The 69,737-nt window shown below is 39.1% G+C and overlaps 1 protein-coding gene across 3 annotated transcripts; it reads left to right on the top strand.

The window, feature by feature from the left end:
* The first annotated feature begins 19,496 nt into the window (after window positions 1-19,496).
* On the top strand, window positions 19,497-54,984 carry ZFP14 (ZFP14 zinc finger protein). Of its 3 annotated transcripts, none has more exons than XM_032614539.1 (6): window positions 19,497-19,528; window positions 20,184-20,226; window positions 24,931-25,015; window positions 28,369-28,495; window positions 29,634-29,732; window positions 49,635-54,984. In XM_032614539.1, exons 3-6 carry the CDS (start codon window positions 25,007-25,009, stop codon window positions 50,999-51,001), a joined length of 1,602 nt encoding a protein of 533 aa, XP_032470430.1. In that variant the 5' UTR covers window positions 19,497-19,528; window positions 20,184-20,226; window positions 24,931-25,006; the 3' UTR covers window positions 51,002-54,984. The 3 variants fall into 3 exon arrangements, with proteins under 3 accessions (XP_032470430.1, XP_032470431.1, XP_032470429.1); XM_032614540.1 differs by having other exon boundaries at window positions 19,502-19,528; window positions 29,637-29,732; XM_032614538.1 differs by lacking the exons at window positions 19,497-19,528; window positions 20,184-20,226 and adding an exon at window positions 26,861-26,953 and having other exon boundaries at window positions 25,007-25,015.
* Window positions 54,985-69,737: the final 14,753 nt, after the last annotated feature.

Raw genomic sequence — 69,737 nt, 5'->3', positions numbered from 1 at the left:
AGGTAGGTACACTGAGCAAGTTTAAGACTGGGTAGATTGAATAATTTTGTGGGCTCTGAGCTCCAGTGGTGGTCCTCAGTTGTCCAGTACCTGGCCCTGGGGTGATTTAGGGCAGGAGAAATAATGGCTTGGTGTATGAGAGTTTGATAAAGGAGATGTTTGATAAAGGGGTGTGGACTTTGGATTGGTTGGCTTGTATATCAATGGCATGCTTGCCAAGAGGGTCATTTGTCAAGGAATTTGCTAGCCCTAGAAGCGGTAGTCTCTCCAAGATCAAGTCCCCAAATGCCAGAGCATCAAGAATACAGAAAATAAGAAAATACAGGCAATACAATCCTGATTTGGACAAATAAAAAAAAGACAACTTTTTACATTATTGTGAAAAAGTAAACCTGGAGTGGGTATTAAATTATATTAAATAATTATTATTCATTTGCTAGGCATGATGATGGCATGGGAGTGGGTGTGTGTATGTGTGTATAAATCCTTATGCATTAGAGAGCCATACTGAAGTATTCAAGGATGAAATTATATGTATGATTTGCTTTATAATACTAAAGAAAAAATGGGAAGGATAGATGAAACAAGATCAGAAAAATGCTGTAAATCGCTGAAGCCGGGTAATGGGTACATAGGGTTCACTGTGCTATTCTTACTACTTTGCATATATTTGAAAACTTCCATAATAAAGTTTTTGTCTAAGTGGAAAATCTGAAATTTTAGACTACTTAGTGATAAATGATAATTTGATCCCTACAGATAAAAATTTGTGGGAAGGGCTTCCCTGATGGCGCAGTGGTTAAGAATCCACCTGCCAATGCAGGGGACTCGGGTTCAAGCCCTGGTCCAGGAAGATCCCACATGCCGCGGAGCAACTAAGCCCATGCACCACAACTACTGAGCCTGTGCTCTAGAGCCCATGAGCCACAACTCCTGAAGCCTGGGCGCCTAGACCCTGTGCTCTGCAACAAGAGAAACCACCACAATGAGAAGCCCCCGCTCACCGCAACTAGAGAAAGCCCGTGCATAGCAACAAAGACCCAATGCAGCCAAAAATAATTAAATAAATAAATTTTTAAAAAATTTGTGGGAAGCCACCAAAGCTCTACATTGTAGGAAATTAACAAACTTAATGCATTTAGAAAACCTGGATTGAGCAGTTAGTTCACGACTCTGTTACCACACATACCGTGCCTGTCACATAGCAGGCAGTTGACAAAAGTGTTGGGGGAAAAAAGCATTAACATAAGCCAGAAAACATGTTTTTTACACGGGCTCTCAGCAGTGAAAGCATGGAGTCCTAACCACTGGACTGCCAGGGAATTCCCAGAAAACATTTATTTATTTATTTAATTTATTTTCGGCTGCGTTTGGTCTTGTTGCTGTGCGCAGGCTTTTTCTAGTTGCGGCGAGTGAGGCCCACTCTGTTGTGGTGTGCGGGTCTCTTATTGCGGTGGCTTCTCTTGTTGTGGAGCATGGGCTCTAGGCGTGTAGGCTTCAATAGTTGTGGCTCGATGGCTCTAGAGTGCAGGCTCAGTAGTTGTGGCGCACGGGCTTCGTTGCTCCCTGGCATGTGGGATCTTCCCGGACCAGGGCTCAAACCCCTGTTTCCTGCATTGCCAGGCGGATTCTTAACCTCTGCGCCACCAGCGAAGCCCCATTTTTTTTTTTTTAATTAAGGTAAATAGCAGGAAGTAATTCATACAATAAAAGTAAAAGTACAATTTTAAAAAAGTAGAAGAAGGACTTCCCTGGTGGTACAGTGGTTAAGAATCCACCTGCCAGTGCAGGAGACACGGCTTCGAGCCCTGGTCTGAGAAGATCCCACATGCTGCAGAGCAGCTAAGCCCAACTACTTAGCCACAACTACTGAGCCTGCACTCTAGAGCCCGCAAGCCGCAACTGCTGAAGCCTGCATACACAGAGCCTGTGCTCCGCAACAAGAGAAGCCACTACAATGAGAAGCCCACGCACTGCAACGAAGAGTGGCCCCTGCTCACTGCAACTAGAGAAAGCCCCCATGCAGCAACGAAGACCCAATGCAGCCAAAAATAAATTAAAAAATAAATTTTTTTTTAAAAAGTAAAAGATAGTTAATAAAGTAGTAGATTTTATCCAAGAATATTCTCTTTGAAAAGACCATTAATATAGAATCAGCAGTTATTATTGAAGGACAAAAGTTGATTCAATTACAGCTTTATGTATGGGAATGGTGAAATAGGTACATATATCAAAGAGATTTAAAAGTTTTTAAATTTATGTGTTACTATATACATATATTTCAGTATGTATAAAAATATTAAAAAAAAATATATAGAGAATGAACTATCTAGAGAAACCAAAATGATCAAAGTTGACTCAAGAGACTATAGAAAGCCTGAACAATCTATAGATTTTATATTTTATTTTATATTTGAAACAATTTATAGATTTTATAATTTATAGTTTTATAATGTATGAGATCTATAAACAAAGGAAATTTAAATGGAGTTATGTTCTTGTTTTTTAAAAACTAGAATCGATAGTTTTTCAGGCAATAAAATTTTTTTTTTTTTTTTTTTTTTTTTTTCAGGCAATAAAATTTTAAAGAATAGATAACTTCTAACAAAATTTTGCAGGATCATTCTATGAGGCAGATATCCCAATAATAAAATTTTAGACGAGGGTAATCCCTAAAAAGCAAAATCTAGACCAGTATCATTTAAGATACATGCAGACATTCCAAGTAAAGTTCAGTAAATTGAACTCAGTAGTCTGATAAAACAGTTATAAAACATAAAATGATTTACCAGGAATACCGAGGGCCTGACCTTTTGTGATTTAGTTAGGCATTTAGGTTTTCTAACTTGAGCGGTGTAACAGTGTTGGGAAAAATGATGTGATCCTGCCCCAATAATTTCTTTCATTTGTTTCTCTTCTTTTTCTCGTTTATTTTAGCTTCATCAATTTTATAAAAGGAATGAAAGATTATTTGAAAAATAGGCATTCAATACTTAAAAGTTATTACCTTCTACAAAAGAAAAACAAGTATTGCCACAGCACTTTATTTTCAACCAAATGAATGTCACTGTCATACACTGACTTGTACCTCTAAGTCCATTTTGCTCAGAGTGGGCAGATTGGGCAGATGTCATTGAATAATCAGTCACCATCTAGAATAATAAATCTCTTCCACTCATGATTTCAAATTGCTTTTAATTTGTGGACATTACACAGTGTTTACACAAAAATGTAACATACACAATGAGAATTTTAAGTGCTATTTTGTGTTTCTTCACCCTGGTAACATTTTCTTGTTAACTGAAGTCTTTTGGGGACAGTACATTAACTCAAAATTTCTTAAAGTATGTTCCAGAAAACACCAGTACTTAATGGTTCTTGAAGAAAATGATTTTGTGGTCAAACAAGCATGCAAGCTCTATATTTCTTGGGAGAAAAAATTCACATTAAGTGCCTATCAAAAGACTATCAAAAATGTTTCATTTTATCTAACTCAATGTATCTCATACTTTGCTATAGAGCTCCCATTCCCAATACCTATTGTAGATGTAATTCCATTTTGGCAGCTGTTGCCCTAACCAAAAGGAGAGGCGTCAAGGATGGAAATGTCAGCATTGTGGCAGGTGTGTGGTTATCTAGCAAGGCAAGCAACTCAGCATGCTGTCCAACCAGCTGCTTGCTTTTTTTTGGATTTAACATGGTTCTTTTCAGTAGAATAGAAAACCCCTAGTCCTTTTCTTTATCTAAATACACCATATGTATTGAGGCCTTTTATTGGTCAATATTTAGGTTATATATAATTTCTCACTGAAAAATATCTTGTTGAATATCTGAGTTTCTTGCTATACATAACAAGGGTTTCTCTGAGGTATTTATCAAAAGGTGAGATTGGTAAGTCAGAGGTTATGTTCATGTTCAACCTTGCTAGATATTGCTGTAGAAGAGGAGAACATCCTTATGGTACCAATTTACAACCCCTTCAACCAGTGAAATATTATTTCCTCATATCCCCACTTCTGGTATGTGCTTTAATATTTTCCTGGTAAATAATGAGTTGAGCATCTTTTCACATATGTTTATTGCTAAATACTATAGCTTACCAATTCATATGTATTGCCCATGTTCCATTTTTTAAAAAACATTCATATAAAAATAGTGGGATTCTTAAAAATAACATTCTAGATAGTAATCCTTTACCTAGTATTATGATGGACTCACCTTCTCCCAGACTGTGGCTTATTTGTTTTTATTGTGATATTGTCATATTAAAATTTTAAATATGGATACAATCATTGCTTTCATTACCCAATAACCTTTAAAATTCATTTTTTACTAGACTTGATTTTTTAGGCAATGAGTTATGTCAACTACAAATAGATATGATTTTTTCCTGAATATTTATAGTGATTATTTTATTATTCTTCCTCTAACAGAAATAATTTCCAGAACAAGATTTAGGATTAGTGGTGATAGAGGGCATCTAGTTGTTTTTCCCAACATAATGGAAATCACTTAGTGTAATGTTTGCTCTGTGTTTGAGGTAAACAGACCTTGTGTGGTTCACTTGTTTCCTTCAGTCCCTATTTAACTTTTTTTTAAATTAAAAATGCCTGCTGAATATTGTCAGATGCCTTTTTGGCACACTGATATATTTTCCTTCTTGAATTTGTTAATGTGATAAGGTGTACTTTGGTCATTAAGGCAACATGATACTGATGCAAAACGAACAAGTAGACCAACAGAATAAAATAAAGAGCCCTGAAACAGACCTACATACATGTGGTCATCTGATTTACGACAAAGGTTCCTCTGCAGTGTGGTTGCAGAGGAAGTGATGTTCTTTTCAATAAGTAGCACTGGATCAATTGCATATCCATATCGATAAAAAATTAACCTTGGCTCTTATCTTACATTTCACACAAACACATTCCAGATGTGTTAATGATGTAATTGTAGAATATACGATAAAAACTTTAGAAGAAAACATAGAATATCTTTCTAGCCTTGGGATAGCAAAGATTTCTTAAACAGAACACAAAAAGCAGTAACCATATAGAGAAAAAAAAGTAAATTTTACTATATTAAATTAAAAAATCTATTTTCATCAAAAGACACCATTAAAGTGAAAAGGCAAGCCACAGACTGGGAGACTATATTCACACTACATAAAATTGACCAAGAATATATAAAGAACCACTACAAATCAATAAGTGACAGACAACCAAATAAGAAATGGGGGTACTTCCCTGGCGGTCCAGTGGTTAAGACTCCGTGCTTCCATTGCAGGCCGTGCAGCATGGCCAAAAATAAAATAAACACTTCCAAAAAATGGATATCCAAATGGCCAATAAAGATATCAGACCGTGCTCATGTTCGTTAATTATCAAGAAAATGGAAAAATTAAAACCACAATGTGATATGGCTGTACACCCACCAGAATACCTAATAAAAAAAATGCGTGCAAATGCTTGTGCATAATGCATACCTGGAGGGTGCCATGGTGTGCTCTGGCTATTTCAATATGCTAGTGGATATTAAAGACAAGATCCCCAATCTCCAGGAAAATCTGGAAAGCAGACAACCAGTGAGTACGTAACTAAGAAAACTTCACATACTGATAAGGGTCATGATGAGAAAGATACTGGGAAGGAGAATTACTGGAGGGGGACAATTCAGTTAATCTTTTCACCTGAAGTGTATACAGAATCTATAGTGGTAGCAATACAGGTTTTATGTAAGTATAGCCAGGCTAACACTGAAAAAGAAAAGCTGCAAAGTGGTACTAGTCCAACCAGATAATTAAAAATACTAAAAAGTCCCTATAATCGAAACGATGTGGTACTCATGCATGAACAGACTAGTGGAATAGAACAGAATTCCATAAGTAGACCCAAATACATAGGGGATTTTAGTACATAAAGGGACAGGGACATGACACATTCTATTTTTTATTTTTTGTGTTTTTTTATTTTAGGGACCATATTAATGTTTTACAAATTTTAAAAGTCAGTAACAGGGACTTCCCTGGTGGTCCAGTGGTTAAGAATCCGTCTCGCAATGCAGAGGACACTGGTTCGATCCCTGGTTGGGGAACTAAGATCCCACATGCTGCGGGGCAGCTGAACCCGCATGCCACAACTAGAGAGAAGACCGCGCACCGCAACAAACAGCCTACGCGCTGAAGCAAAAGATCCAGCGTGCTGCAACTAAGACCTGACGCAGCCAATAAATAAATAAATATTTTTAAAAGTCAATAACAACCAAAGGGGAAAGTGGGGAGGGATAAATTAAGAGTATGGATTAACATACAGCTATATATAAAACACATAAACAACAAGGATTTACTGTATAGCACAGGGAACTATACTCAATATCTTTTGTAAAAATAAATTTATTTTATTTATTTATTTTTGACTGCATTGGGCCTTCATTGCTGCACGCAGGCTTTCTCTAGTTGCAGTGAGTGGGGTCTACTCTTAGTTGTGGTGTGCGGGCTTCTCATTGTGGTGGCTTCTCTTGCTGCGGAGTACAGGCTCTAGGCACGTGGGCTTCAGTAGTTGTGGCATGCAGGCTCAGTAGTTGTGGCTCGCGGGCTTAGTTACTCCACAGCATGTGGAATCTTCCCAGACCAGGGATCAAACCAGTGTCCCCTGCATTGGCAGGCGGATTCTTAACCACTGCACCACCAGGGAAGTCCCTATACTCAATATCTTATAATAACCTCTAACGAAAAATAATCCGAAAAAGAATATATATGTATAACTGAATCCCTTTGCTGTACACTTGAAACTAACACAATATTGTAAATTAACTATAGTTCAATTTTTTTTTAAGTGAATAACAGAGAAGAGAACCTAAGTTGAAATATAAGCAAAAAAAATAAATAAAGTTGCCTTCACACTAAAGGGGGAAAAAAGACTTAGGCAAGCAACATTTTTTTTTTTTTTTTTTTTTGCGGTACGTGGGCCTCTGTTGTGGCCTCTCCCATCGTGGAGCACAGCCTCCGGACGCGCAGGCTCAGCGGCCATGGCTCACAGGCCTAGCCGCTCTGCAGCATGTGGGATCTTCCCGGACCGGGGCATGAACCTGTGTCCCCTGCATCGGCAGGCGGACTGTCAACCACTGCGCCACCAGGGAAGCCCGGCAAGCAACTTTTGAAGACAATTTGACCATATTCCCTCAGGATAAAAACAGAAGAAGAAAAAAAAAACCCGTGAACAAGTAATTAACTCTTGTTAGTAGGATTGATTTACACGGTGATATAGATTAGTAATTCTGGAACTATTTCATGTATTCTAGAATCAAGCAAAAAAGTAACTGTACTTGGGAGTAAGTAAATATAATGGGAGCCAAGTTTGTTGTTGCTGGAGAAGGGCGTTGCAATAGGGAAAGCAGGAGGCTAGGATGAACCCTGTGGTGTTGGATTGCAATTGGAGGTATCACTACAAAGTCATGCTTTAAAAAAAAAAAATTAGAAATTCATATAAATGTGTGTGTATGTATGTCCCCCTAGCAGAGAGGATATAGAAGCAATTACACCGCTGTAGCAATGAGAATATCCAGCACCCAGATCCCAGGAACAAGGGCTCCTTGGAGAAATAGCATAAGACACTGAGAAGAGAAAACACAAGGTGAGATTGGAATATTCTGAGGGGGTAGAAAGTAGGGAAGCGCTCAAAAAATGGTTGAAGTATGTCAAAAAGTCACAGTATCTCAAGGAGTCTCACTGGCCAAATCTGGACAATCTGAGCATCAAAACAGGTCATAATAGTAGCAGATTGAGTAAAACCATTGACTAACACAGTGACTAAAAGAAGAATCCATGAAACATGCTTTATAGTAGAATGCCAACTTACAAATGTAGAAGGAATGGCGAAATTAGAAAATCACCATCAATCAACCATCACAGTAATCATTGATTCTGGTAAGAATCATCAATGTATGCCAAAACCAATGGGTGAAAATTTGATGAGAAACAGAATTTGATGCCATTGTAAAGACTCTCTCCACAAATATTAATTACAAAGGGAAAAGTAGTAACAATACAGTGAAGAAACCTGGCAGACAGCATCTTGACCAGTTATCAAAGTTAACATAACCAGTGTGGCACAAAATGACATCCTGTACTTCCAGAACAGAGCGACTCCAGTGATATTCCTGCCAAAAGGCATAACCAGAATTTAGTCATAAGGAAATCACAGAAAAATGCAAATTGAGCAATGCTCTACAAAATAACTGACCTTTGCTCTTCAAAAATGTCAAGGTCAAGGAGGACAAAGCTTGAGGAATTGTTTCAGGTTAAAGGAGACTAAAGAGACATTACAAGTGTAATATATGACCCTGGAACAGAAATTTTTTTTTTCTGTAAAGGCTTTATTGGAACAATTGTGAATTTGAATAAGGTAAATATTAAAATAAAAGTATTACATCCATGTAAATTTCATAATTTTGATCATTGTAATTATGGAGATTACGGGAGAGAATGTCTTTGCTTTTAGGATGTATACACTGAAGCATTTAGGGATAAAGGAGCCTTACGTGGGTAACTGACTTTTCTGAATGAAATTCCAAGTGTTCAGAAAAAAATAGGATCGTAAAGTAAATGCAGTAAATGTCAGCATTTACAGAATCTGTGTGAAGGGTATACAGGAATTCTTTGTGCTATTCTTGCAACTTTTCTGTACATTTGATATTATGTCAAAAGTTTCATTAACAAAGAAAGCAGGTTTGCATTATGCCTCCTCCATGAATTGCTCTGTGATGTTGAACAGGTCGTTTCACCTCTCTGTGTTTCTGTGTCTGTTACATGAGGATCGAAATGGTACCCACGTGATGGGATTGTTATGAAAAATAATTAATGCATGTAACATTCTTAAAACTAGGCCTGGTAAAAGAAAGAGCACTTTAGGGCTTCCCTGGTGGTGCAGTGGTTGAGAATCCGCCTGCCGAGGCAAGGGACACGGATTCGTGCCCCGGTCCGGGAAGATCCCACATGCCACGGAGCGGCTAGGCCCGTGAGCCATGGCCACTGAGCCTGCGCGTCCGGAGGCTGTGCTCCGCAACGGGAGAGGCCACAGCAGTGAGGGGCCCGCGTGCTGCAAAAAAAGAAAAGAAAAGAAAGAGCACTTAAATTTTAGCTTTTATAATTTTTACTTGAAAATTTGTCTCTTTTCACCTCCAAAAAGTTTTCTCTGTCTTCCTTTTTTTCTTAAAATTCCCTTTTCTTACTTATTATTAGTTTCTCCTTGTAGAATTCCTATTAGACATTAGAATTTCTGGCACTGCCTTTCACATGTCATTTTCTCTCATGTTTTCCACTTTTATCCTTTTGTACAGAATTTTGGGAGAAACTCTGAGCATGATTTTTCTATTCTTATAGTTACTCTTCCACATATCTCCACTTCTACTATTCAGCCAAGCTGTTGAGTTATTTACTTCATGTGTTTAATCTCCAAGAAAGTAGATTAGTTTTAGAAAAGTCTAATCTCGGTTTATGCATACTCTTTCTTTTCTGGTGTTTCAGAAGGTAAGGAGTAAGGTGGAGGGCAGTGGTGGGGGGCAAGGCAGAGGCCTAAGTGAGTTTTTAAAGTTCTGTTCCAAATTCTTGAGGTCCAGCCACTTTTTTGCCATTGGGATCCTTAAAACACTCTAGTATAGTTATATAAATCTCACTTTTCACTGTTACTCCTTAATTTAAAAGGTCTAATGCAAGTTTCCTGCACCCGTTGTCTTGTTCTATAGTCTCATACTTTATTTTATTTTTAAAAATATTTATTTATTTATGGGCTGCGTCAGGTCTTAGTTGTGGCACTCAGGGATCTTTCACTGCTGTGCGCAGGCTCCAGAGCATGTGGGCTCAGTACCTGTGGTGTGTGGGCTCTCTAGTTGTGGCTCGCATGCTCAGTAGTTGCGGCATGCGAGCTTAGTTGCCCTGCAGCATGTGGGATCTTAATTCCCCAAGCAGGGATCGAACCGGCATCCCCTGCATTTGCAAGACAGTTTCTTAACCACTGGACCACCAGGGAAGTCCCTACTTTATTTTAAATAAGATTTTCTTTTAGAATGGTTTTAGATTTACAGAAAAGTTGCAAAAATAGTTCAGAGTTCCCGAATAATGAGCACCCAGTTTTCCCTTTTGTTGACGTCTTATACTACTATGGTACATTTGTATATCCTTATTAACTGAAGCCCATACTCCAGTCAAATTTCCTTAGTTTTTACCTAATGTCCTTCCATTCCAGAATCCTATCCAGGATACCACATTACATTTATTCCTCTGTGTCCTTATGCTCCTCAAGACTGTGACAGTTTCTCAGAGTTTCCTTGCTTTTGATGTCCTTGACAGTTTTGAGGAGTACTGGTCAGTTGCTTTATAAAATGTCCCTGAAGTTGTGATTGTCTAATGTTTTTTTCCTAGTTAGACTGGGAGTTTGAATTTGGGGGAAGTAGACCACACTAACTGCCACTCTTAAAACATATTAGAGGTATATGCTATCAACATAACTTATCACTGATATTAGCCTTGAATTCCTAGCCAAGGTAGTGTTTGCCAGATTTCTCCACTGTACAGTTATTTTATCCCTCTTCCCAGACTATGCTCTTTGGAAGGAAGTCACTATGCACAGCCCACACTTAAGGGGTGGGAAGTAATGTTTCAACTACTCGAGGAGGGGTAATCCACACAAATTATTTAGAATTCTTCTATATGGGAGATTTGGTCAATCTCCCCCATTTATTTATTCAACTATTTATTTATGTCAGGATGGACTCATTGATATTTATTTTATACTTTGGGTTATAATTCAATATTATGTATTTTTGTTTTTGTTTGTTTTTCTCAAATTGTTCCAGCTTTGGCTATTGTGAGCTCTTTCAGTTAGCTCCTGTGTCCCTTTGACATACCCCATCATTTTGTTTTTTGAAGCACTTCCTTTATTTTCTGGTGCTACAAGACATTGCAGGCTCATCTTGTATATTTCCTGCCCAGCCTTAGAATCAGCCATTTCTCCAAGGAGTTCTGGTTCCTGTCAACCTAAATAAACCTAAGACGCAATAATCAAGCAAAAAAAACATTTATTTGGGATCGAAGAATTGCAATTTGAGGCACGTAGATTCTGGTAACAACCCAGTGTCCCGCTAGGGAGTAAAACTCAGGGACTTTCAAAGGTGAAGAAAGGAAGTTTGCATTACAGACTCTTAACTGGAGTTGGAGGCAGAAGCTAGTTTTGGCTAAACATGATTGGGTACTAAGGCTACCACTGCAGGAAGGTAAAAGTTCGTTACTGTGACAAGTTGCAGGTGTTCTTGCAGAGTCCTTGGAATATCTGTGGTTTGGCCTCACCTGGCTCCACCTGGTGAGGACGTGCATAAGGTCCACCTTCTAATGGCTTTCTGGCTCCATTTTAAAACCCCTTGACATTAGTGACTCCATTTTATTTCATATTTCACACTTCTTTCATTGTTGAATGATATTAGAAACCAAATGCTGGGCATAGGAATTGCTCATTTTTCCTGGGATTGCTTCTAGGCCCTCTCAGCAGACAGAGCTAGAGAACATATTTGTGTATACTAACGCAGGTATACATACAAATCTATATTATTTATATATGTGTATGTATTAAGCTAAATATGAATTCATATTGATTTCTCTGACTCTAATCCAGTAACAAATAGTTCATTCTGCCTTCTGTGATATTGTGTTATAATAAGAAGTATATATTTGGTCTTATACCCCATTCCTGGCACAGAGCTCCTAAAACCCTTGAAATTTCCTACATGATGAGAGTGATAAAGTTGTCTTTTGTTGTGTTAAGGAAGTGACTTTTGGAAAGCACCTAAGGATGAGATCTGGTAGCCAGTGGAGCCAACCGTGTGATTAGAGGTTGAAACTTTCAGTCCCCCTTTTCCTCTCCTTCACTACCGTCCCACCTCTGGGGGGTGGGGAGAGGAGCTGAAGATTGAGTTCAATCATGCTTATATAATGAAGCCTCCATAAAAACCCAAAAGGAGGGAGTTCAGAGAGCTTCTAAGTTAGGGAACCAGAATGCTTCCATGTGCCACTGTGCCCGGCCCCAAACTCCATGAGAATAGATGCTCCTTTGGGATGTTCCCCTCCATATCTCTTCACTTGGCTGTTCATTCATATCCTTTAATATCCTTCATAATAAATCGGTAATCTAGTAAGTAAACGGGTTTCCTTAGGTCTATGAGCCATTCTAGCAAATTAATCAAACCTGAAGAAGGGGTTGTGCGACCATAACCAATTGGTCAGAAACAGGTAACAACCTAGCTTCCAATTGGTCAGAAGCACAGGTAACAATCTGGGCTTACAATTGGCATCTGAAGTGGTGAGGAGTGGGCAATCTTATAAGACTGAGCCCTCAGCCTGTGGAATCTGATGCTATCTCTGGGAAAATGGTGTCAGAATTGGGTTGAATTGTAGGACATCCAGCTGGTGTCCAAAAATTGCTTGGTGGCACACATTGTAATTGGTGACTATAACCCTCTTATCTCCCCGCCTTGGGTGGTCTGGAACTTCCCACTCCAAGACTGAGGAACCTGGCTTTCATTGTCTTTCATCCATTTATTTATTTGTTTACATGTAGTGGTTTCAGAATTGTTTACCCATACACCGTTTATGTACACTTGTCTTTAGACTTACAGTTTCTACTCATTCCCAAAGTTACTTAAGTCAGCTTTCCCCCCGCCCCCCATATTCTTCAATGAGGTTTATCATACTTTTTTTTTTTGTGGTACGCGAGCCTCTCAATGTTGTGGCCTCTCCCGTTGCGGAGCACAGGCTCCGGACGCGCAGGCTCAGCGGCCATGGCTCACGGGCCTAGCCGCTCCGCGGCACGTGGGATCTTCCCGGACCGTGGCACGAATCCGTGTCCCCTGCATCGGCAGGCGGACTCTCAACCACTGCGCCACCAGGGAAGCCCTATCATACATTTTTTTTTTTGGGGGGGAAGCCCTATCATACATTTTTAATACAACTGGATCAATTGGATTGAATTGGATTTTTTGCCATTGTCTGAATTTCATCCTGGGATCCCTCAGGATCAACTTCCTAATTTATTTTTTTTATGAGTAAACATTAAGGTTCACTGTTTGTGCTGTTATGTTCTATGGATTTGGACAAATGCATAGTGTTATATATCCACTACCACAGTAACATACAGAATAGTTTCACCACTCCAAAAAATTCCCTGTGCTTCACATGTTCAACTCTTCCAAATCCCTAAACCTCTGGCAATCAGTGAACTGTTTAATGTCTTAATAGTTTGCCTTTTTCAGAATGTCATATAAAATGTATGTATGTAGCCTTTTCAGACTAGTACCCTTATAAGAAGACAGGAGAGCTTGCTTAAGCTCTTTCTTCTTTCTGCCATGTGAAGATGAAACAAGAAGATAACCATCTGCAAACCAAGAAGCAAGCCCTCACTAGACACTAAATCGCCTATGCCTTGATCTTGATCTGCTGGCTAGCCTCCAGAACTGTGAGAAATAAGTGTTTGTTGCTTTAGCCACCCAGTCCATCATAATTTGGTTTTGGTTTTTGTTTATTATTTTATACGGAGCAGCTGTTTTATTTATTTATTTTAAGATTTTTTTAAAAAATTAATTAATTTATTTATTTTTGGCTGCATTGAGTCTTCATTGCTGTGCATGGGCTTTTTCCAGTTGCGGCGAGCAGGGGCTACTTTTCGTTGTGGTGCGTGGGCTTCTCGTTGCGGTGGCTTCTCTTGTTGCAGAACACGGGCTCTAGGCGCGTGGGCTTCAGTAGTTGTGGCACACAGGCTCAGTAGTTGTGGCTCATGGGCTCTAGAGTGCAGGCTCAGTAGTTGTGGCGCACGGGCTTAGTTGCTCCACGTCATGTGGGATCTTCCCGGACCAGGGCTCGAACCCGTGTCCTCTGCATTGGCAGGCGGATTCTTAACCACTGTGCCACCAGGGAAGCCCCCTATTTAAAAAAAATATATTTAATTAATTAATTTATTTGGCTGCACCAGGTCTTAGTTGCGGCATGCGATATCTTCGTTGCCGCGTGCGGGATCTTCATTGTGGCATGTGGGATGTTTAGTTGTGGCATGAGAACTCTTAGTTGTGGCATGTGGGATCTAGTTCCCTGACCAGGGATTAATCCCGGGTCCCCTGCATTGTGAGCGTGGAGTCTTAGCCACTGGACCACCAGGGAAGTCCCTATCCTAATTTGTTATAGCAGCCCAAACTAAGATAGTGGTGATATCTCGTTGTTTTAATTTGCAATTCCCTAATGACAAATGATGTTGAGAATATTTTCATATGCTTACTTGCCACCTGTATATCTTCTTTGGTGAGGTATATGCTCAAAGCTTTTACACATTTTTCAAATGGGTTATTTTCTTATTGTTGAGTTTTAAGATTTTAAAAATATATTCTGGATACAAATCTTTTATTAGATATGTATTTGCAAATATTTTCTTTCAGTCTATGGCTTGTCTTTTTGTTCTCTTAGTGTCTTTCACACAACAAATGTTTTTGATTTTTAATAAGGTCTAACTTATTGATCTTTTCTTTCATGGCTCATGCTTTTGTTGTTGTACCTAAAAATTCATCAACCATCCCAAGGTCACACAGATTTTCTCTTATTTTTTTTCTAAAAGCTTTATAGTTTTGTGTTATATATTTAGGACTATGATCCATTTTGAGTATCAAGGTTTTGTGTTATTTTGCTTTTTGTTCTTTTTGCATATGGGCATCCAGTTGTTTTGCACCATTTGTTGAAAAGATTATCCTTTCTCCATTGAATTTCCTTTGCTCCTTTGTCAAAGATTAGTTGACTATATTTGTGTGGATCTATTGCTGGGCTCCCTCTTTGGTACCACTGATATTTCATCTATTCTTTTACTGATACCATGCTGTTTTAATTGCTATTACATTATAGAAAATCTTGAAATCAGTAATATGAGTTCTCCAAACATTATCTTTTTATATAACTCCATACTTTTGGTTGGAACATATATATTTCTTGAAAAAATCATACTTGTGCTTTAAGATTCAGTTCAAACATAAGGTCTAGAAACCATTTACCCATCATTTGAATTCTCATTGCATCCTGTGAATTCAAATGATGGGTAACTGCTTTCTAGACCTTATGTTTATAATCTCCTTCTATAATTTTTATGCCCAGAATCTACCAGTGTTACCAAACTCGATAGTCAAGAAATATCTACTGTTCTCAATGGAACAAACTGATATCTGAATTGTGTATGTAAACATTCTCACCCAATAATTGGCTATACTATATACTCAAATCTTAAAAGGAGACTTTTATACCCTAGTGTCTCCATGTGTTCATTTTTCATATGTTTAAGCACTTGATATTTGCCAGGAACTAGGTGAGATGCTGCTGATGAAATGGTGAATAAGAGTCTTGATCAAGCCAGTCTTGTCAGATTAATTTTGTACTTAACATATTGTGTTAAAATGGTCATTTTTCAGGGACTTCCCTAGTGGTCCAGTGGTTAAAAATCTGCCTTCCAATGCAGGGTATGTGGGTTCGATCCCTGATCAGGGAACTAAGATCCCACATGCTGCAGGGCAACTAAGCCCACGCGCCACAACTACAGAACCCATGCACTCTAGAGCCTGTGTGCCACAACTAGAGATCCCACACACCGCAACTACTGAGCCTGTGCACCACAACTAGAAAGAAGCCCATACACCACAACGAAGAGCCCTCGTGCCACAATGGAAGATCCCGCATGCCACAACTAAAACCTGATGCAGGCAAAAATAAAAATAAATAAATAAATATAAAATGGTAACTTTTTAGTTCTTGGTTGTGAGCTCATTGAGGGTAGAAACTGGGCTTTTGTGTGTGATTTTACTTATTAATTAATTAATGTATCTGATGCATAATAATGCCTGGCTGGGATCTCCCTGGCAGTCCAGTGATTAAGACTCTGTGCTTCCAATGCAAGGGGCACGGGTTCGATCCCTGGTTTAGGAACTAAGATCCCACATGCTGAGCCACACAGCATGGCCAAAAAAAAAAAAAGCCTGGTCTATGTGTATGATAAGTATTTGGTGAATAAATTATGAAGGACTTTCTTTCAGTTAAATGTGAGTAAGAGAAAGTATTAACATTTTAAAAATAACACCTAAACACAGGGTGGTATCAAAAGCCTAATTGTCTCATTAAAGTAAAAGAAAAATGCAGTTATCTTAGATTTAAAAAAATAAAATACAATCACTGCAGGGCACGGTTTCATTTTTCCACTGAGATGCCTGAGATGGCAGATTCTTTTTCTTGAATCCAATCAAGTACATCATGAGCACTGTAATAAAAGCAATGTATTCCTAAGTGCTAGATAGGTCAAATGTACTAAAAGATTAATTAATTAACTTACTTAAGGTTGTGAACTAGCAAAGAATGTTGGTTCAGTCTCCAACCAACAATCCTAGTGAACTAGAAATACAAGAGAGGTATGGATTCCAGGAATTTAAAAAATTTTAAAGCCTCCTGACCATGATGGAGTAACTGATATCCAACTAGGTTTCTTGCCAAAAACAATCATAAAACTAGGCAAAATATATGAGGCAATTGTTTTCAAACTTTGGACAATAGGCAGTGCAGGGCTGTGATCACTGATAGAAGAGAAAAACATGAAGTAAGCCCATGATTGTCTCTGCTTTCTGCCTGGGGCTACTTTCTGGAGTATGGTATGGAGAGGTATAGCTCAAGTAAACTCAGAGTCTCACTGAGCGGAGTAGGCTAAGAATTTGGCCTAAGACTAAGAGTTTGGGGATGCTAAGTGGCTGGAATTAGTGGGGTAGAGTCAAGACAATAGTTTTCTGCAAAGAAGGAGTCCCAGAACTGTGCATAGGGATCGTCTTACATTTTTAATTAATACTAATCTGTGCATGTACAGGGAGAGACTCCACAAAGCCTAGCAGAGAACAGCTTCTGGGGAGTTATGAGCTTCACAGAGATTCTAGAAGTGCTGGGAAAAAGGAAATTCCAAACATTCAGAGTGGACAGACACTTCTGGACACCCTAGTAGTCAGCTCACACCCTAAAAAGACCACACCTTTAGAGTACGGTTATGCTAGCCCTAAGCAAAGGCTACTCTAGATCTAAGGGAAGAAAGTTTTAAAACAGGTCTTGAAGAGATCAGACTGTTCTGCCAGTAAATTAACTGGCTGCTATAAACAAATCAATAATCTTTAAAGAAAGATAACAAAATCTGAACTCTCAACAACATAGCATCCACAATGTACAGCATACAATCAAAAATGACTACTCATTCAAAAAAGCAGGAAAAAAGCAACCAATGGAAATAGAACATGAGATTACCCAGATATTGGAATTAATTAGGAGACAGTATAAATATGTTTATTGACTTAATGGAAAATATAGTCATAATGAATAAATGGACAGGATCTTCAGCAGAAAAATGGAAACGGTAAAATAGAATTGGGAATGAGAGTTTTATAGCTGAAAAAACAAACAAAAATTTCACTGAATGAGCATAAGAACAGATGGGGGGCATCAGAAGAAATGGTCAGTAATCTCCATGATAGATCAGTAATAATTATTCAATCCTAAGTACAAAAAGGAAAAAGATTGAAAAAAGAAAGATATTTATGGAACAATATTAAGTGACCTACTGTACTTGTAAATAGAGTCCTAGAATGAGAGGATTGATAGAATGTGGTAGAACAAAAACTATGACCAAAATCCCCCAAATCTAATAAATAGAAAATCCTGTAAGCAGATAGAAAAAAACAATACATAACATATTGGGAAACAAAAATATGAATGATGCTGACTTAATCAGAAACAATAAAAGACAATGGAATAACATCTTTAAAGTATTAAAGAAAAAATGTGAATTCAGAATTCTATCCCCAGAGAAAAATATCCTTTTAAAATGAAGATGAAATGAAGATATTTTCAGATAAGTGAAGATTTATATCATAACCAGTAGAACTGTAGTATAGAAAACACTAGAGGGAGTTCTTCAGGTTGAAGGGAATTGACATTGGATGATACAGGAAGGAAGGACCAACAGGTAGGGAAGAAGAGTATCAGAAATGGAAAATATGTGGGTAACTATAAAATTTGTTTTCTTTCCTAAATGTTATTAAAATATATGACTGTTTAAAGCAAAATAATGTAACATGGTACGGTGGATTTTATAAGGTATGTAGTTGAAATGACAACAGTAGGACAAAGAATAAAAAGTTCAGGGACTTCCCTGGTGATCCAGTGGTTGAGACTCCATGTTTCCCCTATGGGGTGTGGGCTCAATCCCTGGTTGGGGAACTAAGATCGTCATGCCCCATAGTGTGGCCAAAAAAAAAAAAAAGAATGAGGAGTGCAAATGAAATGATATTGTTACAGGTTCTTATATTTTACATGAAGTGGTATGATATTAATTCTAGTGTAAACTATATTAAAGATGCATATTTAATCCCTGGAGCAACCTCTAACAAGATGCATAGAGGTATAGCTGAAGAGTCAACAGAATTCAAATATACCAGAAAAAATTAATCAACCCCCCCAAAAAAAAGCAGGAAAGGAGAAATAGTTAATTTTTTAAAATGTGGCAAATAGAAATCAACAAAACAGTAAACATAAATCCAAACAAATTAATAATTACATCAATATAAATTGATTACATATTTCAGTGAAAAGCCCCAAGACTGCCACACGGGAGAAAAAATGTGAAACCCAAACTACATGCTATCTGCCAGAAATGTATATTAAATGTAATCACAGATAGGTTCAAGGGAAAAAGGTAGAACAAGATATACTTGTGCACACAGTAAGCACAAGCAAACTAGAGTGACTCTACTAATATTAGATAAAACAGATGTCAAGACAAGAGACAGAGGCACAGGGATATCGTCTCGGTGCTTTGTGACCGCCTGGAGGGGTGGGAGGGAGGGAGACGCAAGAGGGAAGAGATATGGGAACATATGTATATGTATAACTGATTCTCTTTGTTATAAAGCAGAAACTAACACACCATTGTAAAGCAATTATACTCCAATAAGGATGTTAAAAAAAAAAAAAAAGACAAGCGACAGAAATGTTTCATAATAGAAGGGTCAATTCATTGGGAAGAAACAATCATAAATGTGCGTATGCTATAATAACAGCTTTAAAATACATGATGCAAAAACTGAATGAACTAAAGGTAGAAATAGACAAATCCACAATCGCAGTTTTCATGTATCTCCTACTTCATACATATTCTGCTGTTCGAAAAATGAGATTTAAGATTAGCCTAGATATTTTCAGATAATTTCTAAAGTTTTTTGAGAGGAGAAAAATCCTTCCATCTATGAACTAATACATAAAATCCAAGTCCGGAGGTCCACCACCCGCTCCCGCCCCAATCGCTCGCGCCTGCGCTTGCGCATTCCTCTCAGCGCGTTGGGGCGAGGACCAGGCCCTCCCTACCGGGACTACATTTCCCACAAGCCTCTGCACCTAGTTTCCTTCCGGCTTCCTTTCTGGTGTCGGCTCGGAGAGGTGAGTTGGTCTTGTGCATTGAGGAAATGGGCGCGGGGGCGGCGCGGGGGCGGCACGGGCCTCTGTGTGCACTGGGCTGAAGTGACTGTGTAGTTTGTGACTCTGACTGGACACTGGGCACCCTGGTGCGTCTTCTGTCCTCCTGCTTCAGGGCCGCACAGATGCAGCGGCCCAGAATGGCTCCGAGTTAGATTTATGAACCTCACAGTGAAGGCCCCTATCAAAAAGACGCAGAACAACAGCTCTCAGAACCACAGCTTAACCAGAGCTCCCTCCCAAGGCAGCTTTTGAGAACTCCGAGACGTATTCCAGCCCTGGTCTTTGTACTCTGGCCATTCTCACCCAGAAGGGTCAGCTTCTCCCCAGGCTCCTTCTTACTTCCATCGAGTTATGTGTGAGGTGGATGGCGGGAGCAAATGTGGTAGCGGGGGTGTGTCCTTAATCTGGACAGGCTGAGCTCCGAAAAAGGTGCAATGTGTCCAGATTCCCGTCTCCGTCCCCCAACCTGCTGATCTTTAGGAATGGAGTCAGAAAGGGGAAAATAATTATGTATATACAATTATATATGTGTGTGTGTATATATATATGTATATGATTATATATATGTTTATGTTTCCTCTTTGTTCCATGAAATGTAATTTTTATTTTTTTCTAGACGTGGGGACGTTTGCTTCTCCTGTGAAAGAGTGAAAAATCAGGTCGGACTGAAAAAAGATAAAGCGGCCCTGCCATTAATCTGGATGGGAGAGGATAGACAGATAAAGCAAGCTGCAGAGTTAATAGAAAACATTATTTCTGCCCAGGTCATGCAGCAGTTGTAAAATGCCATAAAGACTCCCTTTTTGAGAGTTTATAGCTTTCTTACCAGTGTTGCACCAGACCTGCCTTGCTGATTTTATTTTATCACTGGGGATACCCAGTTACTAAATTACCCTCACTTCACTTTCTAGCACTTAATCTCCAATTAATCCCTGCCGCTCCTATTCTCACCTCAGAAACAGCAGTCACTGAAGTATGGTTCCCCACTTCTTAAGAATCCTTCAGCTGGAATTCAGCTCTTTACAAAAGAGCTTTTCTTATCCCTCTCCTCCATCACATTCCAGCCATTCCTGTAGAATTTCCTCCCTCTCTTGAGTCAATAAATCTTATTTTGTTGGACTGTACAGGATTGTTACAGGTGGTCTTTAGTTGGTTAGGCTTTAACACCGGAATATCCTATCCATTGGCATGGTACTTTGTTCTTCCTTCCCAATGAATGGTGGAGAGGATGAGGGTAGAGTCCCCCCCACCTCCACCAAGGGTATCCTCTCCTCTCCAGTGGCTATTCAGATGAACATTTGGCAGTCATTTAATTCCACCTGTGAGCTGCTGCTTTCTAATAATTTGAATGGTCTGCAGGTAAACCTCATGCAGGGAGGCTAACTGTAGAGCTTTATTTTAGGCTGTGATTTATTATGATTTATTTATTACAGTTTAGTTGGAATCATACACTAGGTGTTTTGATCTTTTCCACTGCCCTGAGGTCAAAAGCAGGGAAAGATAGGAGATGGTTTGATTGGTGACATGGTCTTATGCTTTTGAAGCTTTTAGGAGTGGTAAGGTGATAGATTTTTAACAGAGAACTCTGTGTTAACAAGACAAGGGGTTACTAGTGGGAGGCAAGGGAAACATCAGTAGAAATTTGAAAATTGGTTTGAGGTTTTTCACGGCATGAGTTTGTTTCAGGCCACATATTTATGTGGTCTTATGACAGGCAGTTTAGTATAGTTGCAATATGGGTTATGGAGCCAAATTATCAGGGTGCTAATCCTAATCCTTTACCCTTAGAACTGGGTGAAGTTGGGGCAATTTATTTCATCTCTTTGTGCCACAGTTCCTTCATCTGTAAAAGGAGGATGATAATAGAACCTACTGTGTAGGGTTGCTAAGAATAGGTGAATTAATATATGTAAGGTCCTCAGATAATGCTTGATACATAAGTGCTCAGTAGATTTAGTTGATATTATTAAAGTGTGATCCATGTTTTTCCTCATCACCCAGATCCAAAAATTATGAGGATTTTGCCATGTATGCTTCATCCATCCACATACCCTCCCTTTGTAAATTGTTGTTAATCAAGAGGAATTGCCTATCAGTCTGAAGCTCTGAAATTTATTAGCATTCTCAGGAAGAGCGGGGCTGAGAAACTCAAACTTTTTGTGGAAGAAAAAAGAAAGCTCAGAAGAGAATTTTCTTTAATAACTGTGGGAAGAAGTATGTAGTATTCTTCATCTTCAGTGATATAGCTGATGTTTATTAAATGTTTATTTGCTACTTTAGTGTGTTATTATATGTAGTGTCTTATTTAATACTCATAACAATGCTTTGGGATAGAATCTATAGTTATCACCATTTCATATGGGAGGAATCTAAGGCTGAAAAGTTAGGTAACATATCCAAGGTAACACACTTAATAACTGTCAGAGCTGAGATTTATATCTTGGAAGTTTGACAGAAAAGCCTATGTTAGTAATTACAACAGTATACCAAATCTCATCATCACATCTACTTGAACAAATCCTTCCCACCTTACTCAGTAATCCATCATGAGGGAGGTGATATTAAGCTGATGACAGCAAGCACTGTCAAGTTATGTCCAGATTATAGCTGTGAGGTCTCTGTAAAAGGAGGATTTCATACAGTAAGATTTATGCCTTACAATTTTTATTTTAATGATGTTACATGCAAGGTTAGAAAAATAGGACAAGAAGATCTAATAGCAGTTGGAGGGCTTCATAGGCATCTTAGCCCAAAGGATTAGTTCAGAAGCAAAAGAAACCCATTTGTCAGGACGCTGTGAAAGGAAGCAGCCATGAGACTGCCATCAGTGCCTAAAAGATATCAGAGACTTTGTCATCCTTTTCTAGGTAGTACTCTAACATATGGGTAAATTAAATCATGGAGATGGTTCATGATTAAATCATGAATTAGACGCTGAAGTAAAGAAGAAAAGCCACTCAGGAAAAACAACAGCTGTTTTTAGAGTATCCTGAACTTTTTTCTTCAACAGAAGACTGGAAGAAAACTTGAATTGGGAAAGTCTTTCCCTTCTTCGGAGTATTTGCATACTTTAGGGTCACACTGTGTTTAATGTGGTGGTGAGTGTTGTGAGCTACCACTGTAAACATTTTAACTGGTCCTTCTAGGCACATGTGATTTTTTTTTTTCTGTCAAAATAGTTTAAGGCCACACATGCTGGGATTTTTTGTATTTAACATATTGGCTTTACCCATTTCATCAAAGTTAGGGCAACATCATCACTTTTTACTCTTTGCATGGTTTTCAGTGGTATAGATGCACTACAGTTTTTTTGTGGTTTTTTATTTATTTATTTTTTTATTTTTGCTGTGTTGGGTCTTCTGTTCTGTGCAAGGGCTTTCTCTAGTTGCGGCAAGCGGGGGCCGCTCTTCATCGCGGTGAGCGGGCCTCTCACTGTCGTGGCCTCTCCTGTTGCGGAGCACAGGCTCCAGACGTGCAGCCTCAGTAGTTGTGGCTCACGGGCCTAGTTGCTCCGCGGCATGTGGGATCCTCCCAGACCAGGGCTCAAACCCGTGTCCCCTGCATTGGCAGGCAGACTCTCAACCACTGCACCACCAGGTTAGCCCCCTGGCAGGAGTTCTTTAGACCCAACCAAGTTGTCATTTACTTGCCACGCAGTCTTAATTTGGATGTTTGGTGGTCGTCTGGGTGGATCTTTTCAAGTCCAAAGAGATAGAGCAATAGGAGAATGAGAAAGACTGGGGGGAAAGCCTTGGATTCAGTGTGCTTCTTCACGGCCAGAGAACTGGTCTTTGCCAGATCCTGCAGGCGACGTCAGCTGCCACTTAACGGGCTACTCGAATCTACATGGCTCAGGATAAGTCCCAGCCACCCTTCAGAGGGGAGCCATAGCCCAATAGGTGGATCGAGATTATGGCCTTTGAGGCCCCACATTGGGTGCCAGAAAAGATGTTGCAGGAAAGAGAGTGGGGTGCGAGAGGATGGTCACATCCCAAGTCATGTCTGAGTCCCTGGGATGGCCGCCAAGTGTGTGTTCTTGGCTTCGTGCAGGCAAGAATTCAAGAGCAAGACATAGTAAAGTGAAAGATTTATTCAGGGAGATACACACTTCATAGGCAGAGTGTGGGCCATCTTGGAAGGCAAGAGGCTGCACTACAGTTTATTTAATCATTCCCCAGTTTAATTTTCAGCTTTTATTTATTATAAACCAAATCTGTTCACATATCTCTGCAAACATCTCTATGTACATGTGCAAATAATTCCTTTAGTCCCAGAAGTGGAGTTTCTGGTTTACAGCGTTATGGGGTTTAAATGCTGTTTCACACAGTTCTAAATTTGGACCAACCTAGTGTGCTGTGACCTTGCTAATATCATCAGTCTTTAGATCTTTTGGCTCTCCCAGTCCAGTCGCTGTAAAGAGGTATTTTTTGGTTGCTTTAACACATTTCGTTAATTAGTAGTGAGGTCTAGTATCTTTTGAAAGGTTATTTCTATTTTTTAGTGAATTGCCCTTGCTCAGGTTTCTCTCAGTGAAGTAGAAATTCTACCCTTCAGAGGCAAAAACCAAAGTTGAAAGATGACTTTTTAGTTAGAGAAATGTGGACTCAAAGCACTGCCACTTAATAACTGCATCTGGGCAAATGATCTGACCCCTGAGCATCAGTTTTCTGAACTATGGAAAGGAGAGAGGAACTACTTTGCAGAACAATGCTGAGTGATGTACCTAAAGCAGCCATCACATGAAATTTCTCAATGAATGTTTGTTGTTGACTAACTGCAACAATCATGAATCCTCTACTGAAAGAGGGGGTGGAAAAGGACGTCATGGTATGAGAGGTTCTGATTGGGAAACAGAGTACTGAGTTGTCCGGGCTGGGGAAAGACCAGTGCAGCTTTACGTTGTCAGGAGCTGCCAGGCCCGATCTGTGTGGTTTTCAGTCTTTGTGTTTAGGAGGTTCAGGCAGGATCCTGGGGCTCATAGGAGGCTCTGTGTGGATGTTGTGGCCCTTTCTCAGCCCTGAAAAAATTGTACTGGAAAGGGGAGATGCTGCTTAGGACAGGTCTGAGGAATCCAGTGTCAGGACCAGATCCACACTGCCAGATGGGGAACTGGATAGAAATCCTCCCGCTAAAGTATCTGGGCTCTGCACAAAGATCATCATTGTTTAGCTGAGTTTTGTCAGGGCTTGGATTTCTTCAGACTTCCTATACTCTCCTCCAGTTGGGGATGAGAGCAATGTGGGTATAGCGGTGAGGAGTAGTTTGGAAGCAGGAATGGAAGAGAAAAAAAGCTCATACTAACATAAGTCATTTTGGGAGCTCTGAGGCACATCTGGTTTCATGGCTGCTTTTTCTTCTTCCAGATCTGGTTTATCTGGACTCTAGTTCTCCAACAGAGAAATCTTGAAAAGGACTGACCGGTTCTTGCAGTTGGAAACAATGGCCCATGTAAGTTGGTGTTTCTTCTTCATTTTTGAAATATTGCCAATTTCTAGGCCATGTTTCAGGATAAGGAATATTATCCTGAAACTTCCTATTTAACAGAATTCCATCCAAGAACCCACTCTAGTTCCTCTCATTCCTGTCAGAGTTAGGGACAAATAGCCCAGTGTCCCCTATGTGCCCCCTTCCCTTTTTTCCACTAATGTGGACCATCTCCTATCTACAGAATCTTCTGTCAAGAGCCATCAAGGAGCAAAAGTGAAATGCCTTGAGAAGAATGTGGGTATTCTCTGCAGAATGTCCCCCCATTAGCATTTTTGATTTTAGCTTTTGATTTTAATACCTAAACTTCAGAGAAAGCATACTTCTCTGAAATACAGTGATTTGGGGCCTAGTTTTATATGGGAAAAATTTACATCCCCAATACACAATTTGACATCTTTTAAAAGTTTTTTTAACTTTGTATTGCTGTATAATGTACATAGAGAATAGTACACAAATCAGAAGTGTGCAGCTGAATGAGTTTTCATAAATTGAGTATATCTATGCTATCAGCACTCAGGTCAAGAAAGAGAATATTACTAGCATTCACATGTCCCCCTTTCAGTCGCTTTCTACCTACCCAGTCCAAATGTAACCAAATGTAATCCTGACTTTGAACACCATACAATAATGTTGCCCATTTTTAGAACTTTATGTAAGTGAAATTGTATAGTTCAATGTAACTTTTTTTAAAACAGAAAACAATAGGAAGTTTTCCTATACTTTCCTATACTTTCCTATACTTCCTACTTCCTATAGCAGTAGGAAGTCTTGCTATATTCCAAATACAATTGCTGGATCATCAGAACCATCTGCAGATGTTTTGAAATGCATGCAGATATCATTAAAGGGGATGTGTATAAGTGGTACTGCTGGTGATAAGGGAGGCCTCAGAGCATCATACAGAGTGTGAGCCAGGCCTGCCATTATGTTCTCCTTGGAATTGCATTTGCAAAGTGCACTTCACATGTAGCCCCTGTTTTTGTCATTTTGTAAAATGAGTTCCTAAGAAGTTGGAAAAATATTGAAGAAACTTGTAGAGAAAGAAGCAAAGCAAGTGAGAAAAAAAAATTTGGTAAGAGACAGTGAAAGTACTAAAGCCAGAGATATCATGTGTGCACTGACCCACGTGTACTCTAATTCTGTCCTGGGGGAAATGTGTGAAGCTAGTTGGAGGGTTGGAGTTGATATATAATGCAGTATAATTCTTTGCTTTAAAATGATGGGAAAATAGGCACCCACCCAAAATGGTGGGAAAATAGTGTTAGAATGTCTTGATTTTCAAGAATGGACTATTAATATTAAATGGGAGATCCCTGTTTTGAACACTCCTTGATGATCTTGTGGTTTGATGAAATACAGAATTTGGTCTTATTTGACTGCTTATAGGGAAAACTCCAAACTTCTCCACAGACCTGAATTTTTTAAGTACATAAGATGAGATTTAGTATTGGCTGGTCTTAGTCCTTGTATGCGTTGAGATCTTATGGTATGTAAGGCTTTTAGGATTGGGTGGATTAGGTAGGGATATGATTGCAGCCTTGTATTGTGAGGCCTAAAAGTTCATATGCTGCCTTGATATCTTATCAGACCTAACCAAGAGTTCCGTGCTCTCCCCAGATGTGACCCCCATGCAATGGAAACGACTCTTTACCTGGCTAGTTTCCCTATCAGCTAGACCAGCTAAACCCCTCTTAGTCCTCAACCTAATAGGTTTCACCTCCTTGCCAGCCCACAGAATTATTCAAACAAGCTCATCACATCCTCCTGCATTGGCCAGGGACCCCTCATCCTCTTTTTACTATAAAGCCTGCCTCCCACAGATCCTGCATTTTCACCCTATTCCTGAGTGCAACCCCTGTGTGGCCCTGCATGACGTGTGGTGTCTTCCTCTGCCGGGCTGTGAGTATATGTGACTAATAACCTGCTGTCAGTCTCATCTGTCAGGTGTCGGATATTCAGTCATCTCATACCATTTAGGGTGAGGGATCCCTCCTTCAGCAATGGGGTGAGTAGGAGGTGATTGGAACAGAACTGCAAACAGAGAGGAAGAATGCGTCTCTCCACTGAGAGAAGGATACTAGGAGCAGAGTCCATCGTGTAGTTTTACAGGATGCGCTGGTTTAGAGCAGGGTTTCTCAACCTTGGAACTACACTTGACCTTTGAACAACGCAGGGATTAGGGACGCTGATCCTTTGTGCAGTTGAAAATCTGGCCCTCTGTATATGCCATTCCTCCATATCTGGAATTCCTCATTATATGCAGTTCTGCATCCACAGATTCAACCAACCGAGAATTGCATAATACTGTAGTGTTTACTATTGAAAAAAATATACGTATAACTGGTACCATGCAGTTCAAATCTGTGTTGTTCAAGTTTCAACTGTATTAATATTTTGAGCCAGAGAATATTTTATTGTGGGGGATTGTCCTCTGCATTGTAGGGTGTTTAACAGTATCCCTGGCCTCTACCAGTTAGACACTTCTAACACTCACACCCCTTCACCCTAGTTGTGCCTATCAAAATTGTCTCCAGACATGGCCAGATGTCTTCTGGGAAGTAAAATCACTCCTCATTGAAAACCACTGGTCCAGGGTGATACCTTTACCATTCGGTATCCTCTAACTCAGGAATGAGGAAAGATGTTCAGTGAGGGATGATGGATGATAAATAGTAAGAAAATCATCCACATGCATAAGTAATACATAAAGTAGAATGTGAGAGTTGAGGAAGATTTTTGAGACTGTATTGAATCCAGACATCTAAAGAGAGAGGAAAAAAAGATTGGATTTAATACATTTGAAATGTGGACTGCCATGTAGCAAATTTTCTAAAATTTACTAAAGAATTGGTCATAACAGGGAAGATGCTTATAATAAAATGTGACTTTATGGTGAACTTGAGTCTATTTTCTTAGAGATTTCATAGTACATTTCATTTTTATCAATGTTTTTTCATGATCAGTAAAGGGGAAAGAAGGTAGAAGACCTCATATTTCTTAAGAATTTGTGGTGGAGATACAGCTTGCAGAGGGTTTGTGTGCACAGTTTCATTTAACTGGAACTTCTTTTGGTTATTTTATTCCTTTCCAGGTATTTTTGGGTAAAAATTTAATCTCATCTGCACTCACAGGACTGTTCAGGACATGTAGCACTATGCTTCAGTGATACTAATTTTCTTACTGTCCTTACACATGTCATAAATTTGCTTGCTGTGTGCTCCCTCCCTCTCTGCAATGCAATCATTGATCTCTCTTTCCATTTAAAAAATATTTCATTTATTTTCACAAGTTATCCATGAGTTTTATTTTTTCAGGGTTCAGTGACATTCAGAGATGTGGCCATAGACTTCTCACAGGAAGAATGGGAATTCCTGGACTCAGCTCAGAGGGACTTATATAGGGATGTCATGTGGGAGAATTATAGCAACTTCATCTCACTAGGTAAGGCTATTTATCCCCAATTATACTGGCTTTCTCTTCTATCAATATCGGGACTATGTTTTGAGAAACTAGATAAAATTTTTCTCTCTGTTCCAAAGGAATGGTCCAAGCTTTGTTAGGTTGGAAGTAGGCCCCTCCTTTTAACACTTCATCACTCTCAGGTTCAGCAGGCTAGGTCCATCAGACTTTCTTCAGGCTCTGTTGTTTCCATGTTTCCTTAGTATTCAAGGGGCTGGGTTTGAATTCTGGGTTTTTTACGACAGACGCATTCTCCAAGAAACCAGGCTCGGAATTGATGTAGATGCTTAACCCTCCTTTATAATCCACCTGCAAAGAGAATACCTAGACTCAGGGATTCTGAGTCTCTTTAAAAATCAGAGGAGCCTGTAGAACTTACATAGTATGAGGTGGATCCACAAAGTTCATCTAAAACTCAAGTAAGTGCATTCTGTTTCCTATAACAGACATATTCAGTTCTACTTGCTTTGTGGTAGAAAGTTAAAGTCTAAGAACTTTGAAAAAAAAAAAAAAAGTCTAAGAACTTTGCATTCAACATTAAATGAATATCTTAGTAAGAATCTGAGGATGTCTGAGGAAGCTTCTTATTCTCTCAGCAAATTGATAACAATAAAAGTCAATAGCTAGTATACACACATATTATGTGTATATATACATATAACTGCATATACTTACATACTATTCTGAGCATTGTACGTTATTAATTAATCCTCGCAAAAACTCTATGAGAAATATGCTATTATTATCCTTATTTCAGATGAGAAAATTTAGGCACAAAATGTTAATAATTTGCAGAGGTAACATAGCAACAAAGGCAGGATATGAACCCATGCAGTCTGGATCCATATTCTGTGTTTTCAACTATTACAAAAGACTGCCTCTCAACAGAGCTTGTATGAGGTATGAGTTTAAATTGTTTTAAGGCCTCTTCTTACCCATCTGGTGTCTATTCCTTGTGGTCCTGAGGTTACCCTAGTATGAGTGTTCTTCAACTCCCTAGCATTTCTTTGCTCTTAGGCTTTATAAAGTACCATTTTGATCTATCGTTTATTATAAATTTAACCAAATCTGAACCTAAGGTCTTTGGGGCTTATAATTTCATGTCACATTATCTTTTAAGCAGGACCTTCCATTTCTAAACCAGATGTGATTACCTTATTGGATGAAGGGAAGGAGCCCTGGATGGTTGTAAGGGAAGGGACAAGAAGACATCACCCTGGTGAGTGAGGGCTTAGCAGGCATGGGGAAGTCATTACTGTAGGTAATAGCCAAGTATGTTAGGGTAGAGACATACCCTCGAGATGTTACACATCTCTCTTCAAAAGCCCATAGCCTGTGGAGAAAAGACCTGAGACCTAGGAAGCAAATTAAAATCTTTAACCTTTGGGCTAGCAAAGGAACTTCCTACTGGCCTTGATTACAACTCTCTGTTTCTTGTCTCATGTTTCTCTCCCACTTGAAAGAGAGAAACTGTTCTCAGTAGAAGGAAAAAAATGATAATAAATATGAGTTAAAATCAACAAAATAGAAAAAGAAAAAAAGTGAAAATTAATAAAGCTTAGAGTTGATTTCTTGAAAAGATCAACAAAATTGATAAACACCAACTTGACTAATCAAGAAAGAAAGAGAGACAATATAAATTACTAACACCAGGAATGAAAGAGAGGTTTTCACTTCACATTTTTACAACCATTAAAAAAATAAGAGAGGCTGCCCTGGTGGCACAGTGGTTGAGAGTCTGCCTGCCGATGCAGGGGACACAGGTTCGTGCCCCGGTCCTGGAAGATCCCACATGCCGCGGAGCTGCTGCGCCTGTGAGCCATGGCCGCTGAGCCTGCACATCTGGACCCTGTGCTCTGCAATGGGAGAGGCCACAACAGTGAGAGGCCCGCGTACCGCAAAAAAAAAAAAAAGAGAATACCATGAATAACTTTATGTCAGTAAATTTGACAACTTCAATGAAATGGAAAAATTCCTTGAAAAATATAGCTTACCAGACCTGACACAAGAGAAAAAAGAAAATATGAATAACTTCATATTTGCTAAAATAATTGAATCCATTATCAGAAGTCTTTCCAGAAAGAAAATGCTAGGCTCAGATGGTTTCACTGGTGAATTCTATTAAATATTTAAGGAAGAAATATTACAGTATTACACAAATTCCTTCAGAAAAAGAAAGAACTCCTTCCAATTCATTTTATGAGACTACTATAACTCTTTTACTAAGTTCATGAAGGATATAAGTCTATAATTTTTTTCCCTTTGGTAATTTCTATCCTTTGTGAATGTAGATGTAAAATGCTTAAAAAATATCAGGAAATTAAATCCAGCAATATATAAAAATGATGACCAAGTAGGGTTTATCCCAGGAAAACCCTATCTTGGTTTAACATTAAAAAATTAATCAGTGTAATTTAACATATTAACAGAAATGTGAGAAACCATGTGATCATCTCCATAGATGTAAAAATAGCATATGACAAAATTCAACATCCATTCATAATAAAAATTCTCAGGAAACTAGAAACTGAGGGGAGCTTCCTCAATCTGATAAGGGACATCTGCTGAAAAAATACTACATCATAAACTTCATCATACTTGATTGAAGAGTTTCCCCCAAGATTGTGAGCAAGGCAAGGATGCCCAGTCTCCCCAATTCTACTTAACATTGTATTGAAGGTTCTAGCATTGCAATAAGGCAAGAAAAAGAGATAAGAGATATTGTAAAGATCAGAAAGGAAGAAGTAAAACTATTTGGAGATGGCATAATTATATACTTAGAAAATTATAAGGAATCAAAATAACAGCTACTCAAAGCAATACTTGAAGATCACAGTAAGATCACAGGATACAAGGTTGAGCTACAAAAATCAATTGTGTTATTATAAACTAAGAGTGAAAAAAATTAGAAAATTAAAGTCAATTAAGAAAAATTAAAGTCAATTAAGTCAATTTACAGTAGTGTCAAAAAAACAAAATACTAAGGAATAAATTTGACAAAATGTGTAAAACCTCTATAATAAAAATGATGGAACATTGCTAAGAGAAATAAAAGAAGACCTAGTGAATAGAAAGATACCATTTTGGGGATGGGGACTCGGTATTGTAAAAATGTCTATTGTATAGATTCAACACAATTCCAGTCATAATCCTAGGAACTTTTGTTGTAGACATAAACAAGCTGATTCTAAAATTTATATGGAAAAGCAGTGGACTTAGCATGTCTAAAACAATCTTGAAAAAGGAAGAGCATATTATAGAACTTAGACTACATGACTTCAAGATACTTCAAGATATATTATAAAACTCTAATAATCAAGACATTATGGTGTTGGCTAAGGATCAACAAACAGAACAGAGACCCTAGATGTAAACCTCACATGCGCTTAAAGGGTCATTTATTTATTGACAAAGGCATCAAAGCATTCTAGTGGAGAAAGGAAAGTCTTTTCAACAACTGATGCTGGAATAGCTGGAAAAAAAATCTTGAACTCTGTCTCATTCCAAAATTAATTTGAGATGTATTTTAAACATAAATATAAAAAATAAACATTAAAAAATCTTAAAAGCCAAATATAAAAGCTAAGTATAAAAAATAAAATGAAAATTTAAGAACTAAGTATACATTTTATATATAAGAAATATAAAGCTTTTAGAGGAAAACATAGGGGAATGACTTGGTAGTAGGCAAAGGTTTCTTAGGAGAAAGCAATAACCATAAAAATTAAAAATTGATGTCACAATTTATCCAAATTAAAAACTTTGTCTCATCAAAATATACTAATAAAAAAATGAATAGGTGAGTCAGAGACTGAGAGAAAACGGTAGTAAAACAAAGGACCAGTATCCAGCCTCCACTACAACTCAACAGTATAATGATGAACAACCCAATTAAAAAATGGGTAAAAGGTACATCCATACCATGGAATAATACTCACCAACAAAAAGGAATACATCATTAATACACACAACGACTTGGATGAACCTCAAGGAAATTATGCTGAGTGAGAAAAACCAATCACAGAAGGTTATATACTGTATGACTAATTGTCTAATATTTATGAAATAATAAAATTACAGAGATGGGAAATGGATTAGTGGTTGCCAGGGGTTAGGAACATAGGGAGGGGAGGAGATGGTTGGGCTATAAAGGAATAACACAAGGGAGTCTTGTGGTTATGATATAGTTGAGTATGTTCATTGTGGTAGCGGTTATGCAAGGCTATACATGTGATAAAATTGCATAGAACTATATACATACACATACATGATGGCATGTATAACTGGTGAAATCTAAGTAAGCCCTATGGATTATACCAAGGGTAATTTCTTGGTTTGAATATTGTACTATAGTTTGTAAGATGTTAACATTGAAAGGGGCTGGGTGAAGCCTGCATGAGACTTTCCTGTACATTTCTTTGCAACCTCCTGTGAATCTACAGTTATTTCAAAATAAAAAGTAAATAAAAATGTCCTGTTGGGGGTGATAGGTAAAAGATTTGACAAAGAGAGGAGCTACTCTTTTTTCTTGATCAATGACTACAATTCATCTATATCTAAATCTGTATTAGGCAGCTCAGGCTGCCATAACAAAATACCATGGACTGAGTGACTTAGACAACAGAAATGTATTTTCTCCTAATTCTGGTCACTAGAACTCTGAGATTGGCATTTTGGGGCCTGATGAGGGCTCTCTTCCTGGCTTGCAGATGGCCCTGTTCTCACACTGTCCTCACATGGTGAAGAGAGAGAGCACAATCTCTCTCTTCCTCCTGTAAGACCACCAGTCCTATCCTATCCTATTCTACCCACCAGTCCTGTGAATTAGGACTCCACCCTTATTACTTCACTTAACCTTAATTACCTCCTAAAAGCACTTTCTCCAAATACAGTCACATTGGGTGTCAGGGCTTAAATGTATAATTTTGGAGGGACACAATTTGGTCCATAGCAATATCTATATGGGATCCAGTTTCTTTCCAGTCTAACTAATATATATATATTTGCTTGCCTAAAAATATGTTCGTTCATTTATTCGGCAAATACTTGTGTGCCCAGTCTGAAACAAGCACTGTCCTAGACACCAGTAGGACAATCGTGAACAAGAGTGGTAGTTTCCAGCAGTCTTGCTGTTTACATTTTAATAGGAGAAAGGACATTAACTAAACAAGTAAATGAATAAACAATATTATATACTGACAAGTGTTATTACTAAGAAAAGTGAGAAGAAGAGGGATAGAAATTGGCAGGTGTAAACAGGTTTGTTTTAGGGTTGTTGGGGCTTTTTGAGGAGGTGATATTCGAGTGGAAACATGAAAAAAGAGCTCAAACCATATGAATATCTAAAGCAAGAAGCAAGAGCAGTCCTAATGGAACAGTAAATGCAGAGGTCTTGGGTCGGAGGAAAAAAGGCTTTGATGTTTGAGGAACAGCAAGAAGACCAGGATGATTACTCAAAAGGTAAGTGAAAAGTAGAGTAACAAGATGAAGTCAGAAAGTTAGGCAAGGGCTAAATCTTGTAAACGTTTGTATGTCATAGGGGAAGGCATGTGACTTTTATTTTTATTTTTTGCCCTGTTGCACTGCTTGCCAGATCTCAGTTCCCCAACCAGGGATTGAACCCGGGCCACAGCAGTGAAAGCCTGAAATCCTAACCCCTAGGCCACCAGGGAACTCCTGGCATGTGATTTTTAAGTGTGATAGGCATTGGAGGTTTCTGAGCAGGGGAATGACATGAGCTGATTTATTTTATAATTATCACTCTATGGAGAATAGATCGAATGGGGGCAAGATGGAGAGTAGGAAGACCAATTAGGAGGCTATTTCATTTGTCCCAGTGGAATATGGTAGTGGTTTTTAATTAATTAATTTATTTATATTTATGGCTGCATTGGGTCTTTGTTGTTGCATGTGGGCTTTCTCTAGTTGCAGCGAGTGGGGGCTACTCCTTGTTGCGGTGCACAGGCTTCTCATTGCAGTGGCCTCTCCTGTTGTGGAGCATGGGCTCCAGGCACGGGGGCTTCAGTAGTTGTGGCACGAGGGCTCAGTAGATGTGGCTCGTAGGCTTTAGAGCGCAGGCTCAGTAGTTGTGGCCCATGGGATTAGTTGCTCCGTGGCATGTGGGATCTTCCCAGACCAGGGCTCGAACCCGTGTCCCCTGCATCGGCAGGTGGATTCTTAACCACTGTGCCACCAGGGAAGTCCCTGATAGTGATTTGAATGGTACTGGTGGGATGACAGATATTAGGTTCATGGTGGGTTTGTCCAGAAGATACTGGGCTGCTCCTCTGTCTGGATCCTCTCCTCTTCTCACTGGTACTCCCTAACCTATACAAGGCTGCCCCCACAAGTGGATGTCCTCTTTACCCAGATTGGACTCCCCACACAGCCTCCTCCCCCCTATGTAGATAAGGAGCATCTTTGTCTTTTAATTGGTATATTTTATCCATCTACATTTAAGTAATTTTCTTATATATTTGGGCTTAAATCTGCTGTCTTCCTAGTTTTTTCTGTTTGTTCAACATGTCCTTTCTTCCTTTTTTCCATCTCCTGCCTATTTTTGGATTAATCATGTATTTTTCTTTTTTTTTTTTTGCGGTATGCGGGCCTCTCACTGTTGTGGCCTCTCCCATTGCGGAGCACAGGCTCCGGATGCGCAGGCTCAGCGGCCATGGCTCACGGGCCCAGCCGCTCCGCGGCATGTGGGATCTTCCCGGACCGGGGCACGAACCCGTGTCCCCTGCATCAGCAGGCGGGCTCTCAACCACTGCGCCACCAGGGAAGCCCTGTTAAAGCTATTTGTTAAAATATATATATTTTTTAATCTTTAGGCTCTGTGGTCTGGCAAAGGGATTTTTTTTTTAATTTATTATTTTTTTTGGCTGCTCTGTGCAGCTTGCAGGATCTTAGTTCCCCAACCGGGGATTGAACCTGTACCCTTGGTAGTGAAAGCATGGAGTCCTAACCACTGGACTGCCAGGGAATTCCCATAAAGCTATCTGTTAAATTTTTAATTTTACTTATTGTAATTTTAAGTTATAAAAATTCTATTTGGATATTTTTAATGAATTCTACTTCTGGTTAAATTCTCCATCTTATATATGTTTTCTTGGAATTTTTGAAAAATATTCATTTGGTTGTGTGGGGCCTTAGTTGCGGCAGGTGGGCTCCTAAGTTGTGGCTTGTGGGCTCCTTAGTTGCAGCATGTGGGCTCCTTAGTTGCGGCAGGTGGGCTCCTTAGTTGCGGCAGGCAGGCTCCTTAGTTGCAGCTCCAGGGCTCCTTACTTGCGGCTCCCCAGCTCCTTAGTTGTGGCACATGGGCTCCTTAGTTGTGGCTCACCAGCTCATTAGTTGTGGCACACGGGCTCCTCAGTTTGGCATGTGAACTCTTAGTTGTGGCATGCATGTGGGATCTAGTTCCCTGGCTGGGGATTGAACCCAGGCCCCCTGCATTGGGAGTGCGGAGTCTTAGCCACTGTGCCACCAGGGAAGCCCCTGTGTTTTTGGAATATTAATCACAGTTTTGTAATAGCTTGGGCCTGTTTCTGTTGTCTGCTTAACCTCTTGGTGTTTTAGTCATTTTTCTCCAGTCTTTTATACCTGATTATTTATAGTCAAATTCTGGACATTGTGTTTGAAAATTTTTAGAGGCTCTGAAAGTTTCTGAACAATATGTTGTCTTTCTTCAGAGATGATTTTATTTGCCTCTGGTAGGCATACAGAGCATGGGCTGATGAACTTCATCCACTTAAGAATAGTCTGTTTACTGCCTGTTTGTAGCTCTTCTGGGGTCTCAGCTGAAAGTCTGGGATGATTATTAGGAAACTTCCTCTTTAGAGGGATCTGGACTCCAATTTCTGTCTCCCTAGCACTTTGAGACTGCCAAAATCTCTACTTGGACCTTTAGCCTTTTAGAAGTTACTTTCTGCTTAATTTCATGGCCTTGATAGATGCTCAGTTTGAGAGTCAGCAAATACCTCAGGGGAAATTCCATGCAGAGTGTTGGCTGAATTCAACATGTTTGCTTTCTCTCCAGGATGTTGGCTGTCCAGTCCTGGCTGCTTTGGTTGTTCATTAGTATCATCAAACAATTATTTTAATTAACCATTTCAGTTGTCTTGGGTGGGTTAGTCTAAAACTAGCTTCTCTGTCATAGTCAGAAACAGAAGTCTCCTTTCCCACCTCTTCTTATAGTATTTCTATATTTTAGAGTAAATAACATGTAAATTATGTTCTGTAACCCTAATCCTCACATTATTAACACATTTTGTTAAAATTAGTCATAGAGTTAAAAAGTTTCAATACTCATACCAATTGTTATGACATAGTTTTGATTTTCCTTCTTTCCAGATCTCTCTTTCTTTTCTTAATTTATTCTTTACTGAATTCCTCAAGAAAGGCAGATGGGTCCTAATGAAATTTACATATCTTCTAATTTACTTTATTCAAGTACATAATATTGTTATCAACAATGTTTTTTTATCATTTTATTTTGAATTATTGAATTTTATTTTATTTTTTTTAAACAGTAGGTTCTTATTAGTCATCCATTTTATACACATCAGTGTATACATGTCAATCCCAATCTCCCAATTCATCACACCACCACCACCACCACCCCCCGCCACTTCCCCCCTTGGTGTCCATACGTTTGTTCTCTACATTTGTCTCAATTTCTGCCCTTCAAACCAGTTCATCTGTACCATTTTTCTAGGTTCCACATATATGTGTTAATATGCGGTATTTGATTTTCTGTTTCTGACTTACTCCACTCTATGACAGTCTCTAGATCCATCCACGTCTCAACAGATGACCCAATTTCGTTCCTTTTTATGGCTGAGTAATATTCCATTGTATATATGTACCACATCTTCTTTATCCATTTGTCTGTCGATGAGCATTTAGGTTGCTTCCATGACCTGGCTATTGTATGTAGTGCTGCAATGAACATTGGGGTGCATATGTCTTTTTGAATTATGGTTTTCTCTGGGTATATGCCCAGTAGTGGGATTGCTGGATCATATGGTAATTCTATTTTTAGTTTTTTAAAGAACCTCCATACTGTTCTCCATAGTGGCTGTATCAATTTACATTCCCACCAACAGTGCAAGAGGGTTCCCTTTCTCCACACCCTCTCCAGCATTTGTTGTATGTAGATTTTCTGACTATGCCCATTCCAACTGGTGTGAGGTGATACCTCATTGTAGTTTTGATTTGCATTTCTCTAATAATTAGTGATGTTGAGCAGCTTTTCATGTGTCTCTTGGCCATCTGTATGTCTTCTTTGGAGAAATGTCTATTTAGGTCTTCTGCCGAGTTTTGGATTGGGTTGTTTGTTTTTTTATTGTTGAGCTGCATGAGCTGTTTATATATTTTGGAGATTAATCGTTTGTCCATTGATTCATTTGCAAATATCTTCTCCCATTTTGAGGGTTGTCTTTTCATCTTGTTTATTGTTTCCTTTGCTGTGCAAAAGCTTTGAAGTTTCATTAGGTCCCATTTGTTTATTTTTGTATTTATTTCCATTACTCTAGGAGGTGGATCAAAAAAAATCTTGTTGTGAGTGTTCTTCCTGTGTTTTCCTCCAAGAGTTTTATAGTGTCCGATCTTAGATTTAGGTCTATAATCCATTTTGAGTTTATTTTTGTGTATGGTGTTAGGGAGTGTTCTAATTTCATTCTTTTAAATGTACCTGTCCAGTTTTACCAGCACCACTTATTGAAGAGACTGTCTTTTCTCCATTGTATATCCTTGTCTCCTTTGTATATCTTTGCCTCCTTTGTCATAGATTAGTTGACCATAGGTGCGTGAGTTTATCTCTGTGCTTTCTATCATGTTCCATTGATCTGTATTTCTGTTTTTGTGCTAGTACCATATTGTTTTGATTACTCTAGCTTTGTAGTATAGTCTGAAGTCAGGGAGTCTGATTCCTCCAGCTCTGTTTTTTTCCCTCAAGACTGCTTTTGCTATTCAGGGTCTTTTGTGTCTCCATGCAAATTTAAAGATTTTTTTGTTCTAGTTCCACAAAAATGCCATTGGTAATTTGTTAGGGATTGCTTTGAATCTGTAGATTGCTTTGGGTAGTATAGTCATTTTCACAATGTTCATTCTTCCAATCCAAGAACATGGTATATCTCTCCATCTGTTGGTATCATCTTTAATTTCTTTCATCAGTGTCTTATAGTTTTCTGCATGCAGGTCTTTTGTCTCCCTCAGTAGGTTTATTCCTAGGCAGTTTATTCTTTTTGTTGCAGTGGTAAATGGGACTGTTTCCTTCATTTCTCTTTCAGATTTTTCATCATTAGTGTATAGGAATGCAAGAGATTTCTGTGCATTAATTTTGTATCCTGCAACTTTACCAGATTCATTGATTAGCTCTAGTAGTTTTCTGGTAGCATCTTTAGGATTCTCTATGTATAGTATCATGTCATCTGCAAAGAGTGAGAGTTTTACTTCTTCTTTTCCAATTTGTATTCCTTTTATTTCTTTTTCTTCTCTGATTGCCGTGGGTAGGACTTCCAAAACTATGTTGAATAATAGTGGTGAGAGTGGACATTTTTGTCTTGTTCCTGATCTTAGAGGAAATGCTTTCAGTTTTTCCCCATGGAGAATGAGGTTTGCTGTGGGTTTGTCGTATATGGCCTTTATTATGTTGAGGTAGGTTCCCTCTATACCCACTTTCTGGAGAGTTTTTATCATAAATGGGTGTTGAATTTTGTCAAAAGCATTTTCTGCATCTGTTGAGATGATCATATGGTTTTCGTTCTTCAATTTGTTAATATGGTGTATCACATTGATTGATTTGCATATACTGAAGAATTCTTGCATCCCTGGGATAAATCCCACTTGATCATGGCATATGGTCCTTTTAATGTGCTGTTGGATTCTGTTTGCTAGTATTTTGTTGAGGATTTTTGCATCTATGTCCATCAGTGATATTGGTCTGTAATTTCCTTTTTTTGTAGTATCTTTGTCTGGCTTTGGTTTCAGGGTGATGGTGGCCTCATAGAATGAGTTTGGGAGTGTTCCTTCCGCTGCAATTTTTTGGAAGAGTTTGAAAAGGATGGGTGTTAGCTCTTTTCTAAATGTTTGATAGGATTCACCTGTGAAGCCATCTGGTCCTGGACTTTTGTTTGTTAGAAGATTTTTAATCACAGTTTCAATTTCATTACTTGTGATTGGTCTGTTCATATTTTCTATTTCTTTTGTATTTCTTTTTCCTGGTTCAGTCTTGGAAGGTTTTACCTTTCTAAGAATTTGTCCATTTCTTCCAGGTTGTCCATTTTATTGGCATAGAGTTGCTTGTAGTAGTCTCTTAAGATGCTTTGTATTTCAGTGGTGTCTATTGTAACTTCTCCTTTTTCATTTCTAATTTTACTGATTTGAGTCCTCTCCCTCTTTTTCTTGATGAGTCTGGCTAATGGTTTATCAATTTTGTTTATCTTCTCAAAGAACCAGCTTTTAGTTTTATTGATCCTTGCTACTGTTTTCTTTGTTTCTATTTCATTTATTTCTGCTCTGATCTTTATGATTTCTTTCCTTCTGCTAACTTTGGGTTGTTTTGTTCTTCCTTCTCTAGTTCCTTTAAGTGTAAGGTTAGATTGTTTATTTGAGATTTTTCTTGTTTCTTGAGGTAGGCTTGTATAACTATAATCTTCCCTCTTAGAACTGCTTTTGCCACATCCCATAGGTTTTGGACCGTCGTGTTTTCATTGTCATTTGTCTGTAAGTATTTTTTGATATCCTCTTTGATTTCTTCAGTGATCTCCTGGTTATTTAGTAACGTATTGTTTAGCCTCTATGTGTTTGTGTTTTTTACGTTATTTTCCCTGTCATTGATTTCTAATTGCATAGCGTTATGGTTAGAAAGGTTGCTTGATATGATTTCAATTTTCTTAAATTTACTGAGGCTTGATTTGTGACCCATGACGTGATCTATCCTGGAGAATGTTCCGTGCACACTTTAGAAGAAAGTATAATCTGCTGTTTTTCGATGGAATGTCTTATAAATATCAATTAAATCTATCTGGTCTATTGTGTCATTTAAAGCTTCTGTTTCCTTATTTATTTTCATTTTGGATGATCTGTCCATTGGTGTAAGTGAGGTGTTAAAGTCCCCCACTATTATTGTGTTACTGTCGATTTCCTCTTTTATAGCTGTTAGCAGTTGCCTTATGTATTGAGGTGCTCCTGTGTTGGGTGCATATATATTAATAATTGTTATATCTTCTTATTGGATTGATCCCTTGATCATTATGTAGTGTCCTTCCTTGTCTCTTGTAACATTCTTTATTTTAAAGTCTATTTTATCTGTTACGAGTATTGTTACCCTAGCTTTCTTTTGATTTCCATTTGTATGGAATATCTTTTTCCATCCCTTCACTTTCAGTCTCTATGTGTCCGTAGGTCTGAAGTGGGTCGCTTGTATACAGCATATATATGAGTCTTGTTTTTGTATCCGTTCTGCAAGCCTGTCTTTTGGTTGTAGCATTTAATCCATTCACGTTTAAGGTAATTATCGATATGTACCTATGACCATTTTCTTAATTGTTTTGGGTTTGTTTTTGTAGGTCCTTTTCTTCTCTTGTGTTTCCCACTTAGAGAAGTTCCTTTAGCATTTGTTGTAGAGCTGGTTTGGTGGTGCTGAATTCTCTTAGCTTTTGCTTGTCTGTAAAACTTTTGATTTCTCCACCGAATCTGAATGAGATCATTGCTGGGTAGAGTAATCTTGGTTGTAGGTTTCATCACTTTAAGTGTATCATGCCACTCCCTTCTGGCTTGTAGAGTTTCTGCTGAGAAATCAGCTGTTAACCTTATGGGAGTTCCCTTGTATGTTATTTGTTATTTTTCCCTTGCTGCTTTCAATAAGTTTTCTTTGTCTTTAATTTTTGCCAATTTGATTACTATGTGTCTCGGCGTATTTCTCCTTGGGTTTATCCTGTATGGGACTCTCTGCACTTCCTGGAATTGGGTGGCTATTTACTTTCCCATGTTAGGGAAGTTTTTGACTATAATCTCTTCAAATATTTTCTTGGGTCCTTTCTCTCTCTCTTCTCCTTCTGGGACCCCTATAATGCGAATGTTGTTGCATTTAATGGTGTCCCCAAGGTCTCTTAGGCTGTCTTCATTTCTTTTCATTCTTTTTTCTTTATTCTGTTCCACAGCAGTGAATTCTTCCATTCTGTCTTCCAGGTCACTTATCCGTTCTTCTGCTTCAGTTATTCTGCTATTGATTCCTTCTAGTGTATCTTTCATTTCAATTATTGTATTGTTCATCTCTGTTTGTTTGTTCTTTAATTCTTCTAAATCTTTGTTAAACATTTCTTGTATCTTCTCGATCTTTGCCTCCATTCTTTTTCCAAGTTCCTGCATCATCTTCACTATCATTATTCTGAATTCTTTTTCTGGAAGGTTGCCTATCTCCACTTCATTTAGTTGTTTTTCTGGTGTTTTATCTTGTTCCTTCATCTGGTACATAGCCCTTTGCCTTTTCATTTTGTCTATCTTTCTGTGAATGTGGGTTTTGTTCCACAGGCTGCAGGATTGTAGTTCTTCTTGCTTCTCAACAATATGTTTAACCTGAAAATTTTTTAATGTTTTAATGCAGTTTTTTGTCATCAATGTCAATATTATTTTTGTTATTTTTTATTTTTTTTAAAGTATGTATTGTAATTTATTTTGATTGCTTCAGGTGTTAGTTGCAGGCACACAGGATCTTCGTTAAGGCTTGCAGGATCTTTTCATTGTGGCACACAGGCTCTTTGTTGTGTCACTTGGGCTTCTCTCTAGTTGTGGTGTACAGGCTCCAGGGCACGTGGGCTCTGTAGTTAGTGACACACAGCCTCTCTAGTTGAGGCGCGCGAGCTCAGTAGTTGTCGTGCACAGGCTTAGTTGTCCCGTGGCATGTGGAATCTTAGTTCTCTGACCAGGGATCAAACCTGCGTCCCCTGCATTGGAAGGTGGATTGTTCACCACTGGACCACCAGGGAAGTCCCTGTATGATTACTGGAGCTTTTTAGTGTACCTCTACTAACCTTTGGAGTATTCCCTTCTTATTAGTCTTCTTTTCCAGTTTTTAAAAAATTCTTGGTTATTTCTCCATATAGATTCTTGAAGTAACATGTCTAATTCTAGGAAAAAATAAATTCATTCGTATTTTTAATTTGGATTGTGTTAATTTTATTCTACCTCTCTGTTTGCATAAAATGCATCTGTTGGATCTTACAGCAAGATTGCTTTTCTAAGGAGCATTATAAGAAAGAAATAAATCATTTGACTGGCATATTATTCTGTTAAAAGACTAACTTTCTAGTTCTAGAAGAGAATAAATTATTTTCTTCTTCCGCTTGTTGAGTAGAATTTTCCACTGGGATTCAGAATCACAGAGTATCAGTTAAAACTGCAAGCCACCTTACGGCCACCCCTCTTATGCTTTTGGGATCTCTCAGGAAGGAGCCACATGGTGCTGATTTCTCTGAAAGCTGCTTTCTCCAAAGCAGAGCAGCACTTCGTCCAGGAGGTCTCAGAATTTTGCAGCTCAGGTGGAGTCATATCCTGATCTCTTTGGTTGCCCTGCTGAGACATCCTCCAGACTTTCCATGTTTTGGGGTCTGCTTGTGTTACCCTAAGAAATAGGGACTGCGTAGTGTAATCTCGTGGAGGTTTACCTGGATTTAGGGTGTCAGCTACCCCAGTTTTTCAGTGATAGCTATATATTTGTGTAGAAAACCCCAAACAAAAATATTTCGCTAACCCTTTTAAAACATATACTTAAGGGCTTCCCTGATGGCTCAGTGGTTTAGAATTCATCTGCCAATGCAGGGGACATGGATTCGAGCCCTGGTCTGGGAAGATCCCACATGCCACGGAGCAACTAAGACCGTGTGCCACAACTACTGAGCCCACATGCCACAACTTCTGAAGCCAACATGCCTAGAGCCCATGGTCCACAACAAGAGAAGCCACCGTAATGAGGAGCCCACGCAGCACAACAAAGAGTACCCCCCACTTACTGCAACTAGAGAAAGCCAGCTCACAGCAATGAAGACCCAATGCAGGCAAAAATAAATTAATTAATTAAAAATGTTTTAAAAATAATAAAACATATACTTAAAAACCATTTACACAAATGGATTTAAAGTGTAGTGTTGATCCTTAATTCGAATCAGTGTAGCATTATTGCATTGCATTAGGCCACTTATATCTCTGACCTACAGGTTTTTTCCATTCTAGGTGATAATCTGGTGACTAAAGAAAGCCATTACAAATTAATTTTTGGAACAGAGTTTGGGCAAAAAGAAAAATAACTTTTAGAGTTCATAATTAAATATTTCAGAATAAAAAGAAGTAGAATATAGGTGAGTTAGAGGGACAAGACACTTTACATTCATTTTTTAAAAAATAGACTTCATTCATAGTCTCCATTCACAGAAAAATTGAATGGAAGGTACAGAAAATTTCCACATACTCCCTGAGGATTGCATTATTTTTATAAGTTAGTGGGAATCTACATCTTTTTTGTGTTTACATTTTTATACTTTAAAAAATTCAGTTTATTGATGAATATATAATTGACATACATTAAAATTCACTCTTTTTAGTATCCAGTTTTAGGCATTTTAATAAACGTATATAGTTATGTAACTACCACCACAATCAATTTTTAGAACAGTTCCTAAGTCTCCTCATGCTCCCAGTGTTTGTTCACTAAGTTAAATCTAGCTTTTGGGCTAAGAAATACATTTTTTATCATGTTAAGGAAGTAACTGTATATTCCTATTACTTTGAGTGCTTTTTTTATAAATAATGAGTGCTGAGTTAATGTCAGATGGCTTTCCAGTGTCTTTAGAAATAAGTGTATAATTTTAATCCTTAGAATAATTAATATTATAGGGATTTCCTTGGCAGTCCAGTGGTTAAGACTCCATGCTTCCAATGCAGGGGGCATGGGTTCAATCCCTGGTCAGGTAACTAAGATTCCACATGCCGTGTGGCCAAAAAAATAAAATAAAATAAAAATAAATTTTAAAAATGAATAATTAATATTATAAATTTTTTAGAAGATTTACTAATGTTGAACTGCCCTTCCGTTCTCAGGGTAAGCCACGATTAGTTATGATATATTTTCTTTTAGTGTGCTATGAGTTTTGGCATGAATTTTTATAAGTGATATTGGCATATAGCTTTCCTTTACTAGGTTTAGATTTCATTTTTAAACTCACTTAAAAATAGTTTGGGGGGCTTCCCTGGTGGCGCAGTGGTTAAGAATCCACTTGCCTATGCAGGGGACATGGGTTCGATCCCTGGTCCAGGAAGATCCCACATGCCATGGAGCAACTAAGCCCATGCGCCACAACTACTAAGCCTGCGTGCCACAACTACTGAAGCCTAAGTGCCTAGAGCCCATGCTCTGCAACAAGAGCAATGAGAAGCCTGCACACCGCAACCAAGAATAGCCCCTGCTCGCTGCAGCTAGAGAAAGCCCACGTGCAACAACGAAGACCAAACACAGCCAAAAATAAAATAAACTTTAAAAAATAACTTGGAAAAAAAAATAACTTGGAATTATTTTCTTATTTTTAACATGCTGGGCTACTTTAAATATTGGGCTACATGCTTTCTAAAGTTTTGATAATCTTCAAGATAGTTTTTGGAGAAGGTCTTTGACTACTTTCTCTATATTTTCTTAGAAAATTACCCTTTATTGCCATAGTAGTTCCTTACGATTTTCAAAATATTCTGTTTTATTAATAATTTGTTAGTGTCAAGAAGTGTAAAGGGTCTGAAATTTTACCCTACTTGCAAGCTAACAAGTAGCCGACAGCAGTGTCATGGATGCTGGCAGAAGACACAAGACTCCTAATCCAAAGGCAGAGGATTTTATTGCTCAAAGCACAACAAGCAGCATGAACATCAACATATTTGCCTTGTTCCTCTTTGCCCACAAGTTCCATGGGGGTGATGCGGATGGTCCAGGTAGATACGTGAGCATTCAGTGAGCTGCATTATGGGAGAGGACCCGGAGTTTAGAGAACCCAAATCTTTCATAATGGGTAATACACATGCATGACCTTTGCTTTGAGGGAGATACTACCTTTATTATATTGAACAGTTAGCAAACCTGTAGGTTGATTTAGAGAGAGAGAGTATCTCTACCTTCCAAGGGTATTTGTTACACAAACATTCTCAAAATTATAGTCCAGAACAAAGGTAGTCAGTGTTTCTGCTTGCAAGATGTGCTCTGATACCTAGTTGCTGTTTTTTATTTTGTTTGAATGCTTTCCTTTTTTTTTTCTTAAAAAACATATATTTTTAATTTATTATTTTTGGCTGTGTTGGGTCTTTGTAGCTGTGCACGGGCTTTCTCTAGTTGTGGCGAGTGGGGGCTGCTCTTCGTTGCGGTGCATGTGCTTCTCATTGCGGTGGCTTCTCTTGTTGCAGAGCACGAATTCTAGGAACGCAGGCTCAGTAGTTGTGGCTCACGGGCTCCAGGGCGCAGGCTCAGTAGTTGTGGTGCACGGGTTTAGTCGCTCCATGGCATGTGGGATCTTCCTGGATCAGGAATTGAACCTGTGTCCCCTGCATTGGCAGGCAGATTCTTAACTGCTGTGCCACCAAGGAAGTCCCTCCTGTTTTTTCTTATTATCTTAGCAGATGGTTAATATATTTCATTTAATTTTTTTCAAACAACCTGGGTTTTTCACTTGCATATTAATTTCATTATTTTTCTGTTATCTAATTAATGGAATTCTGCATTTATTTTAATTTATTTTCTCCTGGGTTCCTCAGTATATTTTGTTGTTATTTTCTTAAGTTTTGAGTGGGATACTCATATACTTTTTTCTTTCATTTCTATTGCTCTATTTAAATGTATTGATGAATTTTTTTCTAAGATCTGTAGCTGTATTTCGTAGATTCTTTTTTTTTCATAGATTCTTGATAATGTGGTGTTTTCAGTATTCTAGAAATTCTTCAATTTTTTAAAATTTAGTAAATAGTTTTAAATTTTTGAAGTGAAGATGTCTCTTGGTTTTATGATTTTATTTCTCATTTTGTTTCAGTGATCAAGCAATGATTTGAGTCATTTCAACAGTTTTATACATTTATACGGTAGTCGCAGAAAAATACTTTCCTATCTCTCCTATCCCATCTTCTCCCATCTCTTTTCTTACTTCATTTGCATTTAGATATTCTTCACTCAAGTCCCCCATCTGGGTCACTGTCTTCAAGCCCACATCTAACATAGCCTTTATTTGTACTCTCTTGTACTCAGGTGATACCAAATCCCATTCTATAGTTGACAGCCATTCTTCTGTACTCAATATCTACACATGCCTTTTTGCTCAGGATTTCATAAGCCTGTCAATATTAGCATGATTGAAAAATATTTGAGATCATTCTCTGGGAAGTACGAAAGTTGCTGCGGCTATGTAGGATTGGAGAGGAGCACCTAGGGAAGATATGGAGGAGCAAGTGTTTGAGTAAATGTAGCACTGATGTAGTAATCGTATGAACTCTGGTGGAGATAAGCAAGTCATTGTAGTACAGTATAAAAGATTAGAGGCAGGGCCTCCCTGGTGGTGCAGTGGTCACAAGTCTACCTGCTAGTGCAGGGGACACCGGTTTGAGCCCTGGTATGGGAAGATCTCACATGCTGCGGAGCAGCTAGACCCATGTGCCACAACTACTGAGCCTGCACTCTAGAGCCCACAAGCCACAACTACTGAGCCCACGTGCCACAACTACTGATGCCTGCATGCCACAACTCCTGAAGCCTGAGCACCTAGAGCCCATGCTCCACAACAAGAGAAGCCACCTCAATGAGAAGCCTGCGCACTGCAACGAAGAGTAGCCCCTGCTCACTGCAACTAGAGAAAGCCTGCGCACAGCAACAAAGACCCAACACAGCCAGAAATAAAACAAATAAAAAAAAGGTTAGAGACGGATGTATATATTTGTTAGTGATTACATAATTGTGGGAATTAAATGAGTAACATCTATTGCGAATTTGGGGTTGCTTATTCAATAGTAAGTGAACTTAGAATCGTTTCTGCCACTGGGAAAACTTAGGGGTAAGAGACTAACGGAATAACAAGTGAGAAAATTAATAAATATGTTATTGCAATGTTATAGAGACGAGCAACATGTTTCTGGGATAGAGCATAAAGTGCTTAGACTTAAATAGGATCAGCAGGAATATCTTTTCTGAAGAAGTGATTTTTGATTTGAGATCTGAGGATGAAGAGAAGTCAACCATGCAAAATCAGAGGATTTCTCAAAGAAGGAGCAACCTGTCAAGAGCCCTATTTAATGGCAACAGTTGCATTAAACATTAAACAGTGCATTTTGTGAGCTGAAAAGAGGCCTTTATGGCATGAACAGAGAAAGTAAATGGGAGAGGAGTTGATAAGCAGAAGCCTTATTATTCATGCTCAGATATTTCTCTTTTATTCTAATTGTAAAGAGAAATCATTGAACACGTTTAAGTAGAGAGACTCAAACATTGATCAGCAACAGGGTCATTTATTGTCAGATATAAAAAAGAACAAAACAAAAACATGTGCAGGAACTAGTCCTGTAGATCTTGTTTCAGTCAAACATCTCTGTATAGTTTTAACAGACCTTTAGGTGATTCTTACACACACTTAAATCAGGCCTCCACTGATTTACCTTGTTTGCCTAATCACCAACCTCACCTCCATTCCTGGACTTTCTTTATTCTCTGTTTCCTTTGCCTTGTTTTGAAATGTATGAGAATATAGTCTGTTCCATAATACAGTTAATAATCCATAATACAAATTAACTTAGTAATGATATGAAGTAGGGAATGATATCAGTATAATGTGGAACTTAGTTGTTTCACAGGTAATTTTCCTTGTTGAATAGTGCCAGAATGGTAGAAGTAGATTTATAACATTCAGCAGGAAAGGCAAAAGCCTTTAATTTGATACTTTATTGTTAAGAGCCCTTACACCTCCATATTAAGAAAATTAATAATAAATGCCTACATTCAGGCTCCCTCCCCAGACATGGATACCATCAACCTGCGTGTCTCCTAGCTGATGACAGGTTTCACTTCATCCTATTTCCATCTTAATGGTAGCCTCACTGGCTCAGGGCTTTATTTTCATGTACAATGTCTCAGCACCTGAAATCCAGTGTTTTCAATTTTTTGTGTGCATTTTAATATCCATGACGCAGCCTTCAGCTGTGTTGAGCTGCCTTTCAGGTTATCTCTTGAGATATCAATTATTATATTTGTTAGTGCTCTGCCAATAAAGCTGCATAGATTTGAGTGTTCTTCTCCAGCCCTGTTTTCCCCATAAACTCTAATTTTTGGTGTGTAATTTTACAGAAGATAGGTTTTTTTAGGTACACATATGTGTTATTGTAGCAAGGATGCCTATCTTCTAGAGATGTCTAATCTATTCACTGGTAATGATGCTGAAAATTCAGCCTTTCTGCACCAGTGCCATATCGAATCTCGGAGACAGAGGTTTGGGTGAAGTAGAAAAGAATAGCTTTATTGCTTTGCCAGGCAAACGGGGACACAGCAGGCTAGTGCCTCAAGAACTGTGTGTCCCAACCCAGGAGGATTTGGTGAGTTTTATAGCAGTGGTTCAAGGGCGGGGTTGCTGATAAGGATCAGGGTGTGTGCAGGGCCTGTATTCCTTTAATCTGGCCTCAGGTGGTCTCCTGATGAGCTTCTCGAGGTTATCAAACTGTGACTTTCTCTCTGGAACATCTTCTGTTTGGTGGGGGTTTTAGTTCTGCAGAGGAACTCAAAGATACTGTTATATGTATCCCTTGAGGTAGAACCAGGACACCCCAAGGCTGTACTGTTTCTTGACTACTCCTTCCTTGTTTCTGCATCCCCTCCCTTCCCTGATTAGCAACTGTTCGAATTTGCCCTTTGGAACTCAGGGAAGGTCATGGAGGCTGGAGTCTGTTCCCTGCAAACAAAGAAATGGGGGACACAGAAAGGCTTCCATGCCCAGGAGCCCCACAGGGTCCTGCTCAGTTTCAGTAATAGGCATTATTTTAGATGCTTTTTATTTCTGTATAGTTTTCTTTCTTCTGGAACCGGAAAACAGCGTGTGTTTGCTTTCTTGTTTTCTTTCAGATTTGGAGTCCAGATACAGGACCAATACTTTATCTCCAGAAAAGGACATTTATGAAATATATTCATTCCAGTGGGAGATAATGGAAAGAATTAAAAGCTATGGCCTTCAAGACTCCTTTTTTAGAAATGATTGGGAATGCAAAAGCAAGATTGAGGGGCAAAAGGAACCACAAGAGGGATATTTTGGGCAAGTGAAAATTGCTTCTGAAAAAATGTCCACTTACAAAAGGCATAATCTTCTTGCTGAGTATCAGAGAATTCATAATGGAGAAAAGTTATATGAATGTAAGGAATGTAGGAAGACCTTTATTCGTCGCTCAACACTTAGTCAACACCTGAGAATTCATACTGGTGAAAAACCTTACAAATGTAAAGAATGTGGGCAGGCCTTTAGACAGCGTGCACACCTTATTAGACATCACAAACTTCATACTGGTGAGAAACCCTATGAATGTAAGGAATGTGGGAAGGCCTTTACAGTCCTCCAAGAACTTACTCAACATCAGAGACTTCATACTGGTGAAAAGCCCTATGAATGTAAGGAATGTGGGAAGGCCTTTAGAGTACATCAGCAGCTTGCTCGACATCAGAGAATTCACACTGGTGAGAAGCCCTATGAATGTAAGGCATGTGGGAAGACTTTTAGGCAGTGTACACACCTTACTCGACATCAGAGACTTCATACTTCTGAGAAACTCTATGAATGTAAGGAATGTGGGAAGGCCTTTGTATGTGGTCCAGACCTTAGAATACATCAGAAAATTCATTTTGGGGAGAAACCCTATGAATGTAAGGAATGTGGAAAGGCTTTTAGAATATGCCAACAGCTTACTGTCCATCAGAGTATTCATACTGGTGAGAAACCCTATGAATGTAAAGAGTGTGGGAAGACTTTTAGATTGAGGCAACAACTTGTTCGCCATCAGAGAATTCATACTCGTGAGAAACCCTATGAATGTATGGAATGTTGGAAGACCTTTAGTAGTTACTCACAACTTATTTCCCATCAGAGCATTCATATTGGTGAGAGACCTTATGAATGTGAAGAATGTGGGAAGGCCTTTAGACTACTCTCACAACTTACTCAACATCAGAGCATTCATACTGGTGAGAAGCCTTTTGAATGTAAGGAATGTAGAAAGCCTTTTAGACTACTCTCACAACTTACTCAACATCAGAGCATTCATACTGGAGAGAAACCTTATGAATGTAAGGAATGTGGTAAAGCTTTTAGACTTTATTCTTTTCTTACTCAACACCAGAGAATTCATACTGGTGAGAAACCCTACAAATGTAAGGAATGTAAGAAGGCCTTTAGACAACATTCACACCTTACTCAGCACCAGAAAATTCATAATGGAATTTAATACAAGAAGGCTTTCAAATGTACATGTTACAGAACATCAGAAAATTCATTTTTGAGAAAATTTGTTTCATGCTTATAACTAAGCATTAAAAAGTTTATATTTCAGAAAAAATTGTTGCTTTAAAACCTTCCACCACCATTCAGACATTGTATATCTTCAGCAAATTTATATGAGGAAATAATATAATGAATGCAGGAAAATCTTTAGCCTTAATCTATCATTATCACCATTTCACCCCTTTATTACCAGTGTGTTATTAGATAAGGTACTTAGATTTCTGTGCCTCATTTTGCTCACTTGTAAAATGGTGATAGTAGTACCTATGTATATTAGTTATTTATTGCTGTGTAATAAATTACCACAAACTTAGTAGCTTAAAATAATACACATTATCTCAGTTTCTGTGGGTCAGGAGTCTAGGCGTAACTTAGTTGGGTTCTGTGCTTCAGGGCCACTCACAAGGCTAAAATCAAGATTTCAACCATGGCTGAGTCTCATCGGAAGGCTCAACTGGGGAAGGGATGCACTTCCAACCTCATGTGCTTGTTGACCGAATTAATTCACTGAGGGCTGTTGCGCTGAGGTCCTCAGTTTCTAGCTGGCTGTTGGCTAAATGCTGACTTCACTTCCTTGCGACATGGGCCTCTTCAAGGTGGCTGCTTACTTCATCAGAGTGTGCAAGCCAAGGAAGCAAGAGGCTGCTAGCATCAAAGAAGCTGTCGTCTTGTGTAATCCAATCATTGAAATGACATTATTTCATCACTTTTTCTATCTTCTTTTGGTTAAAAGCGAGGAACTAGGCCACCCTACACTCAAGGGAAAAGGCTTACACAAGAGTATGAATACCAGGAGGAAGGGGCCACTGGGGCCAATCCAGAGTCAGCCTGCTACATCATGTAATAGAATTGTTGTGAGGAGTGAGTAGTTAATACTTGGAAAAATAGCAGCCACATAGCATGTTTTCTGTAAATATTACCTATAGTTGTCATTAACATCATTAGTATTAGTGAATTCATATGAAAGGAATATCCTATAGAAGTAATAAATGTAGAAATGCCTCCTGTCACTGCTCAGCACTTACTAAACTTAAGATAATTTATTCTGGATAAAATCTAGGAGGTTATATTGAATGTGAGAAGTTCTTCACCACTTGAGCTGCATCCAAAATTTCATGCTGAAAAGAAACCTTATGAATTTTATGAATATGAGGTTGTTAAGAGTACAACTATTGGAAGAATCAAAGAGAAATATGAAATTATTTTCCCATAATAAATTCCAAAGAGTAAATGTTTTATAATCTCTCATCTCTGACCACCATTCAATTAATTAGAAATTATCAAAAAGGTGGCATAAAGGAACTAACCACTTGGAAATTTAATTGTGTGTGTGTGTGTGTGTGTGTGTGTGTGTGTATAATACTCTTGTATAAAAGAAAGAAAACATTCCATTACAGTCAATATACTTTTTGATGCTCAAATTGCCCCATCTTCAGCCAGTGGGAGTTGGGTCTTTTCACATGACCCCAATAGAAGTTTGATAATTTACTCAGTTATGGCTGCTATGGGAAATGCTTGGGTACCAACTCATTATTCTGAAAACCAATAAATAAATGGAAAAATAAGTATTTATTTTGCTTTTCCCATGTGAATCAAGTTTCAGAGTCACCCAAAGCTCATCAAATTAATTTATTTTTAATTTAAGAAATCTCACCAGTAAATACAGAAAAATTGATAGGATTAGAAAAATTTTCTAGTTCCTAATGGAATAATGGGTCCAGAAAATGATCTTCAGTGGATATTAAAACGATTTGGGAAAAAGTTTATCGTGAGAACGTTACATTGGATTTATCAAGCTGACCACCTCTGAGCCCTTTATTCAATTTTAACGTCTATAAAGGTGGGACTATCAGAAAATAGGCACCTCCTGATACAATGCAATTAGGAAGTACATACCACTACCTATGAAGTCTTATTGCCAGAATAATGAACTGAAGGAATCAAACCTTTAAATCAAAAATTTTAAAGCCAAGAATTTTGGGAATAGATGAAAAAGTAAATGGCACTGCAAGGAAGCAGCCAAGCAGATCCAGAATGTGTAAAATTCTACAAAACAAATGACCTGATTTCTTCAACTAATGAGTGGCATGAAAAAGAAAAGAAGGGCACTGTTAACAGATTAAAAAAGATGAGGCATATCAACTAAATTCAATATGTGGGTATTATTTGGACCCAGATTGAACAAAATGTAAAACAACATTTTGGAGACTGGGGGAAATGTGGACATGCACTGAGTATTAAATGATTTTTAGAAATATTAGTTTTGTTTGGTAGGGATGATAATGTCAATGTGGTTACTAAAAGATAGAACATCCTATGTGTTAGCGATACATATATATGAAGTAAGATACCCAGATTTGCATTAAAATAACTCCAGCAAAAGAAAAAGAAAGCAAATTGGCAAAGAGCTAGAAAGGAGATTAGCAAAATGTTGATAATTACTGAAGTAGAGTAGCTGTTTATGGAGGGTTCATTGTTTTAACATTTTTACTTTTTTATGTATTTGAAGTAATATTTAAAATCAAAGCTGAAATTATACACTACTTAAGAAATGATTGTTAATGAGATGCCTGCATATCTAAATTTGTCAGATGTAACCAAAGTTCTATTCGGTGAGAAATGTGTGCCCCTGAATGCATTAAGAAAACTTCGTTTGTGGGCCCAGTTTTCATCTTCTTCACTTACCTGCAGCAATCAGTGCTGGGCCTGTCACGTAGATAAATGTATTAAAGGAATGAATAAGCATTTATGTCAAGAAACAAGAAACAGAACAAAGTAAAACCAACACAAGAGAAACAAAGTACAATTGAAAGTAGAAATTAAGAGATTAGACACTAGTAGACTTCCAATGTTAATGACTGTATCTTGGCAGGTCCAATCAAGGAAAAGAAAATGAAATATAAACATTCAGCATTAATGATGATAAAAGTGATTACAGATTATCAATAAATTTTCCTTTTAATTATAAGGTAACACTGTATATACTATATGTATTCCAATATATGTAAAAATATAGAGGGATTACATTTTCTTCTCTATAAGTATGTTATCACAATTGACTGTGCTCTAGAACCCACAGACCAACAAATAAATGTGTGTGTGTACGAAGTTCCTGTTTAAGGAAAAAATCTGATAGTTGTGTAGGTAAAAACCTTAAGAATAGATCATTCTTAACAAGATTTTACCAATTAATTTTACACAGGTGAAATAATCTGATACAAAACTAGATGAAGATAAAGAGCAAAATCTAGACCAACTTCACTTATGAAAATTCTATTCTTCATAATTCTAAATAGTTATATTTAGAATTTCTTACAAAATCAGTCTTCACTAATAGGCCAGTGTTTTGCCTTTCCCAAGTACAAAGTAGCTCCAGAAGACCAGTGTTTAACCACCATTCTCCACAAGTTTGCTTCAGGGAATACTACTCCTTGATGATATTTGAAAAAATATATCTGGGGAAAAAGTGTAAATGAAACAAAGGATAAAGTATCTACTTCTGGGGGAAATCCAAGTACACGTTATCAGCTTGTCGAAAGATGTATTAAAGAAATTTTCATTTAACATAGTGTATCTCAAATTTACTTCATTGTGCACTTCTCACTCCAAATACCTTTTAACACCTTTAGAATGTGAACCACTTTGGTAGATGCTACCATAACCACAATGAATGTCTTCAAGGATGTCATTTCAGACATGGTGAGTGATTGTGTTGGGAAGGGGTGAGGAAGGGCACTTTTCTTTTGCAGCTCACATTATACTCTGAAAGCAGCTTCCTGCTTGAATGGAAGGCTAATGATTTTCTATAGAATGGAAAAGATTCCAGCCTGGTGCTTGATAATGTATGTATTAAACATGCTTAAATATTCTATTAAACAGTGATTAGGACAAAATGATTTTTCATTGTAATAAAAATGCTATATTGAATACCGTTTTGTGCGTTTTTTTTTCTTATTTTTAGTTTTTGGAATCAAGCCAGTTTATTGAGGGGCTTTGGGGGAGGGTCGAAAGGCTGGGAGGACAATGAGATCCAATGTCCTTCTCCCAGCCGGGACCTCCCCAGCTTCACAGTCGCTGAAAGCCGTTTTCTTATTTCTTTGAAGAGTTGAGACTCAAAGGTGCATATCTAGAAGTGCTGTGTATACTGTGTTTCACATATTGCTAGATTATTGCTCCATCATTGCACCAATATTGAATCCCTTCAGTTATTGAATATGAGTGTCTGTACTTCTCTGATTGCAAGTGAATTGAGCACATTTTTCATATGTGTTTATTGGCCAATTATGTTTCCCTTAGTGCTTTTTTTTTTTTTTTTTTTTTTTTTGCGCTACGCGGGCCTCTCACTGTTGTGGCCTCTCCCTTTGCGGAGCACAGGCTCCAAACGCGCAGGCTCAGCGGCCATGGCCCACGGGCCCAGCCGCTCCGCGGCATGTGGGATCTTCCCGGACCGGGCACGAACCCGTGTCCCCTGCATCGGCAGGCAGACTCTCAACCACTGCACCACCAGGGAAGCCCCCTTAGTGCTTTTTTTATTCATGCATTTTCTCTCTTTCTTTCTGGATTATCTCACTGATTTTTTTAGGATTTATTAAATAATCCAGGTATTGATAATTCCAGGTATTACACATTTATAAATGTTGGACTTATTTTCTTCAAGGTGGCTTGTGTTTTCACTGTGTTATGGTGTTTATTGTTTTGCATACAGTTTTCATTTTAAGCCATACCAAATAATTGTATTCTTTTTTCTTTTTTATATTTTATGTTTTCTGCCATGCATCTGCAAATAGAAATAAGTTCCCTCAATATTTTTTATTATTTATTTTATTTCTATTTCTTATTGCAGTAGCTGGAGTTTTCAGAATAAAGTTGAATACTAGTGGGAATAACTTCCCTCATTTTTCCAATTTAATGGAAATCACATATCTATTTAAACATTTAGTATAATGCTTATTGACTTAGAGTAAATAGTCTGTTATATGTAAGTAGTTTCATTCAGTCCCTGTTCTACTTAATGCCTGTTAGATTTTGTTGGGAGCTATTTTATCATCTGTTGGTGTGAACCTGTTTTTTCTCCTTTAATTTTCTGATGTGATGAATTATGCAGATTTCTTTACAAATTCAGGGGTTCCTACAACCATTCTTAGGTTGAGTAGTTCACTACAACAACTGACCCAACTCAGGAATGTAGTGCAGTTATGATTAGTTTTATTACAATGAAAAGATACAAATTAGAATCAGCTAAAGGGAGAGATGGATGCATAGGACAAAGTGTGGGAGGGATCCAAATGTGGAGCTTCTGGTCATCTTCTCCTTGAACACAAGGATGATATTACCTCCTCTTGGCCATGAGTTGTGACAATATGCACAAGAAAGCTTGCCCAAGCCTGTGGTCTCCAGATTTTTTGTTGGTGCTCACATTCTGTCCATGAGGTTAGGCTGATCTTTAGCCTTCAACTCCTTCAGAAGGTTCAAGCTCACACCTTTCAAGTATGAGCATCGAAGTTTCAAGTCTCCAGTCCTTCCAGTGGTCAGACCTAATATGGTGTGTCCCAAAACCTCTATCATAAATCACATTGTTAGACTGGTGGCGAGAGCCCCCAAGCAAACAAAGACACTCCTATCAGGCAGGACATTCTATGGGCCTAGAGATTAATTACAAGTCTAAGGACATGCTGCCTGTAAGTAAAATTCTATACGTATATCCCACAAATGCTCAAATGCTTTGTATTTAACTTGATGTCATCACATTAGGCTGACGACGAGAATCTTTGTAATGTGGGCTTAATAAGAGCAGAGCTGCATGTCAAAGTGAATTTCATGTTTACTGATATTCTATTTTACCAATATACCAGAATAACACGATGTCTTAAAGGGTGCAGGTAGTTCAGAAGAAGTATTATTGGAAAAGGAAAGAAGAGTAAAAATACTCTACTATACCAAGGGATGGAGAGAAACATGTTATTGTTTATTTTATATAGGTAACATCTGTTTAATTGGTCCTATTACATTTCCATTCTCTTTTTTAAAAAGGCTTTTTTTTTTTTTTTTTGCGGTACGTGGGCCTCTCACTGTTGTGGCCTCTCCCATTGCGGAGCACAGGCTCCGGATGCGCAGGCTCAGCGGCCATGGCTCATGGGCCCAGCCGCTCTGCAGCATGTGGGATCTTCCTGGACCGGGGCACGAACCCGTGTCCCCTGCATCGGCAGGCTGACTCTCAACCACTGCACCACCAGGGAAGCCCTGATATTTCTATATATTTCAAAATTATTACCACAATAAGTCTAGTTATGATATGTCACCATACAAAGATATTACATAATTATTGACTGTATTTCCCACAAGGTACATTTCATATCCATGACTCATTTACTGTGCAGCTGGAAGTTTGTACCTCTTAATCTCCCTCACCTATTTCTCTACTTCCCCCAACCCCTCCCCTCTGGCTTGTTTCATCTCTGTATCTATAGATCTGTTTCTGTTTTGTTATGCTTGTTCATCTGTTTTGTTTTTTGGGCTCCACATATAAGTGAAGTCATAGAGTATTTGTCTTTCTCTGTCAGACTTATTTCACTTAACATAATACCATCTAGGTCCATCCATGTTGCCGCAAATGGCATTATTTCATTCTTTTTAATGGCAGAGTAATATTCCATTATAATAAATACCACATCTTTATCCATTCATCTGTTGAGGGGTATTTAGGTTGCTTCTATGTCTTGGCTATTGTAAATAATGCTGCAATGAACATTGGGGTGTATGTATCTTTTCAAATTAGTGTTTTCATTTTCTTCAGATACATAACAAGGAGTGGAATTGATGGATCATATGGTAGTTCTATTTTTAACTTTTTCAGGAATCTCCATATGGTTTTCCAGAATGGTTGCACCAATTTACATTCCCACCCACAGGGTTCCCTTTTCTCGACATTCTTGCCAACACTTATTGTTTGTCAGCTTTTTGATAATAGCCATTCTGACAGGTGTCAGAATGATCAGGTCATTCAAGATGGCTGTTCTCTTGCTCTTCGTGAATCCCCTACTCGATCGGTTCCTCCTTCACCTGTAACCTACTCACGTGAACGTCTTTGCCTCCTGCCCCAGCTAGTGATGGTTCTAATCCTCCGGCCAGAATGGCCCCACCTGCTACTTTATTAAAGGGAAACATCTGCCCTCATGATGCATGTTAATCTGAGGGGCTGTGAGGGACGTGCCCCAGCTGCTAGTTTCCCTGGTAACTGGAGCCAAGCTGACGTCATTTCCCCCTATAAATTGTAGCCTCCTTCTCCCTTGAATAGTAAAGACTGCTGCCATGTCCTACTCGCTGTCTGATGCACACTGTGGGGTGTCACTCCAGGACCTTGCTTCAGGTATGTAAGATCCTCTCACCCAATAAACCACTGATATCTCTGTTGCCATCTCTGGGCTCTTTCTTCGGTCTTGAGGCTGGGCAACTACAAGGCTTGCAGTTCTGTGGGGTACAGCGCAATAGTTGGCCAGCCAGGAGGCCGAGGAAACTCCCACAAGTGCCATGAGGTCAGGATATAAAGATGGCGGACAGAAAGTTATGGGGGTGATCCCGAGGTGGCTGCCCACTAGCATGTGGGGCCCTGTGGCAGCTGACTACCATGAGGTATGTCTTTCTCTTCCATTATATCAATGATATCCTGTTAACCTCAGAGTCTCTTTCCAGTTTAAAAGTAGCAGCCCAGGGGCTTCTCTGGTGGCGTAGTGCTTGAGAGTCCACCTGCCGATGCAGGGGACACGGGGTCGTGCCCCGGTCCGGGAAGATCCCACATGCCGCAGAGCGGCTGGGCCCGTGAGCCATGGCCGCTGAGCCTGCGCGTCCGGAGCCTGTGCTCCGCAAAGGGAGAGGCCACAACAGTGAGAGGCCCGCGTACCGCAAAATAAATAAATAAGTAACTTTTAAAAAGTAGCAGTCAAATGCTTATGGCTTATCTGACTGCACATGGATGGCTGATGAATAAAACACACAAGGACCTGGATTATCTACAAAAGACTAGCATCACCCTCCGACCCCTCACCCCTAAACAATTACATACACAAGCTTTAGGGATATTACCTCAGGGATAGGCTTGTGAATTGGACGTGGCCAGTTACCCGGAAGGATTTGGTTGGGGCCTGTGGCAATGGCAAAATAATAGTAACCTTCTGGTCCCAGCTACGGCAGAGGGCAGAGCAACAATCTAGTGTGATGGAACAACAGCTATATGCATCTACGGTGCATTGCAAAGGTGGAAGACATTACCAAAGACCTACCCGAGTCATCTAACAATGCAAGAAAACCCTACTATTTGGGGTCTAGAACACCTGTGTGCAACATATAGGACCCCCATGGACATCAACAGTGAACAAGGAAACTACTTTACCAGCCATGAGGTTCAGGAATGGGTTGATTAAAAATGACATACGCTGACATTTCCACCTGCCCTCCAACCTCACTGCTCCCGGGCTAATGGAAAGAATAAATGGACTCCTTAACAACTGATGTTGAAAACCCATGCTCTCGATATGCAGACCACAGGCTAACTCAAGCCCTAAGGACTATAACTGAACATCTCAGGAGCAATTTTCCCAATGACCAAGCCATATTAACCCAGAGACAACTAGTCAACACAATGCGAGTTCAACGGTTGCCCACCGAAGGACGGTTGCCAACTACTGGTCAGGACAGTAACTCACTCTGGCCCTTGCCACAGGGTCTACCTCCAGGGGAACACGTTATAAAATGGCCCTGGGACTGGCAGGTAAGTCCCAGGTGTTTGGAGTTTGCCACCCCATGGGGGACAGGATTAGAAAGGGACTGACAGATTTCACCTGTCTCCTACTCGGCCCACCTGAGACTACTAAGGTAATTACTCTGGGCCCCTTACTAGAGAAAGGCGCCATCATATTAACCCTGTGGTGGGTTGTTACACCACCTCTCCAGTATTCCGCACAAGCTCTGGGGCTAAGGGTGGACTGGCGGAATGGTACTGCAGGCTAGGACCACAGGCAGAGGTGGTATTATCTCAGAATGTGATTACTGCTTGTATTTTGCTTAATGGTCACGACCTTCCCTGTGTTGTGCCTGTTAAACACCTTACATTTTGTCCCTAGTGTGAGGGGAGGGAATTTGTTCGTGGACTGGGCCACAATGGAGGCCTCACTGTGAAATGAGTCTGATTGCTGGGTCTACAGTGAGAGGCTGTTGGTGTCCTCCTCTGGTTTCCATGAAAACTTGACCTGATAGGCATCTGGCTACAGTTTTTCTACCTCTTGGACTCTCGATATCCTTTAGATGCTGTTGTCTGGATTGCATTTGTGGTATTTGATTGCAGTGCACCTCTACATACCTGACCCCAGGGATATCTCGGAAGAGGGGTGGACCAAAATTGTAAGGGTCGTGCAGGGTATGTAGGGGTGGAGTGTTTGGTCAGGTCACCCAAGGTGGCTGTTCTCTTGCTCTGTGCATCCCCTGCTCGATCAGTCCTTTTTTTTTGTTTTAAATAAATTTATTTATTTTTGGCTGCGTTGGGTCTTCGTTGCTGCGTGCAGGCTTTCTCTAGTTGTGGCGAGCGGGGCTACTTTCCGTTGTGGTGCGCGGACTTCTCAGTGCGGTGGATTCTCTCGTTGCAGTGCACGGGCTCTAGGCACGCAGGCTCAGTAGTTGTGGCGCACGGGCTTAGTTGCTCCGTGGCATGTGGGATCTACCCGGACCAGGGCTCAAACCTGTGTCCCCTGCATTGGCAGGCGGACTCTCAACCACTGCACCACCAGGGAAGCCCTCGATCAGTCCTTTCTTTACCTGCACCTACTCACGTGAACGTCTTTGCCCCTTGCCCTAGCTATGAATGGTTCTAATCCTCAGGCTGAAATGGCTCCACCTCCTAGTTTACTAAAGGGAAACATCTGCCCTAGGGATGCTTGTTAATCTGAGGGGCTGTGAGTGATGTGCCCCAGCTGCTGGTTTCCCTGGTAACTGATGAGTCAAGCTGACATCAATTGCCCTATAAATGGTAGCCTCCTTTTCCCCTGAGTAGTGAAGACTGCTGCAGTGTCCTGCCCACTGTCTGTAACATCCCCGGTCCAAAAAACTGTTGATGTCTCTTGCTGTCTCCAGGCTTTCTTTGGTCTCTAGGCTGGGCAACTACAAGGCTTGCAGCCCAACAGTGTGCTACTCTGGCCCATTTACCAGGTGTCCTGAAAATCTGGTGGTTTTAAGTGGGGCCCAGAACAAGAGAAGGCTCTGCAACAGGTCCAGGCTGCCATGCAAGCTGCTCTGTCACGTGGACCCTATGATCCAGCAGACCCAGAATGTTTGACAAAATATCTCGGCACCATGGTCCAGCCATACTGACACACAAAATTAACTATCACAAAGATATTAAAAACTATAAACAAGTAAGCTTCATTCAGTAGGTTATTATTATTATTTTTTTTTTGGCGCTATGCGGGCCTCTCACTGCTGTGGCCTCTCCCGTTGCGGAGCACAGGCTCCAGACGCGCAGGCTCAGCAGCCATGGGTCACGGGCCAGCCACTCCGCGGCATGTGGGATCTTCCCGGACCGGGGCACGAACCCGCGTCCCCTGCATCGGCAGGCGGACTCTCAACCACTGCGCTACCAGGGAAGCCCTCAGTAGGTTATTTTAAAAGTCAACAGGGACTTCCCTGGTGGTGCAGTGGTTAAGAATCCACCTGCCAGTGCAGGGGGACACCAGTTCAATCCCTGGTCTGGGAAGATCCTACATGCTGCGGAGCAACTAAACTCATGTGCCACAGCTACTGATCCTGCATTCTAGAGCCCACGAGCCACAACTACTGAGCTCACGTGCCACAAGTACTGAAGCCTGTGTACCTAGAGCTGATGCTCCACAAGAGAAGCCACCACAATAAGAAGCCTGCGCACCACATCGAAGAGTAGCCCCTGCTCGACACTAGAGAAAGCCCGCATGCAGCAACGAAGACCCAATGCAGCCAAAAATAAATAAATAAAATAAATTTAAAATCTCCAAAATAGGGCTTTCCTGGTGGTGCAGTGGTTGAGAGTCCGCCTGCCAATGCAGGGGACGCGGGTTCGTGCCCCCGTCCAGGAGGATCCCACATGCCGCGGAGCAGCTGGGCCTGTGGGCCGTGGCCGCTGGGCCTGCGCGTCCGGAGCCTGTGCTCTGCAACGGGAGAGGCCACAACAGTGAGAGGCCCATGTACGGCAAAAAAAAAAAAAAAAAAAGTCAACAAACTTGGGAGGCCCTTTTCTTTAAAGTGTGATTTTAATACTTCAGATAAATTAAGGATTCTCTCAACTGCATTTGTTACAATATGCAATATGTTTCTTACAATACTGTGTTAGTTTCATGTGTACAGCAAAGTGATTCAGTTATGTATATTCACATTTTCCATTATAGGTTATTACAAGATACTGCATATAGTTCCCTGTGCTATACAGTAAATCCTTGTTGCTTATCTATTTTATATGTATTGATATATGTATCTGTTAATCCCATACTCCTAATTTATGCCTTTCCCCCCTTCCATTTTCCTGTTTGGTAACCATAGGTTTGTTTTCTATGTCTGTGAATGTTTTTCTGTTTTGTAGATAAATTCATTTGTATCTTGTAGATTCCACATAAAAGTGATATCATATAATAATCTTTCTCTGACTTAGTGTGATATTCTATACATCCATCCATGTTGCTACAAATGGCAATATTTCTTTTTTTATTTTTATGGCTAAGTAGTAATCTATCGTGTATATACACCACATCTTTATATCCATTCATCTGTTGAATGGATATAAAGGTTGCTTCTATGACTTGGCTATTGTAAATAGTGCTGATGTGAATGTGGGGTGCCTGTAAATTTTCGAGTCAGTTTTCATCTTTTCCAGATATATGCCCAGGAGTGGGATGGCTGGAGCATATGGCAACTCTATTTTTAGTCTTTTAAGGAACTCCCATACTGTTCTCCATAGTGGCTGTACCAATTTACATTCCCACAGACAGTGTAGGAGCATTCCTTTTTCTCCACACCCTCTCCAGCATTTATTATTTGTAGACTTTTCATAGCCATTCTGACTGGTGCAATGTGGTACTCGTGGTTTTGATTTGTATTCCTCTAATAATTAGTGATGTTGAGCATCTTTTCTTGTGCCTGTTTGCCAGCTGTATGTCTTCTTTAGAGAAATGCCTCCTTAGGTCTTCTGCCCAGTTTGTTGGTTAGGTTGTTTTGATATGAGCTGTTTGTATATATTGGAAATTAACCCCTTGTCAGTCGCATCGTTTGCAAATATTTTCTCCCGTTCTGTAGGTTGTCTTTTCATTTGGTTTACAGTTTCCTTCGTTGTGCAAAAGCTTTTAAGTTTGAGGTCTGATTTGTTTGTTTCTGGTTTTATTTCATTTGTCAAGAGAGCCAATATGTTTTTGAATGTGAGAACTGTAGAACACTAAATGTCAATAAAACCACAAATTCCTTAATCAGTTCAAACAACATAAATGCTGAAATAAGAACAATTTCATAATTACAAATCTTACTATAATGTTTGTTATAATGGACTTGCTAAAATTAATCACAATACTATACAACACATTTAGATTTTATCACATTTTGCATTCCACCTTGGGATCAACTGACTCCTTAAATATTTAAGAATTTAAAAAATTAATTAGTTTATTTATTTTTGGCTGCATTGGGTCTTCATTGCTCTGTGTGAGCTTTCCCTGGTTGCAGTGAATGGGGGTTACTCTTCCTTGCAATGCACAGTCTTCTCATTGTGGTGGCTTCTCTTGTTGCAGAGCATGGGCTCTAGGCGTGTGGGCTTCAGTAGTTGTGGCACGTGGGCTCAGTAGTTGTGGCTCATGGGCTCTAGAGCACAGGCTCAGTAGTTGTAGCACATGGACTTAGTTGCTGCACGGCATGTGGGATCTTGCTGGACCAGGGATCGAACCTGTGTCCCCTGCATTGGCAGGCGGAGACTTCACCACCGCACCACCAGGGAAGCCCCTAGAATAAGTCTTAAATATGTAATGTGAGCCATACAAATTTGTTCTTCCTCTTTAGCATTGTGTTGGTTATTCTCAGGATTTTACTTTTCCTCATAAACTTTAGAATAATTTTGATATCTACAAAATTTCTGGCATTTTGATTGAGAATTGGAGTGAATCTACAGATCAAGTCTGGAACAGTTGACTTCTTCACAATATTGAGTATAAAAATTTTTTTTTGAATTTTATTTAATTTATTTTTTTATACAGCAGGTTCTTATTAGTTATCCCTTTTATAAATATTACTGTATATATGTCAATCCCAATCTCCCAATTCATCACACCACCACCACCACCCCGCCACTTTCCCCCTTTGAGTATTCAAATTTATGAACTTGATTCTCTCCATTTATTTAGATCTTTGATTTATTTCATCAGAGTTTTATAGTCTTTCACATATAGATCCTATATATAAATAAATACATATATATATATATATATATATACACACACACTTAACATTTTGCTATGAGTCTGTCAAATTAATACTTGATAAGTGGAGCACAGGGCCAGATAGCTATGATTCAACAATAGACCACAAGAGAAATTGAAATAGGGAAGCTTACTCACAGGTCCTGGAGAAAGTACCCAGCATGCATCAAGGGGACATTGGGGGAGGTCAAGGCAGAGTGCAGACAGAGAGATAGGACCTGCGGCACATACCTTTATTAGGGTCATGAAGGAAGGCTTCGGGGGTCCTGGGATAAGGCTGGATTGGCCAATTCAAATCAAAAGAGAGCTTTGACAAGCCCCACAGGGGCTGCAGAAGACTAAGGGGTGCACAAGAAAGTGCTGGGAGGCAGGGGAGATTGTTGATCACAAAGGTATTGAGGAGGTCATATCAGGAACTTACATTTGCTAGTGACTCTGCAGACTGTTATCTAGGGCATGAGCTAGCATGAGGGGGCTAGTGTCAGTTGAAGGTCCCTGCAGACTGCTTGGCCAAACAAAATGGATGCCAAGACAGCAGTACTATGGGTAGCTTACCTAAACTCTCGACAGATTTATACCTAATTATTTATTTTCATGCTAATATAAATGGTGCTGCATCTTTAAATTTCACATTCCTATTGTTCATTACTGGTATATAGGAAAGCAGTTGACTTGTTATCCTGTGACCTTGTTATACTTGCATGTTAGTTCCAGGAATTTTTTCTTGATCCTTCAGGATTACATAGACTATTGTGTCATCTATGACCAAAGAAAGTTTTATTTCCTCCTTCCAATCTGTACACATTTTATTTCATTTTCTTACTTAACTAGTTAGGACTTCCAGTCTAATATTGAATAGGAATAGTGAGAGAGGATATGCTTGCTTTGTTCCTGATCTTAGGAGGAAAGCATCGAGTTTTTCACCATTAAGTATGATGTTAGCTGTAGGTTTTTTGTAGATGCTCTTCATCATGATGAGGAAGTTCTCCTCTTCTCCTAATTATCTGGGAATTATTTTATCATGAATGGATTTTGGATTTTGTCAAAAGCTTTGTGTCACTGATATAATCACATGCTCTCTCTTTTGTCTGATATGGTGGATTACATTAACTTTTTTTCTTTTTTTTAATGTTGATAGCCTTGAATAGCTGGAATAAATCCCACTTGATCGTGGTGTATAATTCTTTTTTTTTTTTTAATTCTTTTAATATACTGTTGAATTTGATTGCTAATATTTTTGTGAGAATTTTTGCATCTGTATTGATGAGAGAGATTGGTCTGTAGTTTTCTTATAAATTTTATCTGGTTTTGGTATTAAGATAATGCTGGCCTCATAGAATGAATTATTAGTGTTCTCTCTTGCTTCTATTATCTGGAAGAGATTGTGGAAACTGGTTTCATTTCTTCCTTAAATGTTTAATAGCACTCACTGTTGAAACCATCTGGGCCTTGTCTTTCTTCTTGGGGGGTTATTAATTATTGATTCAATTTCTTCAAAATAAAGGGCTACTTGGTTATCTGTTTCTCCTTGTGTGAGTTTTGGTAGTTTGTGTCTTCAAGGAATTGGTCCATTTCATCTAAATTATCAAAGTTGTAGAATTGTTTATAATATTCCCATATTATTCTTTTTTTTTTTTGCGGTACGCAGGCCTCTCACTGCTGTGGCCTCTCCCGTTGTGGAGCACAGGCTCTGGACACACAGGCTCAGCGGCCATGGCTCACGGGCCCAGCCACTCTGCAGCATGTGGGATCTTCCCAGTCTGGGGCACGAACCCGTGTCCCCTGCATCGGCAGGCGGACTCTCAATCACTGTGCCACCAGGGAAACCCCCCATATTATTCTTTTAATGTATATGGGATCAGTACTGATGACCCCTCTTTCATTTCTGATATTGGTGATTGGCATTTTCTTTTTCTTTTACCTTGGCTAGAGATTTATCAATTTTATTAATCTTTTCTAAAATCTTGCTTTCATTGATTTCCTCTATTCTGTTTTCAATTTCAATGATTTCTGCTCTAAACTTTTTTTTTCTCTTACTTGCTTTAGGATGAAGTTACTCTTCTCTACTTTACTATGGTAGAAGCTTAGGTTCTTGAGTCTATATCTTTCTTCTTCTCTAACATATGCATGTGATGCTATAAAATTCCCTCTAAGCACCGTTTTCACTTATTACCACGCACTCAATGGCTTAAAACAACAGTAACTTATCCTCTCTCAGTTCTGGAGGCTAGAAGTATGAAATCAGAATAACTGGGCTGAAATCAAGGATTCATGTGTCATGCTTCCTCACAGGGTTCTATTCTAGGAGAAGATCCATTCCTTGCCTTTTCCAGCTTCTGGTAATTGCTGTAATTCCTTTGGGTGATTTTACTTTAGCCCTCGGAACTGACATCTTCAAATACACCTTGGCTGTGTCTTCACATTACCTTTTCTTCTGTGTGTGTCAAATCTCCCTCTTCCTCCTTTTTAGGGCCCAATCAGGTAAACCAGAATAATCTCTCCATTTCAAGATCTGTAACTTAATTATATCTACAAAGACACTTTTCCCAAATAATGTAACAATCACAGGTTTAGGGATTAGGATGTGGATATTATTAAGGGGAGTACATTTTTCAGCCTATTACAGTTTTATTTATTTTTTTTTAGTTTAAAATATTAAAAATGTCTCGAGACTTCTTTCATCCATCTGTTATAAAGAACTGTGTTAAATTTCCATGTACTTGGAGATTTTTCCAGCTATCTTTCCAATTCCTAGTTTAATTCCATTGAGGTCTGAGAATATATTTGGATGATTTCTACTTTAAATTTGTTAAGGTGTGTCTTATGGCCAGTAATGTAGTCTAACTTGGTGAATGTTCCATGGGAGCACAGGAATGTATATTCTATTGTTGGATGGAGTATACTATAAAGGTACAAACTTCCAATTATAAGATAAACACATTGGGCGTGTAATGTACGACGTGATTATAGTTAACATTGCTGTCTTGTACATTTGGAAATTGCTAAGAGTAAATCTTAAAAGTATTCACAAGGAAAAAATGTTTTTGATCCCTATACGAGGTGATGAATTTAACTGACCTTATTGGGGTAATCATCGCACAGGATAGCATGTCAAGTCACTACGTTGTACACCTTAAACTTGTGTTGTATGTCAGCTCAATAAAACAAAAAACTCAAAACTAAAAAACTGAATTCAATCATGCTGAATTGACAGTAATGCTGTTAAGGTCAACCGTATCGTTACTGATTTTCTACCTGTTTGATCTATCAGTTACTGACAGGAGAGAGAATTCTACAACTGTAACTAGTGGATTTGTCTATTTCTCCTTTCAGTTCTATCAGTTTTTGCCTCATGTACTTTGATGTTCTGTTGTCAAGTACATACATTTAGGATTATCTTCTTGGAAATTGCCTCTTTATCATTATGTTGTGCCCCTCTTTAATCCTGATAATGTTTGTTCTGAAGTCTGCTCTGATGCAGGTATAAACGGATCTTGACCGTGTCTGAGTTTGCCCATCTCTCTAGATTTCAGGATAGTGGATTGCCCTGCAACCTGTTTTCTGATGTGCCCAAGAGAAGTTTTGTTTTTTAATTTGTCCAGCTTTTTCTTGTTTTGAGATGGGAGTGATGAATTCCAAACACTTTAAATCTCAGCACCAAAACCAGAAGTTCCTGATCTTTTTTCTTCTGTTAAACAGATTAGTTTTGTTAGTCAACTTCACTTAATCTTTCCTCTATCACCTTCATTCTCATATTGAGCCCATATGGTGAACTATGAGTTATATTTTTCAGTTCTAAAATTTTCATTTGGATATTTTTTACCCAGAGACCCCCTCCCTCCTCCCTGTCCTCTGGTAGGTGAGACAACTTGCTTTTCTGTTCTACCATGCATTTCTTGTGAACCTCTAGGGCCACGCAGTAAACAGATATAAAGAAAGCAACAGGATTCCCCACGTTTTTGGAAACACAGTTCCTCTGGTCAGAGAGAAAGGTTTTCCTCCCTTCAAATTTTTGGCATTGTCCCAACTGCCTCTGCTGTCACCACTATTGCTGCCATGGGACTGCTGGAGGCCTTTCTGGTATTTTGTGGTACAAGATCTCACTTCCAATTTCTCTTCAAGACTTCTTCATTAAGCTCCCAAGCTTGTGGTATCAGTTGATATTCTCCCATATGTTTTTTTTTCTTTTTTAAATAAATTTATTTAGTTATTTATTTTTGGCTGCATTGGGTCTTCGTTGTGGTGCGCAGGCTTCTCACTGTGATGGCTTCTCTTGTTGCAGAGCACAGGCTGTAGGCATGCGGGCTTCAGTAGTTGTAGCACGTGGGCTCAGTAGTTGTGACTCGCAGGCTCTAGAGCACAGGCTCAGTAGTTGTGGCACACAGGCTTAGTTGCTCCGTGGCATGTGGGATCTTCCCAGACAAGGACTCGAACCCGTGTCCTCTGCATTGGCAGGCGGATTCTTAACCACTGTGCTACCAGGGAAGTCCTCATATGCTTTCCATCTTCTAAAAATCTGTCATTTTTTCTGTTAATTCCCCTTCATCCTCTTTTTTTTGGCTGTGCCGCCTGGCTTGCAGGATCTTAGTTCCCTGACCAAGGACTGAACCCAGGCTACTGCAGTGAAAGCACTGAGTCCTAACTACTGGACCTCCAGGGAATTCCCTGTTCTTTTGATTTTACACTTGACTGTCATTTTAAGGGAGAAAGCAGAAATAAGCACTGTATGTAATCACAAGTCTGTCTCTTCTCTGGTCATTCTGTTCCTTGTTTAGTTATCCTATGTGGACCCTCCTGGTTTTATGCCACACTTTCACTGTAATTGTCACAATGTTTTCTGTAATGTGCTAAGTTATTTTTAAAAGCAATCAAGGCTATGCATAACTGTTATTGTTGGTTTCTACCCATACCCAAAGGAGCTTCCCTCTCAAATGTTAACCAACAGAACACATTTCCACTTTGGATTTCTCTCCTAGGAGAGCAGGTCTGAAACCAAGACTCAATTCCACAATAAAACACTGCTGAAATTATATGAATTTACTATAAAATAATAGAAAATTTACAACTGCTGAAGTTAGTAATAAATTGCAGCTAATATTTATCTAACAGTACGTGTATTATCTTCATCAACAGTTAACAGGTCAATTAGGATCTGTTCTAAACACCTTGCACATTAATTTGTTGAACTGATGATTCTTGGTACAAACTTTT

Source organism: Phocoena sinus, chromosome 19 (genome assembly GCF_008692025.1).
Source record: "Phocoena sinus isolate mPhoSin1 chromosome 19, mPhoSin1.pri, whole genome shotgun sequence".
Taxonomy (NCBI): Eukaryota; Metazoa; Chordata; class Mammalia; order Artiodactyla; family Phocoenidae; genus Phocoena; species Phocoena sinus.
This window is presented reverse-complemented; position numbering and strand designations above follow the sequence as displayed.

What these genes read in the sequence shown, in the direction of transcription:
- ZFP14 (XM_032614538.1), top strand. An exon ending in GTGTCTTCCTCTGCCGGGCT is followed by an intron (nt 26,954 to 28,368) that starts GTGAGTATATGT and finishes TTATTTTTTCAG; the next exon opens with GGTTCAGTGACATTCAGAGA. An exon ending in GACAAGAAGACATCACCCTG is followed by an intron (nt 29,733 to 49,634) that starts GTGAGTGAGGGC and finishes GTTTTCTTTCAG; the next exon opens with ATTTGGAGTCCAGATACAGG.